At 41.6% G+C, this 72089-nt stretch overlaps 2 protein-coding genes and 1 pseudogene across 3 annotated transcripts; 2 read left to right on the top strand and 1 right to left on the bottom strand.

Moving 5' to 3' along the window:
* Positions 1-6682: 6682 nt before the first annotated feature.
* Positions 6683-8225, top strand: LOC110576253 (annotated as a pseudogene).
* A 5058-nt stretch (positions 8226-13283) lies between these two features.
* On the top strand, positions 13284-25103 carry MCTS1 (MCTS1 re-initiation and release factor). Of its 2 annotated transcripts, none has more exons than XM_021686061.1 (6): positions 13284-13611; positions 14766-14918; positions 15469-15566; positions 20740-20873; positions 23768-23835; positions 24826-25103. In XM_021686061.1, exons 1-6 carry the CDS (start codon positions 13601-13603, stop codon positions 24905-24907), a joined length of 546 nt encoding a protein of 181 aa, XP_021541736.1. In that variant the 5' UTR covers positions 13284-13600; the 3' UTR covers positions 24908-25103. The 2 variants fall into 2 exon arrangements, with proteins under 2 accessions (XP_021541736.1, XP_044767595.1); XM_044911660.1 differs by lacking the exon at positions 13284-13611 and adding an exon at positions 14084-14224.
* An 11462-nt stretch (positions 25104-36565) lies between these two features.
* Positions 36566-40456, bottom strand: C1GALT1C1 (C1GALT1 specific chaperone 1). The gene is made up of 2 exons (XM_021686049.1): positions 40270-40456; positions 36566-38233 (listed from the first exon to the last, which is right to left on the bottom strand). The coding sequence occupies exon 2, from the start codon at positions 38226-38228 to the stop codon at positions 37272-37274; it is 957 nt and encodes a 318-aa protein (XP_021541724.1). The 5' UTR covers positions 38229-38233; positions 40270-40456; the 3' UTR covers positions 36566-37271.
* Positions 40457-72089: the final 31633 nt, after the last annotated feature.

The following is a 72089-nucleotide window of genomic DNA, read 5'->3' as shown; positions in this document are numbered from 1 at the left end:
GGCGCCCTAAATTCAAAGATTTTAAATCTCACCCTGGATGAGATTTTAAAGTGAAAAGAGGGGCTAAACTGAGTTGAATCTTAGCATTTATGGTTGAAAAAAAGGAGGATAAGGAGGACCCAAAGAGGTATGAGAAAAGCGGGGAGAGTGATGTGTCAGATAAACCAAGGAAAGGGAATATCTCAAAAAAAGGGAATGGCAGTGTGGAGGTTCCTCAGAAAATTAAAAATAGAACTACCGTATGATCCAGCCAATTCCATTTCTGGTATTTACCCAAAGAAAAAGAAAAACACCAATTTGAAGAGATATATGCACTCCATGTTCATTGCGGCATTATTTTTTAAAATATTTTGTTAAGTAATCTCTACACCCAACGTGGGGCTCAAATCCACAACCCCAAGATCAAGAGTTGCACGCTCCACTGACTGAGCCAGCCGGGTGCCCCCTTTGTGACATTATTTACAACAGCCAAGATATGGAAACGACCTAAGTGTCCAATGATAGATGAAAGGATAAAGAAGATGTGAGATATATATATATATATATATACACACACACACACACTGGGATAATACTCAGCCATAAAAAAGAATGAGATCTTGCCATTTGTGACAGCATGGATGGACCTAGAGGGTATTAAGCTGACTGTAATAAGTCAGACAGAGAAAGACAAATACCATATGATTTCACTTCTATGTGGGTTCTAAAAAACAAAACAAACAAAACAAAACAGAAACAGACTCATAGATACAGGAAACAAACTGCTGGTTACCAGAGAGGGGAGGGGTTGGGGGATGGGCGAAATAGGGGAAGGGGATTAAGAGGTATAAACTTCCAGTTATAAAATAAATGAGTCATAGGGATGTAAAGTATAGCATAGAGAATATATTCAATAATATTAAAATAACTTTGCATAGAGCTACCCTACGACCCAGTAGGGTACTACTGGGTATTTACCCCAAAGATACAAATGTAGTGATCTGAAGGGGTATGTGCACCCCAATGTTTATAGCAGCAATGTCCACAATAGCCAAACTATGGGAAGAGCCAAGATGTCCATCGACAGATGAATGAATAAAGATGTGGTATATATATACAATGGAATATTATACAGCCATCAGAAAAACAAAATCTTGCCATTTGCAACGACGTGGATGGAACTAGAGGGTATTATGCTAAGCAAAATAAGTCAGTCAGAGAAAGACAAGTATCACATGATCTCACTGATATGAGGATTTTGAGAAACAAGACAGAGGATCATAGGAGAAGGGAGGAAAAAATGAAACAAGATAAAACCAGAGAGGGAGACAAACCATAAGAGACTCTTAATCTCAGAAAACAAACTGAGGGTTGCTGGAGTGGTGGGGGGTGGGAGGGATGGGGTGGCTGGGTGATAGACATTGGGGAGGGTATGTGCTATGGTGAGTGCTGTGAATTTTGTAAGACTGATGAATCACAGACCTGTACCTCCGAAACAAATAATACATTATATGTTAAAAAAAGAAGAAGAAGAAGACGAAGATAGTAGGAAGGGAAAAATGAAGGGGGGAAAATCAGAGGGGGAGATGAACCATGAGAGGCTATGGACTCTGAGAAACAAACTGAGGGATCTCGAGGGGAGGGGAGTGGGGGGATGGGTTAGCCTGGTGATGGGTATTAAAGAGGGCACGTACTGCATGGAGCACTGGGTGTTCTACGCAAACAATGAATCATGTAACACTACATCAAAAACTAATGATGTAATGCATGGTGACTAACAAAACAAAATTAAAAAAAATAACTTTGCATGGTGACAGTAACTAGACTTAACGTGGGGATTGTTTCATAATGCATAAAAATATAGAATCACCATGACGTACACCTGAAACCAATAGGCTTTGGTGTGTCGATTATACTTCAATTTAAAAAACGAGAGAGAGGGGCGCCTGGGTGGCTCAGTCGTTAAGTGTCTGCCTTCGGCTCAGGTCACGATCCCAGAGTCCTGGGATCGAGCCCCGCATCGAGCCCCGCATCGGGCTCCCTGCTCTGCGGGAGGCCTGCTTCTCCCTCTCCCACTCCCCCCTCCCCCTGCTTGTGTTCCCTCTCTCTCTGTGTCTCTCTCTGTCAAATAAATAAATAAAATCTTAAAAACAAAACAAAACAAAACAAAAACGAGAGAGAATGGTTACCTGTGACAAGAGCTGCCTACAGGACAAATAAATGAGGATGAAAACATGTCTATTACATTTAGCGACATGAAGGTCATTTTTGACTGCTCCAGTTATTCATTTGCATAACACGCATCTGCATAACACACAATCCCAAAATTTAGTGGCTTAAAACAAAAATTTGATTATTATTATATCTCATGATTATTTGCATCAAGAATTCAGACTAGGGACATCAGGGACAGTTCATTTCTGCCTACTGATGTCTGGGGCCTCAACTGGGGTGACTTGAATAGTTAAGAACTAGGATATTTGGGGGCAGGTTGGCATCTTTTTCTCTAGACAGCCTCCACATGGTTAGCTTGAGTTTTCTCACAGAACGGCAGACTCAGAGTAGGCAGACTTGTTACATGATGCCTCAAGAGTCCAAGGGTGAGTGTTCTTTTTTTTTTTTTTAAGATTTTATTTATTTATTTGTCAGAGAGAGATGGAGAGAGAGAGAGCTCAAGCAGGGGGAGCTGCAGACAGAGGGAGAAGCAGGCTGAGCAGGGAGCCCGATGCGGGACTCGATCCCAGGACCCTGGGATCATGACCTGAACCGAAGGCAGACGCTTAACCGACTGAGCCACCCAGGCGTGCCCAAGGGTGATTGTTCTAAGAGGCCCAGGTAGAAGCTGCAAAGCTTCTTATGACCTAGCCCTATAAATCCCAGAACATCACTTCTGCTGCATTCTTTTGGTTGAGCAACTCACTAAGACCAGTCCAGATTCAGGGAGAGGGGAATTAGACAAGAGAGGGAGGGAGGAGTGGGGGAGAGAGTGGGAGGGAGGGAGGCTGAAAAATCAAGAGAAAAGGGATAATTGATAAGGTAAGATTTCCAAGAAAGCAGAAAGGTACGTAATCCAAAAGACATGTGGAGAGATCACTCTCAGAAGGAGGAATAGCTCTTCCATTGCTATAAGAATGAGAAAAGTGGGCGCCTGGGTGGCTCAGATGGTTAAGCGTCTGCCTTCGACTCAGGTCATGATCCCAGGGTCCTGGGATTGAGTCCCGCATCGGGCTCCCTGCTCCTTGGGAGCCTGCTTCTCTCTCTCTCACTCTCTCTGTCTCTCATGAATAAATAAATAAAATCTTTAAAAAAAAAAAAAGAATGAGAAAAGTTAAATGGAATGGGATGGGGTAGATCATTTTAAGTTCTTTTTGGAAACAGGAAGATGAGGACAGCCCCATCTTCTTGTTGCTCATATTGATCCAACTTTGGCTATTGGGAGCTTTCAGTTAGCTTCTGCATCCGTTTGACATACCTCTGTCATTGCAGGGTTTTGTTTTGTTTTGTTTTGTTTTTTTGTCTGTATGTTTGTTCAGTTTTTGCAAATTTGAAAAATTTCTGACACCCCAGGGTCATCTTATATTTTCCCTGCTCCAGTCCTAGGGGCAACCATTTCTCCTTGGAGAATGGAGGAAATTTGGTAATATATATTAAATTAAAAATCCATTTAAACTTCAACTCTGTAATTCTATTAGGCATGTAACTTTCAAAATAGCATTATTTTGAAAGAGGTATGCGACAGCAATTTTTTGTGTGTAAACACTTTAAATGTATTATTGTATGTGTTAATAATTCATTTAACAAATACTTCTTGCATGCTTATCATGAGTTCAGCACTATTCTAGACCTTGGGAATACAGCAGGGAATTAGACAAAGTCCCTACCCTCTTAGAGCTTACAATTTAGTGAGAGAAACAATCAACAAAACAAAATTGGATAAATAATATTAATGTAAGGCAGTCCTGTCAGTCAGGATACTGGCAAAAAATAGATGGTACATTCGAACACAAGAATTGATGAGTTTAGGGCGCCTGGGTGGCTCAGTCGTTGTGCGTCTGCCTTCGGCTCAGGTCATGATCCCAGGGTCCTGGGATTGAGCCCCGCATCGGCCTCCCTGCTCCGCGGGAAGCCTGCTTCTCCCTCTCCCCCTCCCCCTGCTTGTGTTCCCTCTCTCGCTGGGTCTCTCTTTGCCAAATAAATAAAAAAATCTTAAAAAAAAAAGAATTGATGAGTTTAGGGGTGCCTGGGTGGCTCAGTCGGTTAACCATCTGTCTCTTTGATCTCAGCTCAGGTCTTGATCTTCAGGGTCGTGAGTTCAAGCCTCGTCTTGGGCTCCACGCCAGGCGTGGATCCTACTTAAAAAAAAGAATTGATGAGTTTAATGAAAGAGTATTTACAAAATTGTGAACAGTGTTAAGGGTGATAACAAGGAATAACTAAGCACCCAGGATGGGAGAGGGAGAGGGAGACATTGCCACAGCTTGGCATTAAGAGGCAAGGGGAGGGAGAAGTTAACTGGAACCTGGAGAGAAAAATAGCAGTAGCAGAGACTCACCGGACAGGAATGTGGCAGGCCCTGAAAAAATCATGGTAGGGAGGGAGCTGGGGAATAAATACCACAACTTCAGTCTCTCCTACCCTCCTATCTCTTGAGGGTATCTCTCCTTCGCAAAACCCAAAGGGGAAGCCAGAAGGCAAGGAAGCCCGTTGTTGCAGGACTCAGAGCAGGGGAAAAGGGATAGAGTGGATCTGGACAGGCCAAGCGAGAATATTCAACATAGTAGTGATAAGTGTCTTGGGCAAAAGAAGGGTAAAAGAGATACAGTAAAAGAGGGCACTATTTTAGATAGTATTAGGATGAGGTGGCATTTGAGTAATGCCATGGCTAAAGTGAGGGAGGAAAAAATAAATAAAATAAAGTGAGGGAGGGAGTCATGTGGCTATCTGAGAGAAGCACATTCTAGAGGGAACAAAGTGCAAAGGCCCTGAAGTGTTATTCATATACACAATGAAATATTATACAACAATCCAAATGAATGAACCACAGCAACATGCAAATATACATGGATGAATCTTAGAAAATTAAATATTGAGGGGAAAAATTATGTTCTGAAAGAGTACATATAGCCCAACAACCTTTTTATAAAGTTAAAGCAAATTATAATAAAAAGATATACTTTTAAGAAATATATATCTACATATGTATGTACATACACACGCACAAACACACACACATATGTATAATAGAATTGTATTAAACAGAGTGCCACAGAATGATGAACACCAGATTCAGGGTGATGGTTCTTTGCCAGGGTGGAGGGAGGGGAAGAGGCAGGGGAATGAGACTGTGGGCCAGGTAGTTAGATCTGGTTATTGGGTTCATTGATACTTACTAACTAAAAATGAGCTATATTTGGACTAATAATGAGAATGTGTCGTTAATCAAGGACTATGATTAATTTAATTCTGTTCATCTGAGGACCAATAAAAAAAGGCTCTGAGAAGCCAGGGACCATGCTTGGCATTCTTGTGGAATAGCAAGATGAAGTGGAGTGGTGGATGAGGGCCAGATCGTGTAGGGTCTTTGGGTCATGGTGATAACCTTGGATTTTATTATAACTAAGATGGGAAGCCACTGGGGGTTTTGAGCAGGAGAGTTACATGATCTGATTTATGCTTTATTTATTTATTTTTTAAGCAGGCTCCACACCTAGTGTGGAGCCCAACGCAGGGCTCAAACTCATGACCCTGAGATCAAGACCTGAGCTGAAACCAAGCATTAGACGTTTAACCGACTGAGCCACTCAGGTGCCCCTACCTGACTTATGTTTTAAAAGGTTCACCCTATTTGCTGTAAAAAGTAGACTGTAGGGGTGCCTGGGTGGCTCAGTCTTTGGGCGTCTGCCTTTGGCTCAGGTCATGATCCCAGGGTCCTGGGATGGAGCCCCACAGTGGGCTCCCTGCTCTGCGGGAAGCCTGCTTCTCCCTCTCCCACTCCCCTGCTTGTGTTCCTTCTCTCGCTGTCTCTCTCTGTCAAGTAAATAAATAAAATCTTTTAAAAAAATGTTTTTTAAGGGGCGCCTGGGTGGCTCAGTCGTTAAGCGTCTGCCTTCGGCTCAGGTCATGATCCCAGGGTGCTGGGATCGAGCCCCACATCGGGCTCCCTGCTCTGCGGGAAGCCTGCTTCTCCCTCTCCCACTCCCTCTGCTTGTGTTCCCTCTTTCGCTGTGTCTCTCTCTGTCAAATAAATAAATAAAATCTTTAAAAAAAATGTTTTTTAAAAAAGTAGACTGTAAGGTGGGGACAGGCACATGAATGGAAGCCAGAAGGCAAATTAAGAGGTTAGTTTGGTAGTCAGGGTGAAAGATGATTGCAGATTTGACTAGGTCAAGTGGTGGAGGTATGTGAAAAGTGATCAGATTTTGGATATTTATTTGAATTATATATATTATATATATATATAAAAGTAAGCTCCAGGTGCAACATGGGGCTTGAAGTCATGACCCTGAGATCAAGAGTTGCATGCTGTACTGACTGGAACCAGTCGGGCTCCCCAGAGTTTGGATATATTTTGATAGCATTTGCTGACGGACTAGATGTAGGATGTGAGAGAGACGACATAGATGATTTTTAACCCAAGAAAATAAGTGGATGGAATTGCCATTTACTGAAATGGGAAGACAGTAGGTTGGGAGATGGGGACAGAATGGGGGATGTACAGAGCCATAGAGATGAGAGTGGGTGAGATGAGGGGTGGTGACTAGAGAGTCTGGGGCTTCTTATGGGACCAACATAAATGGAGATAGATGTTCTAATGAAAGCAGTCCCTGATGGACTCAAGGTAGATTGTGATGATGAGGTTGTAGGGAGCATTGCATGTCTGAACTCTTGTAGATAAAGGTGAGGAAGTTTGGGGAGGCTTGAAATTTGCCCCACTCTGAGCCCCCTCTTGACTACTGTTGACAGTGGATGAAAACCTCCAGGAGGGGTTAGTCCCAGTGTATGAGTTTGTTCTTGACTTCTGCCAGGGGCAGGGCCGTGTATGGGGTCCCCAGTGACCTCCTGTTGATACAGTTGAAGACTTTTGAGGTTAAGGTAAGTGTTAGAGCACAGGGCCCTGACCCCTGATGATGGGAGGCCAGGGGAAGGTCTGAGGAGCATTGGAGTTCTCTGGCTCCATCCTACCCTTCAGTCCTCTTGTAGGTGAGGATCAGAAGGAGACTAGCTAAATCAGTTATGGTACACACTTACAATGGAATGCTCTAAAGCCATCAAAAGCAATGAAGCATATCTATCTATCTGTCTCTCATGTATGATCTGACATAGAAAAGTCTCCAAGATGAAGTGGCGGCGCCGGCCCGGGGAGTAGGAAGGAGCGAGGGAGGCAGCCGGAGGGGAGCGGTTGCTCGCCCAGGAGCAGGCGGGGCCGCGGCGCCATATTGTGGCCGCCACCTCCGACCTCCCCTTCGAATTCCTGGTGACTGGCAGTGCGGGAACTGGCAAATCATGTCTCCTTCGTCAGTTCATTGAGAATAAGTTCGAACAGGACTCCAAGCGCACAGTCGGCCAGGAGTTTGGATCTCGGGTGGTCAACGTGGGTGCGGAGCCTGTGAAGCTCCCGACGGCCAGGAGCCGTCTCGGGCAGTGACCCGGAGTTGCTACCGAGGGCGGGCTGGAGCCCTGCATGTACGTCTCGTGCAACTCGCTGGCCGCCTGGCCGACGCCCGCCCGCACGTTGGCTAGTCCCCACATCGTGGTCAGCCTCTGTGGTTTCAAGAAAGAGCTGGATCCCGAGCGCGAGGTCGCTTTCGTGGAGGCCTCCCGCTTTGCCCGGGAGAAGGAGCTAATGTTCCTGGACACTAGCGTCCTCACGGGTGAGGACGTGCAAGAGGCTTTCCTGAAGTGTGCCCGCACCTTCCGGAACAAGATCCGTTCCGGCCAGCCGGACCCCCGAGGGGATGGGCTCAGGCCTTCAGTACCGGGGACGCTTCCCTCCGCCCAGCTGCCGCAGCCTCGGAGCGCCCGGGGCCGTGGCTCCCCTCAGCCCTGTGGCTGCTGAGACGTGCGGAGCCAGCTCCCCTGTCCTCCAGGACCAGCTGGAGACCTTCTGGCTGGGGCCCAGACCCAGGCCCTGGGAGGCCGAGCCCCTCACCTGTCCTGACCCCAGAGAAGCCACCCCACCACCTGTCCCCCTTCCCTGGCCTGGTAGGGCCTGGTTGAGGGGCGAGACTGAGCCACGGGGGAAGGGGGAATCCGTACCTGCTGTTGCTTCCAATGTCTTGGCTAACCCCTGTCCCCCCTGAACCCCTAACCATACTCGAAGAGTTCCCAAAGCCTGAGACCAGGGCATTTGGCCCCAGCTCCCTGCCATTGCGAGTACGTTAGTAACTAGCGATAGTTTTATGTGTATCCTTCCAGAAATTTTTTGGCGTATTTACATATACATTGTACATATGTGCTTTTAAAAAACATAGGTAGGATCATACAATGCATGCAATTTTGCTTTTGCTTTTTTCACTTTATGGGTGAAATATATCTTGGAGGGTTTTTGTTTTTTTTTTTTTGTAAACAATGCTTTATGCGGGTGGGGTGGGGACTGGACAGACTGTGAACCAGATGCCAGGATCTTCAGTGAATGAGTAAAGGTGTTGAGGTATAACCAAATGGTATGAAACTTAGAGGAAGTATCGGGGTTTTTCACCTGAGAGTGAAGGAAGAATTATCTGGAAGTTGTAATGTGGCTGGAAGAGGATGCCCACCTCACCTCCTCACTCTGCAGTACATGCATGTGTTGGTATAAATCACTTTCACTTGAAAGGTCTGCAAAGGACGCTCCATCCTCACAGGAAAGCCATGAATATTCAGGGATGAGTTGGAGGATGGTAGGAGAGTTTGTTAATCATGGAATGGTGTTCTAGAAGCGATAGCAGAAGCACCTGGAAGTTAAGGTAGAAATGACAGGTCAGGTGGGGGAAGAAGAAGCACAGAGGAATATGGGGAAAACAATAACAATATGGTAACTTAATAGGGGCACCTGGCTGGCTTAGTTGGTAGAGCATGGGACTCTTGATCTCAGGGTTGTGAGTTCAAGAAACACATTGGGGGTAGAGCTTCCTAAAAAAAAAAAAAAAAAACTAACAATGCTTTGCGTGGATTATCTCATTTCATCCTTATAGCAACCTCATAAAGTAGAGCCTTTATTGTATAGATGAGAAGACAGGCCCAGAATTCAAGTCACTTGCCCAAGGTCACATAGCAAATAAGTTGAACTGGGTGCTTACATACTGGGCAGTGACAGAGGAAAACAAGGATGTGAATGAGCATGGTGAGTTTGACTTATCACAAGTTTGGCAGGGTGGTTAGTCCTAACAGTCTTCTGATACACAGGAGGCTCTCAGCTCTCTCCAAATTTACCTGTATTTGGCACTGGAGGCAGGAGCTGCTGTTTTGTTGGTGTTCCTTATATGGCTCCGTATGGAAGGATTCAGGCATCGGCGGGGCCCAGTGCATTTTCTCACTCGTGCTCTGCAGAGTGATTGGTGGTGGGGGTAGTTGGTGTGATTCTTAGGTATGTCTTGCCCTTGTGGGGGGTAGAAAGCCGGGCTGCAGAGGGCTCTAAGGTGTAAGGCCGAGAGGCAGTTTGTGGGAGAAGTGACCTTAATGGAAGACATCAGGGGCTGTAGATTCTGAGAGATGTGAGGCCCAGCAAGGGTCTGGCAGTGGCCCAGTACTTTCTTGCAGTGAAAGCAGTTCCTCCAATGTTCAAAGCTGTGGCCTAGCTCCTAAAGAAACCTCTCTTTACTGGGGGCTCAGGGGTTTTGGTGCCATGCTTATTGCTCAAGGAAGCTTATGAAGAAGAAAAGGCAGTCCTCCTGCAAATTTCCCTGGGCAGCATTTTAGAGCCTTGTGTCAAGATGACCCTAAAAAAAACTTTCAAAAGTTTAAGGAGGCAAATACAATTTGTGAACATTTAATGTTTAGTATAGCTAGGTTATTTATTTATTTTAGTAAAATGTATGATAGAGGGGCGCCTGGGTGGCTCAGTCGTTAAGCGTCTGCCTTCGGCTCAGGTCATGATCCCAGGGTCCTGGGATCGAGTCCCACATCGGGCTCCCTGCTCGGCGGGAAGCCTGCTTCTCCCTCTCCCACTCCCCCTGCTTGTGTTCCTGCTCTCACCATCTCTCTCTCTGTCAAATAAATAAATAAAATCTTTAAACAAAAAAAAATGTATGATAGACTTGGGTTTTCTGTGTACAATGCTGCATATATGTTGAAGAACCTTGTAAATTGCACAGAACATTTATGCACAAATTACAGTACAGAGAGCATGTATGTCTAAAACATAAAGGCCCTTCATAACTACTTATTGCATGAATAAATGAAGTTCATTATTTTAATTTTTTAAAGATTTCATTTATTTATTTGAGAGAGAGAGAGATAGCCAGAGAGAGTACAAACAGTGGGGAGGGGAAGTGGGAGAGGGAGAAGCATGCTCCCTGCTGAGCAGGAAGCCCCACACTGGGCTGGATCCCAGGACGCTGGGATCACGATCCGAGCTGAAGGCAGATGCCCAACTGACTGAGCCACCCAGGCACCCCATTATTTTAATTTTTAAAAAGACTTATTTATTTATTTTAGAGAGAGAGAGAGCATGAGCGGGAGGGGCAGAAGGAGAGAGAATCTTCAAGCCGACTCGGCGCCCAACGCAGGGCTCAATCCCATGACTCCGAGATCATGACCTGAGAGGAAACCAAGAGTAGGATGCTTAACCAACTGCACCACCCAGGTGCCCCATTATTTAAATTTTTTTTTTAAAAGATTTTATTTATTTATTTTTTTTTTAGATTTTTTTTTTTTTTTTTTTGACAGAGAGAGATAAACAGCGAGCGAGAGAGAACACAAGCAGGGGGAGGGGGAGAGGGAGAAGCAGGCTTCCCGCTGAGCAGGGAGCCTGATGTGGGGCTCGATCCCAGGACCCTGGGATCATGACCTGAGCCGAAGGCAGACGCTTAACGACTGAGCCACCCAGGCGCCACCTCATTATTTTAATTTTTGAAGAGGTTTAGGTTGGGCTGTTTCTTCTTTTATGATATATTGTTTGTTATAGCAATGATTTATTTGAGGATGAGTCCTTTGTCAGGAGCAAACCCCCAATTATAACCTTGGAAAAACAAAATCCACTTTATGATGATACCATTTACAACACAAAACCAGGAGCACATTGCAGTGAAAATCAGGCCCTGCTTATGTATTTGTGTAGGTGGGTTATGAATGAAGGTATTCATGCACACATACAGAAGTAAATACCTCATTAATACTAATGACCTAACTTGGCATTTGTCATAATTCAGATTCAGTTTCTGTGATCATCTGAGTGTATGAAAGTGGATTAAAATATGTATGTACATGTTGCTATGTATCTATTCCCATGCATATAAGATTTGTCATAATTTGGATAGAGTATGCATGATTTTATTTTATTATTATTATTTTTAAAGAATTTATTTATTTATTTGACAGAGAGAGACACAGCGAGAGAGGGAACACAAGCAGGGGGAGTGGGAGAGAGAGAAACAGGCTTCCCGCTGAGCAGGGAGCACATGTGGGGTTCAGTCCCAGGAACCTGGGATCATGACCTGAGCCGAAGGCAGACGCTTAATGACTGAGCCACCCAGGCACCCCGTGCATGATTTTATAGAATTAAAAGTTAGCTATTATTTCTAGCACTGCCAATATTCAACTTTTTAATTATTAGGTTTCTCAAACAATTTCAAGAAAGTAGGAAGTCCATCTAGGTGTTATTAATTCTGGGGTCTATCAGGTTAAATTTTATTCACTAGTGGAATATATAGTTACTACTATGCTGTTAACATGTACGGATTCAATGGGGTCTTTTTTCCATTCATCTCAAGCTACTTAATAACTGTTTATTGTTGTTATAATGTATTTATTGTTACATGGCAGGCTCCCAGGGTGATGTGCCAGATGAAGAAAGCTGTTTGGCAAGAAGCCTGACAGTGTAGCACCAACCACAGCTTGGGGTCTGGGCTTCAGTTTTGCATGTTCATAAACTCAATATTCTAAACGTCACAGAGTTGATTGATGCTGGGAATGCGGATTCACGCTAAGGACATTCACAAGAGACTGATGTATAAACCAGAATGACAATTCATTTACAAAGACAAACAATTGTTCATGAGGATTTGAATTGAAAATAGCAAATTTGGGGCACTTGGGTGGCTCAGCAGTTAAGCATCTGCCTTTGGCTCAGGTCATGATCTCAGGGTCCTGGGATCCAGCCCCCCCTTGGCTCCCGGCTCAGTGGGGAGCCTTCTTCTCCCTCCCCCCCCCCCCCCCAGCTCATTCTCTCTCTCTCTCAAATAAGTAAATAGAATTTAAAAAAATGGCAAATTCTTGTCAGGGAGATCTTCATGGGAAACCAAAGTATAATCAGAAGATTGTCCCTACTACAGAATCAAGGCAAGGTGAGTTAGTTGTACAATTCAAATACATAATAGCATTTGTTATGATTGCTCCAGACACCCATCTCCCCAATATAGAATATTTGCTCCCTGGAGAGATGGTGTATTTGTTTTATAGGTGAGTGCTCATCCACTCCACTGCCTGGGTGGTGCCTGTTTGGTTAGGTTTTGTATTTTTCTATGGTTTCTTTGCTGATCAAAACTTTGGATTCGCTCTTTTTAAAATTACACTAGTAAAACGTGTTTCTTTAACTGTTATCTCTTCAATCAGATTAGTCTTGTATAGCTTGCCTAGAGGCCATTCTATCGTCAGGGAAATTAGCTCCCTTGAGTTATAGCCCAACTTGTAGGTATGGTGAGGCAGGGGACAGCAACCTAGTGAATAATTCTATGGGGGCACCTCACTGTGGTTGTCAGATCAAAATACCGGATGCCCAATTACATTCAGATAACAAGGAAATTTTAAAAATATAAGTATGTCCCAAATATTGCATGAGGTGTAGTCATACTAAAAATATATATATTCATTGTTTATCTGAAATTCAAAGTTAACTGGATATCCTGTATTTTTGCTTGCTAAACCTGGCAAGCCCAGGAATACATTAACAAGATGCCATGAGGCTTGCCTGGGTTCACGGTGGTCGGTAAGCACCGATCCACTCGGTTGTGTCAGGGAACAAAAACCGTTCCCACCAAAAAATTGCTCAGGTTAATAAGCAGGTAGCAACCAAACACGGAATACTCTTGACCCTTTGAGGAACCCGTAACTGACGCAACTGCCATAAATGCTGCCTTGATTGATTACCCCACCCCCTTCATTCTTCTCTTCCTGCAGCTAGAATGATTGCTCTATCTATCTCTTCTTCCTTCTCTAGTCCCGCCCTTCCAAGTCTCTCTGGAGGGGGAATCGGTAGCCCAAAAAGGGCCGGCAAAAGCGCCGACGTGTTCGGAGGAGCGGAAGTAGTCAAATTTCATTGAGAACCGTAAAGTGCGGCTGGCTGGCTCCCTTTCCGGATAACGACAACAGCTCCGACTGTCAGTGCCGGCCTTCCTCGTGTTAAGAGGGTCTGTCGGACCCTTGCTAATTCAATTTTTTTCCCATTCCGGGCCCTTCCCTATCGTCGCCCCCTTCACCTTGGATCATGTTCAAGAAGTAAGGACATGCTGTGGCCTCCATCGGCTGCTCACAAAGGTGGTGGGGGTGGGGGTGGGGAAGAGGGCGAGAGCAAAGATCCTCTTTCTCTCTCCCCCGCCCCTGCCATCCTTACTCCCCAAGGTCTTCTATAGTACTATGCTCTCACTCGCAACTTGCAACACTGTAGCCGTTCCATCCCTAATCTTCAGTCGGGTTTTGACTCTCATTTTCTTTTTCCTTACCCCTCTTTCTCTTTTGCCCCCTCTCCCAATCCTATCCCTATTCCTAGGGTTCTACCAATCACAATCTTGCACCGTGATTTAAGGGTATATCCTCTTTAGCTGAGAGGAGAGCCCTGCACTCACTGCCATATGTTTATTAGTTATGAACTGAATAAGGGAAGGCTTGACTTCCTGGGTCATGGCAGTGAAGGAGTCTGGGTGACAGGAAGCAAGCGGCCTGTCATGCCTATTGCCTAGCTGCCAGATTAACCTTGTCTTGAAAATAGCGTGATTGCCCCATAGGCTATTCAGTGTAAGGAAGACAAAAATTCTTTGGGAACCCACCTAGTGGGTTTACCTTCCAGACTTGATAGACGCAAAAAGCAAAGGGGGAACATGGGCAAAGGAAGGTGGGTTTTGTGCATGACATTTTGAACAAAAATAAATAGAGATCTTAGAAATCATCGTCATCATCACTTTAAAAGAAATCTCAGCAGATTACATAGCCTAGCAGGGGTCAGTTTTCTGTGTTATATTTGGGTTGGTCTTTTGTGTCTCAGCGCCCGAGGGTTTTTTGTTTTGTTTTACTTTGTTTTTTCACACGGGTTTTGTTAGAGGTGGGAATCTGTTTCTTCCTAGGTAGAATTGAGTAGGGTTTTCCAGGAAAGACGTTTGTGTAGCTGATTACAGATTATAATGTGAAATATGCTTCATATTCTACCCCTCCCCGCCCCCCCCCCATTGTGTATACATGACAGTTTAATATTGTATTAAGACACTGGTTTTGTGCTGGACAGAATTAAAGGGAAATGGTATTTTAAAAAACAATATTTCATAATTATTTTAGACATCTAAATACTTGAGAATAGATGACTAATTAAAACAATACCTTTAGCTATTTTGATATGTCTGCTTAGAAATGCCTTTTTTCTTGCAAAAATCATTTGACAGATTTGATGAAAAAGAAAATGTGTCCAACTGCATCCAGTTGAAAACCTCAGTTATAAAAGGTATTAAGAACCAATTGATAGAACAGTTCCCAGGTATTGAGCCATGGCTTAATCAAATCATGCCTAAGAAAGATCCTGTCAAAATAGTGCGATGGTAAGTCTTTATTTTTCTCTATATAGAGCTCAGAGTAGCTGAATATTGTATGATTAGATTGCACTCATAATAAATGGAATTATTTTCACATTAACCATCGGTAGATTAATTATAGGAGTAGATAAATAGAATAACTCTAAAACATCAATATTTGTATTTTCAAGTGTTTCTCTATGTTCCTGAAAAATGTGACTTTGTGTACTGATTGTTTTATTGAAGAGTTAAGTGTTTTTATTCAGACTTGAATTTAATTTATTTCAGTTTGTACTGTAGATATTTGTTTTATTGAATTATCTAACAATGAAATTAAAATAATAAAATGTGAAATTGTAGTAGGTCATAATCGTCTTTTTTTTCTCTACTGGACTGGTATGGTAGGTGAAACAATTTAAACAATGCTTTTCTCCCTGGATATTTAATGAAGTTAAACAGAGGTTACTATATCTTTGTATATATATGTTTCATATTTTTTGTTATTTAAAGGATGTTTGGCATATTCATTTTTGAAAGAAGATATCTAACTTGGTACTTTGTGACATTTGTCTTACAGCCATGAACATATAGAAATCCTTACAGTAAATGGAGAATTACTATTTTTTAGACAAAGAGAAGGGCCTTTTTATCCAACCCTAAGGTTACTTCACAAATGTAAGTCTTGTTAGAAAATATGTATTTGGGGATATGGAAAGATATAAAAGGAGTTGAAAGTGACTTCTGGTAGTTAACTTATTTATTAATACTAGGTGATATGGAATATAAAACTAAAATGAATCCCCATCTTGTGGTAAATCTGAAAAATGCAAATTTTCTTATTATGCATTCCAGAAAGGCCAAGAAAGAACATTCATTCATTCATTCAGCAAATATTTATTGAACTTACCATGTGTCAGGCACTGAGCTAGCTACTTGAGAATATGATGGGAAGCAAAGGCAGACATTGTTCCTGTCCCTATGAAGCTAACAGTCTAGTTGGAAGAATAGACAACAATTAGATAATTACACGGATATATATTCACAAACTGTGATAAGTGCTGTGAGCACTTCCTTCTTTTAAATTTGTATCTAGATTTGCCTCATGGAGATAACTCTATATAAGGGAAAGCATTGGCTAATTGTGGGAGTCCCATTATTGTTAGTTGAGTGCCAAGGTCAGGTGTTATAAAATGAAATAATGTTTATTACATACTTACATTTGTATATTGTTAGATCGAGTACGTTACAAAAGAAAATCCAAAGGAGATACAATCCCCATGCACAAGAGGTTTTCAACTGTGAAGTTAAAATTTCTGCTTTTCAAACCAGTGTATTTCTGGCATTCTAGCCAAGAGGCAGAAAGGAAAGGAGCAACTGGAGGGCTCTGTAGATGGTAGTGGTAACTTAATGAGTTTGGTTTTTGGTAAGAGATCAATTTTGAGTTACCTGGTGGAGTGGAGGTCTGGAGCAGTAAGGCAAGTCTTAAAAGAGGTGAAGCACTTTAATATTTAGAAAGGATTATTTACAATTACTTGATTAAGTATTGATTTCCTCGGGTTAAAGAAGTACAAGGGAGGGTGCCTGGGTGGCTCAGTTGGTTAAGCGACTGCCTTCAGCTCAGGTCATGATCCTGGAGTCCCGGGATCGAGTCCTGCATCGGGCTCCCTGCTCGGCAGGGAGTCTGCTTCTCCCTCTGACCCTCCCCCCTTTCATGTGCTCTCTCTCATTCTCTCTCTCTCAAATAAATAAATAAAATCTTTAAAAAAAAAAAAGTACAAGGAAGAGAAACTAGGTCCTGATGCAATGGGAAAAGTTTTTATTTTTTATTTTTTTTTTTAATTTTTTTTTAAAGATTTTATTTATTTATTTGAGAGAGAATGAGAGACAGAGAGCATGAGAGGGAGGAGGGGCAGAGGGAGAAGCAGACTCCCTGCCGAGCAGGGACCCCGATGCGGGACTCGATCCCGGGACTCCAGGATCATGACCTGAGCCGAAGGCAGTCGCTTAACCAACTGAGCCACCCAGGCGCCCGCAATGGGAAAAGTTTAAAATGAAAATATTTTGGTGACATTAGGACATTTTGATGACATTAATTCCTACTTAACTAAAAGAGGACAAAGACAAAATATTCAGATGTATTGCATGAATCTAGATTGGATCCTGGTTTGAAAAACAAAATTCAAGGGTGCCTGGGTGGCTCAGTTGGTTAAGCGACTGCCTTCGGCTCAGGTCATGATCCTGGAGTCCCAGGATCGAGTCCCGCATCGGGCTCCCTGCTCGGCAGGGAGTCTGCTTCTCCCTCTGACCCTCCCCCTTCTCATGTGCTCTCTCTCATTCTCTCTCTCTCAAATAAATAAATAAAATCTTTAAAAAAACCAAAAAAAAACAAAATTCAAGCCCTCCTCCCCTGCCTCAAAAGTTATAAAACACTTTCTTAGATTCTTGGGGGGGAATTTGAATGTGGTTTGGGTATAAGACAATATTGTGGAACTATTGTTAAGTTCTTAGTATGATAATAGTATTGTGGTTATGTAGGAGAATGACTTTATTTTTAGGTGATATGTACTTATTTATAGTGAAGCACTACATCTGAAATTTCAAATGGTGGAGGACAAAATGTGTGTGCATAGATAGAGACAAAGTGGGTAGAGCAAAGGGTTAAGGAACAGTTGTTCAATCTAAGTGGATGGTGTCCAAGTGTTCATTGAACTATTCTTATGGTTTTCCTGTATGTTAAGCCTTTGCATAATAAATTGGAAGAGAAAAATGTTCCTATTTAATGATATTTTGCCAGGAACCAGCCTTTTGGACATCCTAAAGTTATTGATGTGCAAGAAGCAGGGTAATATAGTGGTTAAAACCATACTTGGAGTTAGGTACACCTGGGTTCAGTTCCCACTGCAGGTCATTTTTGCCAAGCCATTTAAACAGGTCAAGTCACTTAACTTGCTTAAGCTTTATTGCCTTATCTTTATTTTTTTAAAAGATTTTATTTATTTGTCAGAGAAAGAGAGCGCATGAGCGCACAAGCAGGGGGAAGTGGCAGGCAGAGGGAGAAGCAGACTCATTGCTGAGCAGGGAGCCCAGTGCGGGACTCAATCCCAGGACCCTGAGATCACAACCTGAGCCGAAGGCAGACACTTAACTGACTGAGCCACCCAGGCGCCCCTATTGCCTTATCTTTAAAAATGGATATATTGGGGCGCCTGGGTGGCTCAGTTGGTTAAGCGACTGCCTTCGGCTCAGGTCATGATCCTGGAGTCCCAGGATCGAGTCCCGCATCGGGCTCCCTGCTCGGCAGGGAGTCTGCTTCTCCCTCTGACCCTCCCCCCTCTCTCATGTGCTTGCTCTCTCTCATTCTCTCTCTCTCAAATAAATAAATAAAAATCTTAAAAAAAAAATAAAAATAAAAATAAATAAAAATGGATATATTGTCCCTGCGTCAGTCTCTGTGCTTAGCTCTGAGTCTCCTTGGAATCCTCTCTCTTTCCTTCTCCTCCTCCCCTGTGTGCGCTCGCGTTCTCTCTCTCAAATAAATAAGTAAATAAATAAATAGAATCTTTAATAAAAAGGATATATTGTATTATCTCCCAGGGTTATGAGGATTAAATGAGACTGTGTATATAATGCATCTAACACAATGCTCAGAACACAGCAATGGCTCAATATATGACAGCCATTGTAATAATGTACTAATTGTTCAAAAAATGTCCACTACTATTATGTATTACTGTCATCATCATCATTATTATTAAAGGGCAGGTATTAATGAGGATGGAGAACTAGAAAACAAATTATGTATAAATGCATTCATTCAGGTTCCTTTTTTTCAGTAAGATGTTTAAATTTGGAGCCATGTTTAATTTGTAGTCTTGGTAGGAAGAAGACTTACTTGTTCTCTGATTAGTGGGAGGGCTAGTGGTAAGACATTGAAGTGGATAAATTTTACCAGTTATTATTATTCCCAGAAAGCCCTGAGAGGTCTAAAAAGTTTTGAATCCTTCAGGGATCCTTTATTTCTTAAATTATGAACTATTAGTAGACACACATACACACACAAAAATAAATTTTTTGAGATTACAAAAGGAATTTATGTTCATTCTAGAGAGTTGGAAAATAGAGAAATGAAATCATCTGTATTTTCATGACCTAGAGATAACCATGGTTAGTATATCGGTGTATTTCTTTCTTTCTTTCTTTCTTTCTTTCTTTCTTTCTTTCTTTCTTTCTTTCTTAAGAGAGAGAGAACACAAGCAGGGGGAGGGGCAGAGGGAGAAGCTGACTCCTCGCTGAGCAGGGAGCCTGATGCAGGGCTCGATCCCAGGACCCTGGGATCATGACCTAAGCTGAAGGCAGAAGCTTAACCAACTGAGCCACCCAGGTGCCCTTATTGGTGTATTTTCATCAAATTATTTCCTATGATGTGTGTGTGTATAAATGTGTGTATTTTTTCCTTTTTAAATTGGGCTCTCCCTTAAATAGTTTTTAATTAATAGAGTTTCTTTTTTAGGACAGTTGTAGGTTTACAGAGAAATGGGGCAGAAAGTACAGAGTTCCCATATACTTCCTACCCCCCCTTCCCTTGTTATTAACATCTTATATTGATGTAATGCATTTGTTATGATTGATGAACCAACGTTCATTCATTATTAACCAAAGTCTATAGTTTACATTAGGGTTCATTCTTTGCATTGTACATTCTGTGGGTTTTGCCAAATGCATAATGTTATGTATCCACTGTTACAGTATCACTATGTACTATCATAGTATCATAAAATAGTTTCACTGCCCTGAAAATCTTCTTCTCCACTTCTTTGTCCCTTCCTCCTCCCCCTCCCCTTCCCCTCAACCCCTAGCACCCACTGATCTCTTTGGTGGGTTTTTTTTTTATTGTTTTTTTTCTCTTAACATTATATTATGAACATTTACCAGGGTATTACATAGTCTCCAAAAATATGGTTCTATTTTATGTATCTTATAGACATACCTTAAGTCGTTTATCTCTTTATTGTTGGACATTTAGGTTGATTCCAATTTATTTCTATTATAAAGAGTAGTACTGCAATGAATATATTTCTACCTAAATATATTATATATCTCTGATTTTTTCATAGGATAAAGTCCTAGAAATAGAATTACTGAGTCAAGGAGTTTGAACCTTTTCAAGACTGTTGATACATGTTGCCAAGTAGTCCTAAAGAAAGATTGTACCCAATTATAAGCCTTCTAGCAGTATATAAGAATGCCAGTTTTCCTACATTAGCACTGGGAATTACTTCTGTTGAAAATATTTACCAATGTGGGGACACCTGTGTGGATCAGTCGGTTAAACATCTGCTTTTGGCTCAAGTCATGATCCCAGGGTCCTGGGTTCGAGTCTTGCATCGGGCTCCTTGCTTCTTCAGAAGGGAGCCTGCTTCTCCCTCTGCCTGCCACTCCCCCTGCTTGTGCTCAGCCTCTCTCTATCTCTCTGTCTGACAAATAAATAAAATCTTTAAAAAACATTTACCAATTTGATAAGTGAAGGATGGTGTTTCAGTTTCATTTTGCATCTGTCAGAATACTGTAATTTGGGGAAAAATTTTTTTTTAAGATTTTATTTATTTATTTGAGAGAGAGCACAGAGGGAGAGAGAGAGGTAGAAGCAGACTCCCCGCTGAGCAGAGAGCCCGATGCAGGGCTCGATCCCAGGACCCTGGGATCATGACCTGAGCCAAAGGCAGACACTTAACCAACTGAGCCACCCAGGCGCCCCTGTAATTTGGGGAAATATTTGTTCATGTCCTTTGCCATTTTCTATTGAGTCATTAGTCTCATTAATTTATGTAATGTATTTCTTTTCTTCTAGATCCTTTTATCCTGCCACACCAGCAAGTTGATAAAGGAGCCATCAAATTTGTACTCAGTGGAGCAAATATCATGTGTCCAGGTTTAACTTCTCCTGGAGCTAAACTTTACCCTGCTGCAGTAGATACGATTGTTGTATCCTTCCCAGGCTGTAACTGTTGAAAAATGTATTCACAGTACTTTTGTCATTACTAAAAGATCTTTGTCCAAGAGAAGATTAGATGTACTTTTTGGAGGTTACTGTTACTGTTTTTTTTTTTTTTAAGATTTTATTTATTTATTTGAGACAGAGAGAATGAGAGACAGAGAGCATGAGAGGGAGGAGGGTCAGAGGGAGAAGCAGACTCCCCGCCGAGCAGGGAGCCCGATGCGGGACTCGATCCCGGGACTCCAGGATCATGACCTGAGCCGAAGGCAGTCGCTTAACCAACTGAGCCACCCAGGCGCCCTGTTACTGTTATCTCATACCTTTCTGGTTACATTTCAAAATGTGGGAAATAACATCATTTCTTGAGACTAAATTTTGTCCCATCTTAGAAGTTAAATGGGAACAAGTAATAAAAGAGTCCCGGCTGCATTTCAGCCCAGTTATGGCCCAGTGTTATCAGACTCAGGACACAGTATAAAACTGGATTATTGGGGTGCCTGGGTGGCTCAGTTGGTTAAGCGTCTGCCTTCAGCTCGGGTCACGATCCCGGGGTCAAGCCCTGCATTGGGCTCCCTGCTCAGTGGGGAGTCTGCTTCTCCCTCTGCCTCTCCCCCCCAACCCGGCTTGTGCTTTCTCTCTTGCTCACACTCTCTCAAATAAATAAATAAAATCTTTAAAGAAAATAATAATAAAACTTGATTATAAATGGGGAGGATATGTATGATATGATTGAATCACTTCTTTGGACATCAGCTTGCTACTTTTACCATTGGCTTACCCATCTACACTGAAGTAAAAGCACTCAAAAGGGAAAAGAGCTTAGGAACCAGGTAGAGTATTAGAAGTGGGTAGTGGGAAATATGGACAATTCCCAACTTTAATTTTAAAGTTCATTTTTTTTTTTTAGAGATTTTATTTATAGATAGAGAGCACAAGTAGGCAGAGTGGCAGGCAGAGGGAGAGGGAGAAGCAGGCTCTCCGCTGAGCAGGGAGCCGGACATGGGGCTCGATCCCAGGACCCCAGGATCATGACCTGAGCCGAAGGCAGCCGCCTAACTGACTGAGCCACCCAGGCGCCCCTAAAGTTCATTTTTAAGTTGGCTCTTTGGGCCTCAGAACATATTTTCTCCAAGAGAAATGTTTTTCAGGTAGTCCTTAAAACTCATGATGTGGCTGAATAATTGTGCATTATTTTCATTTCTACAGCAGTGGTTTGCTATATTCTAGGTTAACTAGGTTTTTGTCAACTATCTGGACAGGAGGATATCTTTCCTTTTGTCATAGATAAAGTGGCCATTTGCTTCAGGTTGAGAAAATACTTGGTAGGAAGAGGGAAATCACTGTGGAGTGGAAAGGCCATTGGAGTGGGTTTAAGAGTGTGTCCCGTGGGCGCCTGGGTGGCTCGGTTGGGCGACTGCCTTCGGCTCAGGTCATGATCCTGGAGTCCCGGGATCGAGTCCCACATCGGGCTCCCTGCTCGGCAGGGAGTCTGCTTCTCCCTCTGACCCTCCTCCCTCTCATGCTCTCTGTCTCTCATTCTCTCTCTCGCAAAAAAAAAAACGAGTGTGTCCTGTTCGAAAGGACAGTATCCTCTGTTGTGGCGGTTATATTTAAGGGATAGTATAAAGTGTCGGTTTATATCTTAGGAACAGCTTCTATTGACATAGATACTGGTCACATAATAAGTGCTCAAATATTTTTGGAACATCAGATTGAATGTATGAGCTGAAAGTACGATGGAGAAGATGGAGAATAGCATTCTGTAAGGACAGGGTTTTTTTTTTTTTGTTTATGATTTTTCTAAGTGTTGTAGGTTAATAGTTCTGGAGTTTCTCTTAAATGGAAAATTTTCCTAGTACCTAGCCTTTGCTTTTTAAATAATTTTTATTTTGAAATAATTTATAGACTTTTAGACAGTTGCAAAACTAGTGCAGAGAGATACTGTGTACCCTTGAACTTTTACTTTGTAAAATATGTACTGCAATGTTTAACATTTTATTTTTTTTTTTAAGATTTTATTTATTTGAGAGAGAGAGCGTGCGTGAGAGAGCATAAGTGGGGGTAGAGGCAGAGGAAGAAGCAGATTCCACACTGAGCAGAGAGCCCCATGCAGGGCTTGATCCCAGGACCCTGAGCCAAAGGCAGACGTTTAACCGACTGAGCCACCCAGGCGCCTCACAATGTTTAACATTCTAAATGCTTCAAGTGATAACCAAGAACATTTTGGTTGTTCTAGAAAGGTTGAAACTTACACTGAGTTCTTAAAGATAGATTGGGGTATAATTATTATTTTAATGTGTCTGTTACATAAAACCACCATTCAGTGATTAAAACATTAGAACAATTCATATGTATTTATTTCACAGTTTTTAATACATGCAAGAAATTTTATCTCCTTTTTCGCATGACTTACTGGTTTTGCTGGCATTGGGTTATAGTATTAGCATTTAACTTTTTTAAAAAAGATTTTATTTATTTGACAGAGAGAGGGACAGCAAGAGAGGGAACACAAGCAGGGGAGTGGGAGAGGGAGAAGCAGGCTTCCCACGGAGCAGGGAGCCCGATGCGGGGCTCAATCCCACTGGGATCATGACCTGAGCCGAAGACAGACGCTTAATGACTGAGCCACCCAGGCGCCCCAGTATTAGCACTTAACTTAAAAACCAAGAATGATAATTAGATTCATTCATTTAGCATTTGTTGAATATTTATAATGTGCCTACAGACTCTGCTAGGTCCCTGTCCTCAAGGAGTGTTGATGGTCTGGGTGAGGATACAAGATGGGTTGAAAATGGCTTCACTAGTAATGTGATCATTGTCTGAACCCCCCTCTCTAAGGCATTTTGAGAGATAAATAGTTTTCTTAGCTGTGTGTTTTCAGGCAATCATGGCAGAAGGAAAACAGCATGCTCTGTGTGTCGGAGTCATGAAGATGTCTGCAGAAGATATGTAAGTCTCATGTTAGTCCCCCTAAGCTTTTGAGGTATGGGTCACCTACTCAGAAACCATCAGAATTACAGGTGAAATTTGCTCTCATTCATACCACATCCTACAAATATTTAAGCACAGAAGCCTCATTTCTGATTTTTCCTAACTCTTAGGAAGCCATTGAAACCTATTTTGCCTCTGGGATTGCATTCTTTCTTAAGCACTCTGAAAAGAACTGTGTGCCAACACAGCTGTTTTATATGTATGTATGTGGTATTTTAGGAACTTCTTATTTAGTATGATTTAAATTGGGTGGGAGGAAAGATGTTTTGCTGTTAGTTTTTTTAAATTTTTTAATTTTTAAAAAAGATTTCTTTCTTTCTTTTTTAGAGAGAGAGAAAGAGCAAGGGGAGGGACAGAGAGAGAGAGGGAGGGAGAGAATCCTTGAGCAGACTTCTCACTGAGCACGGAGCCTGACACAGGGCTGAGTCCCAGGACCCTGAGATCATGACTTGAGCCAAAATCAAGAGTCGGCCACTTAACTGAGCCACCCAGGCACCCTGCTGTGTGACATAGTTCAGTGACATAGTTCAGTACCACACAGTGTTTATCTTCTGTTTTGACCTGGTGGTATAGAATATTAAGGAAATATTAAAGATATATTACCAAAATATAGTCAATATACTGAAAAACTTTGGAACTCATTTGATTACCAAATTATTCCTGTTAATTTTGTTTCACGGTTAAGTGTAACACTTTGATGTTCTCCTGGTATGGTGACATCATTACTTTGTTTCTATAGACTAGTTAGATCACTAGAATCACTTTAAGACAGGAGCTGCAGCAGAGTAATGTAGTTTAATGTAGTCAATAATGTTAATGTAATATAAATAAATTCCCTACATGTGGCTCAATAATTGCAAAATAGCAATGCACTTTGAATTATATTTACCATAAGTAAGCCTATAAAAATTCATAACAATATGTTTATATGCTTTTTCCCTTCTACAGTGAGAAAGTCAACAAAGGAATTGGCATTGAAAATATCCATTATTTGAATGATGGGCTGTGGCATATGAAGACATATAAATGAGCCTCGGAAGGAATGCACTTGGCTAAATATGGATATTGTGCTGTATCTGTGTTTGTGTCTGTGTGTGAGAGCATGAAGACAATACCTCTGTGGTTATGCTGAATAAATTCAACAGATGCTAAAATTCTGTTGGCTTCAAACATTATTTTAATTTCTCTTAAAGTCAAGTTAAAATTGGGTAGCAAACTTGGACATTAAGAGGTATCTGGTAAGTACTCAAACTCAGACAACTTGGTGTCCTTTCTTAGGCTAATGATGTAAAATGAAGGGCAGGACTTGGTAAATGAACTTGATAGTATATGGCTGACCCCCAGAGAATCTGACTACTTAATGGGGCTGGAAGCTAGACTGGGAATTTTCTCCCATTACCCCCTGGAAATGCCCCTTCTCTTTTGTGTGTGTTTTTTTGTTTGTTTGTTTGCTTGTTGTTGTTTTTAAACTTTTCATTATGGAAAATTCCAAACATATATGAAAGTATGTGGGGAATAGTATAATGGATCTTTTCTGTATCCATCACCCAGCTTCAATTCATGGCAAATCTCACTTCATCTGTATCTCATTTACTCCTTCCCACCCCACCCCACTCCCCAGTTATTTTGAAGCAAATCCCAGATATATCATTTTATCCATACTTTAATATGTATCTTTAAAAGATAAGTGGGTTTTTTAAAAAAAATCATCATACCTAAAAAATTTAACTGTTTCTTAATATGATCAAATATCTGGTTCAAATATGTGACAAGTGAACTTGATTTCCTCTTTTTTTATTCTTTAACCATTGGTTTGCTTGAAATTGGTCCCAGACAAGGTCCATATATTGCATTTGGTGGTTGTTTGTTTAAGTCTCTTAAGTTAGAAGTTTTCCCTTTGTCTTTTCCCCTTTAAATTAATGATTGAAGAAATCTGGTTGTTTTGTCTTACAGAGTTTTCTCCCCCATTCTGGATTTTGTCAGTTTCACTGTAAAGTAGTTTAACTTGTTTTTATGCCCCCTGAGTAACTCATAAACAGATAGGCTTGATGAGATTCAGGTTGAATTTATTTAGTGCCCTGTCCTGAAGCTGGGTAAACTCATGCTACACAGATGCTTAGAACTTCCAGATTTGGGTCCTCATGGTATCCCCCAAAGAACATGTATCTCCTATCATAAGTGTTATATGAAGGCCATGGACCTATTTCAGTAAGAACAGTAAGCTGTTTGGGGAATTAAACGAGAATTAAATGGGAATTTATATAGTGACAGTAGGTATTTCTTAATAACCTTGCTGTTCTAGTGTCTCATTTTCATTTGGTTGTTTACAAATATATGACATGTGATTTTATTTTTCAGATGGATACAGACATTTACAAGATTGTGGTGACCCATGTTACAGTTAGAAGGTGGTGAGAAAGGTGAGGGTGGATAGTAAAAAGAGAGAGACCATTTGGCTGGCTGTTGCAGCTGGGCCCCCAAGATATAACATGGGTGAAGGTTATTGATCCAGGCTCTGACCCTCAGACTGAGAAACTATTTCCCACTAATGAAACTTGTAAGACTTGAGGAGTCCCACATTAGAATGTGAATGTGTTAATTTATGGTGGTAAGTCTGCTTAGGATACACAATCAGTAAACAGGAAGTTTCTTGGTGAACATGAATAAGAGTAAAGGAAGGTTGAAATTTGGGGGAATATTTCATCTGGGCTGGTGTAAGGCTTAGAGAATTTTTCCTACTTCATCATTAATTAGAATGCTTATGTCTGCCACAATCTTTCTTTCCTAGCCTGTAGAGGAACCCTGATATTTTTACTTCCTATATTCTTTTTAAGTTCTATGTAGAATATTTTCCTTTGTCATGACAGTTATATTCTACAACTTGGTATATTGTTATATTTTACTATTTATTCCTGATGGATAAAAGTGTAGTCTCATCAGTGACCCATTTATAAATCATCTTTCAGGGTAGGTTTCTTCAACAGTCTCATTTTATGCTGACTTACCAGTTTCAAATTCAGATGTCTCTCCACTTGAGGGATGAGGCACCCTATTTGAGGCCTGTATCACCTTACATTCTTAAAAAGAGAATATCTGAGTCACTGATGTCAAAACCAGACTTTGAACCTCTAGTTTTGGTACTAAGTTAATGTTAATCGACCAAGATTGCCTATGGAGTGTTAGCAATGAAAAACAAAGCACAGGGGCGCCTGGGTGGCTCAGTCGTTAAGCGTCTGCCTTCGGCTCAGGTCATGATCCCAGGGTCCTGGGATCGAGCCCCACATCGGGGTCCTTGCTCTGTGGGGCGCCTGCTTCTCCCTCTCCCTCTGCCCCTGCTTGTGTTCCCTCTCTGTCTCTGTCAAATAAATAAATAAAACCTTTAAAAAAAAAAAAAAGAAAAAGAAAAACAAAGCACACACATATTAGAGAAGTTAAAACCTTTAATTGCCTGGTTTCTGAAATAATTTATCCTTATTTCTAACCACTGTTAACAGTGGGTGTAGGGAATACTTTAAAAATATTTAACACCATCATCTGTGCTTGTTTTTCCTACTATGCTGAGGTATAGTGACTGTTGCCTTGGTGATGTGGACTAAATATGTATGTTTTCTCCTTCCCCTGGGTCTGAGGCCTCAGGTCATGGTGTTAGTCAGGGGTGTCACTCTACACTGGGAGCCTGGTCAGTGTCTCAACATTAGGTCATGCAGGAAAGCCAATTCAAAGAGGTTAAACTAGCATCTCAGCCTCTTGAGATCTTATGCTTAAAGGAAACCTGGTCTACCCACATTCCTGAGAGTAGGAATACAGGGAGAGCCTGTTTTCTCTAAGGCAATGTATCTTCAGTTCATTTTTTTAGTTTCAGAATTAACTTTGTGTCAAGCCTGCCTATAATGTAGCCATTTCTATGTATCTGACATACTCAGCCAAGGTCAGTTCAGCTCAGTGAACTTTTTTTTTTTTAAGATTTTAATTTATTTATTTGACAGAGAGAGCACAAGTAGGGCGAGAGGCAGAGTCAGAGGGAGAGGGAGAAGCAGGCTTCCTGCTGAGTAGGAAGCCCAATGCGGGACTCGGTCCCAGGACCCCGGGATCACGACCTGAGCCAAAGGCAGATGCTTCACTGACTGAGCTACCCAGGCGTCCCCTCAATGAACATTTATTGAATACCTGCTAGGTTCTAGGTGATGTGGCACAAAGATGAATAATACACAAGTGGCCCTTGCCCTTAAGGAGCTTCCAGGCTCCCGAGTAAATTTACATTTTTAAAAATCTGGGTAATGGTGACAGCCCAATACCGATTTATAAAGCCACTGGGAATTACTAATACTTTTCCAATTTCGGTCACCAAACTTTGCAAATTACACATGAGCTAAATATAAAAATATTCCTTAGATTGTATCCAATGTGAGAAGGTTAAAAACATCCAGATGTCTTGGGGTTGCAATGATTCAGCATTCCAACTCAGATGGCTGACCCATTGTGCAGTAATAGAAAGGCCTGATCAGCCCTCTTCTAGCAGACTATTATAGTGGTTTGGTGGTGGTCTCTTGGCAGCTGCATTTTTCCTTTTCTTTTTTTCTAATGTTCTGGACCCAAAACAGACAGCTGGATTTATCCCAGGGGTAGTCATGAACATTTCCAATTCGAGGAATTTGATAGTCCCCAAACAGAAGGTCATATGCCGTTTGTCAAACAATGATTATATCCAGCCAAGTTCCTCCTTTGGATACAAATCAGCTACTGAGGATACGGTATTTCTAAGCATAGTACTTCAAAAAATATAAGAATGGCAAATGACTCAATTTGCACAGGTATTTCATAAGTATTTTACTTTTTTGTTGTTCATGAGACTAATGTAGCAGTCATATATTAATGGGAATATGAAATGAATGTATGCCCAAACAAAATGTGGTAAATATTTTAACTTTGTTTGTCTAGGTTCCTTAATTTTGAGAATATCTCTCTCAAGGCTCTTCACAAAACTCAAAATGTTCCAATTTCTAAAGGAGTATCCACTAGAACTGACTTATAATGAAAGGAAAAAAATGAAAATGTATGCATCCTATGTCAATATAACCATCACTTCTGAGGTCTCAAGCAATCAGAAACTTACTCAAGTAAGAATTAGGCCATTAAAATATATTTGGAAAGCCCTTCAGAACACTTATGTTTAGAATGTTACTAGTTGTGTTAAGGCAGTAAAAATTAGATTAAATATAATTGTTCTTAATATCCCAGTCTCAGCAATAGTTCCTAAAGAAGTCATGCCTGTCAACATGGAGACTGATGCGTGTAAATGTATACTTTGTATTGTATGTTTTTATATTTTGTATGTATACTTTATTATACTTTTTATAGCAGGTAAAAGAATGAGTACATATAATGAACCATAACACTAATTTGTTTAATATTGTATTAAAACTAATTAAGTACTTGTAAAGGACTACAACTCCATCAGAACAGGAGTGAATAATGTGATTGAGAACCAGTTTTTAATCTGTGTTGAGACTATTAAGCATGCAGGTTGGTTCGTTGATTGGTTGGTTTGCTTAAGAGGCTGGCCTCCTGGAGAATATAATTTATGTATGGGAAAACATACAGGAGATGATTCACTGGAATTCTCCTAGTAATACCCTGTTCATCCAAACTACTTAGTACTATTAATTTTTGTCTCCTGGAGTGAAAAATGAAAGGACACCAAATTTTATCCTTGAACACTTGGAGAAATAAAAGATCAATTAGTGAAATAATTTCTAATTAAAATCCTAATTGTTAACAGAGAATGACATGCTTCATTATTGTTCAATTCTAATTAAATGGGTTATCTTACACATTTTAAAATCTTTTTAAAAGTAAAACAAATTATGATTTCCACATCCTATTTTTTATTGCTCTTGTTCCATTCCTCAATTTTAAAGTACTTTAATTTCAGCTAATATGTGAATAGAGGGAACTTTTGGGGTATAATCATTCACTCCCTTCGGGTTCATTGTAAGTGTTCCCAGAACTCTACCATAGGGGGAAATAACTCTAAATTTAAAAGATGCACAGATTAGTTTTCTTTCCTTCTAATTTTAATTTTTTATCACAGGACATGATTGTGAATGATAACTGTGAACTTTCATTTAATCTGTGGTGAAATAAGTAATTTCTATTGATTTTCACAAGCATGTGAGCAAAAGACTGTTTTAATAAGCAATAAATCATGTAAGCACTTGCTTGGAGGAAGTGCCATTTCTCCCAACATATGCCTTGAAAACAAATCAAATTCAGTTCCCTTTTTGCCTTGGGGAAAGCCATACTGGGGAGACTTTTGAGGTCGGGCAATCTGTTTTTATTCTTCCCACTTTCTATTTCAAAAGGGGACACTGTCTTTGTCACCAAATGCTGGGGTTGTCCTTCTATGCTGATGCATGATGAAACCCTGAGGCTTGGAAACTTGCACACTAATGAGATGATTTTGTGATGAAACTGCATGTTGGATTGATACTGCCCGTGAATGAGCTTAAATTTGAGACAACTTTTAAAAGGAGCAGTGCACTTTCTTCTAGTTTTGCTTCCCTATCAGCAGGGCTTGAAATGTCTGTTTCTGCGTACAGATGTCTTACCAATAATTTTTCTCATGATCTGAAAGATTTCGTATGTATTTCTTGGTCTGGATTCTGTTTTCATCAGGTCTAATGCTGATGAACTCATTTTGTAAAGCCAAAATTCACTGTTCCCTTAGACATCTGGACTAGATTGGGCAGGATGAGGAGGATGGGAGGAGAGTCCTTTTCGCCCTGTAGGCTGTGGAAGGTTTCTTGGAGAGTTGACTTATCCAGGATTAGGAAAAAGTATGCTTTTGCCTGACTAAGATATTTCTAAAAGTTGCTTGTGTAAGCATTTTAGATTTCAGAAAGTTCAACCTGAAATGTATGTGAATATAGAGTAGAAACAGTTTCACTTAGTGGGATAACCACTGTCTCTAGCCCATCAAGTTAATGTGTCTCCTAAATGCTTTCCAAAAGTACAGGACTAGAAAATATTTTTCACTGGCAATGCTTTATTCTATTTTAAAAATGGTAGGGGCTAAAAGTCTGGTAAAAACTCGGACACTTATACTGTACTGATTTTATATTGTGACTTACAAGGTACAAATTTTGTATTTTGTAAAATATTTTGAAAGAAGTCTACAAAGTAATTCCCCTTTCTTGCTCCCAAATGTGGAAGTCTGAGAGAAGGCACATGGCCCCATAAGTTTCTGGATGTTGTCAAACCCAATTCTCTCTGAACTACCCAATGCCCAGATACATTTACTGGGAATGCAGGAGTCTCATTTAAGCTGTGGGTTTTGCCTATGTAAAGAGAAACATCTTGATTAAAGTGTGAGGAGAGAGAAACCATACCGATTTGGGCAGTTTGGGCTCAATAATGTCTAATTTGCTGTGCAAGGGGAACTTGCTCTAAGTTAATGTTCTTAAAAGCAACTTCTGAACTTCTCCTCAAGAAGTATTTACTTTATAAAAAAGCTGTTTGAGGAAGAGCTGTTTTATTGCATGGCACAGATTAAATGTACAGATGTTATCTTAAAACTTAAGGAGTTCCCTTATGAATTTGAATATTCAATACCAGCTGTTATTCACGTCAACATTTTAATATTTTACCATGTAGGTATTTAATAAAAGGGATTGGTGCATATTTAGCTGTGTAAAGTGTTAGTTAAACTTGTTCAGGTGGCTGAGAAGGAGAGGGAGATAACATTCCCGGAGCACCTACTAGATGCACAAGCTCTACTTCCAGTATCTTGCTTCATCTTTAGTATGATTCCATGAGGTAAATTTTAATTCTCATTTACAAATGAGGAAACTAAGGCACCTGAGGGGTTATATAACTTTCCTGAAGATACATACAGAATTGGGATTTGGACCTAGGTCTGACTGCAAACCCTGTTTTGCAGAAAGTCTCCCTTCACATTTCAGAAAATAACCTCAGCCCCCAGTCGTTATCGCCATCTTTATTTCTGGGTTATTGGAGAGGAGTCTAAGTTGGCCACGCCTCTGATCCACAGTGGGAAAATAGAAGTAGGATTTGAATGTGGTTAAGAATGGGCTGCTTGCACAGGGTCTTATTTGTGCTTCTGAGGGAATGTTTTCCTGCTTCCCTCTTCATCAGTGGGGTATATGGAGAGAATCTTTTGAAACTGGACTCAGTCCTGAGGGCTGAACTTTTTCTATTAGTCACCTTCAAGCCAGGTGACTTGTGACCATTTAAAGGTTATGCCATTTAGGAGCCTTGGCTGATAACGCCATTTAGAAAAGGATATAAGGGGGAGAGTTAGTTAAATGGGGGAGATTATAGGGTATAATGTGCAAGGGCAGGGCTAGCAGCTGCTTTGTGACTATCAATATATCCAAAAGATAAATGGGGGAAAGGAGTAGTGAATATTAAAATTAATGACAGGAGCAGTTTGGTTCAGTTATAATCTAAGGAGAAAAGCTGAGGGGTCTAATCTATGTATTGCTCCAGATGCAGTGATTGAATTTTCAGAAAGAAGATCCAGTGATTTAATTTTCAGAAGGAAGGTCTAGTGATTAGACTCATGCAAGGAGATGGCCTGGGGCCTGCTAAAAGTCAGGTTGCAATTTCCATAGCATTCAAGACAACCAGAATAATAAATAGGACTTTTAGAAGGAACTTAAAGTTTTCTCCCATTTCACATATTAGCCTTGGGGTGGGGGGTGGGGGGTGGGGGGTGGGGGTCTTAACATTTCTGAAGTTGGTTAGACCTGTGCTGTAACTCTAAAATACATACTGGATTTCAAAGACTTAAATAAAAAAGTAATGTAAACTATCACATTTTTTTTTTTTCTGCTGATTACATGTTGAACTGACAATACTTTGGATATACTGGGTAAAATAAAATACTAAAAGTAATTACACCTGTGTCTTTACCTTTTTAATATGGCTACTAGAAAATTTAAAACAACACATGCGGCTCACCTATTTCTGTTGGATGGCACTGGAGTGGAGACTGGGCAGTAGTCCCCGAAGCTTCCCTCTAGTGGTGAGTGCCTTAGAGATGTAAATATGGAAAAGAAGATTCCCAACGCCAGTACTCACTCTTCCATCAAGCTAGGACCAGCCTTTCCCTTTTCCCGTCAGATCATATGGAGCTGGGTGTTTTGACTATTAGAACATCCCCGTTTATTCAACACTTTGAGTGCCTATGTGGATGTCTCCTAGTCACTCACTAGATCAAAGCATTCCATTTTTTTAAAAAAATGCAAGCCCATCCCATTCAGGACATCCTTATTCCATCACTCCCATCCATCCATGCATCCAGTGAAAATCTTGAGTCTTATTTTTAGGTCCTGCTCTTCCTGTTAAGGCTTTTGCCAAATTGCCAAAGCAATAGCCTAATCAAATGTGGCCGTTCTTGCATGGAATCAGTGAAAACCACCAAGGAAATGAGAATTATGTGGGTTAAAATATATAGCATTTATCAAATTGAGGACTTTTTAACGCAAAAGGACCACCATATTCTTTTTTTTTTTTTTAAGATTTTATTTATTTATTTGAGAGAGAGAATGAGATAGAGAGAGCATGAGACGGGGGAGGGTCAGAGGGAGAAGCAGACTCCCTGCTGAGCAGGGAGCCCGATGCGGGACTCGATCCTGGGACTCCAGGATCATGACCTGAGCCGAAGGCAGTCGCTCAACCAACTGAGCCACCCAGGCGCCCCTGGACCACCATATTCTAATAATAAACTATAGCTTGTTCTATTGCTCATGCAGAGCTTTCATGAAGTGATTGTTTTGACTCCCTGTATGAATTGTATGAGTTTGGGCTCCTTTTGCTTTCACAAAATACCAGGCCTAGTGTTGAGCTCATAGATAATCAATTTATACAAGGAATATTATAGTATACAGGTGCCATATGAATAAATTTGGATTTATCTTTTTAAAAAAATTTAAGTAATCTCCACACCCAACGTGGGGCTCAAACTCACGACCCCAAGATCAAGAGTCTCACGCTCCTCCTACTGAGCCAGCCAGGAACCCCAGAAGTGGATTTATCTTTCTTTTAAAAAAATTATGGTAGAGACCCCAGATATATACCATCATTTCATACTTTCCAAACAAGTAATTTTCCCATTGCTCTTTAAATATTTTATCCTTGATGATACTAGAATTATTGAGTGATTATTTTTTAATGAAACTTTGGGGGACTCCTTTGTGGGGAGGTTGGCAAACATTTCTGAATTTCTTTGTATGCCAAAAAAACGCTCAACTTCTCCAAACACAATGCTCTTCACATAACCACTCAGACCTTCACTGAATTCATCATTCCAAGTCAGCTGGCACTAAAAGGAACACAATATTCTTAACAAATGAAGGGGAAATTAGTGGTACGTCATCACTAGACTCTTGTACTGTCAGTAAATTTCCTAATACAGGTGTGCCCTGCTTTAAGAAAGCTCAGTAGATGGGTTTAAATGCATTACAGAAAAATCTGGCCATTATAAATCAGAATGGATACACAAGCAACCTTATAGCTACATAAAAAAAAAGCCAAGGGGTCTAATCTATATTTTCCTCCAAACCCAATGTTTTAATTTTGAGAAGGAAGATCTAGTGATTAAATTCACACAAGGAGATGGCCTAGGGCCTGTGAAAAGTCAGGTTGCAGTTTCCACTGCATTCAAGATATGCAGAAAAATAAAAACAACTTTTAGAAGAAATTTTAAATTTTCTTTTTTAAAAAAATAATTTTTTTTTATTTATTTGAGAGAAAGATAGAGCTACAAGCTGGGGTGGGGGGGAAGGCAGAGGGAGAGGGAGAAGCAGATTCCCCATGAGCAGGGAGCCTGACGTGGGGCTCAATCCCAGGACCCTGGGATCATGACCTGAGCCGAAGGCAGCCGCTTAACTGACTGAGCCACCCAGGCACCCCTAAATTTTCTTTCACATCTCATCCAGTGGATCTCACACTTCTGGAACTGGTTAGACCTGTGTTGTCCAATGTGGTAGTCACTAGCCATTTGTAAAATATATTCACAACCATGATTAATTTCCATTAACCTCCACTCTTTGCAATTCTTTCCCCAGTAACAGAGTGAGGTTAGGGTTACAGTTTTTGGCTACTGACTGCAGTGACCAAATCTGTAACCAGGACCCCAATAGTACTATTTTCTGTATTACTGAATCAGATTTTATCCACAAGACTGGGTACAAATAAATTCAAAGAGACAGCATATTAAGACAAGTAACATTTTATAAAGGAATACTTGTGTATAAAAATACAACCGAGAGCATCAATATGGTTCATTAAAAATTTTTTTAAAGATTTTATTGGGGCGCCTGGGTGGCTCAGTTGTTGGGCATCAGCCTTCGGCTCGGGTCATGATCCCAGGGTCCTGGGATCGAGCCCGACATTGGGCTCCCGGCTCGGCAGGGAGCCTGCTTCTCCCTCTCCCACTCCCCTGCTTATGTTCCCTCTCTCGCTGTGTCTCTCTCTGTCAAATAAATAATAAAATCTTAAAAATAAATAAAAATATTTATTTGAGAGAGCATGAGCAGGGGGTGGGGGAAGGGCAGAGGGAGAGGAACAAGCAGACTCCCTGCTGAGTGGGGAGCCTGACAGAGGGCTAGATCCCAGGACCTTAGGGTTGAAGCAGACGCTTAACTGACTGAGCCACCCAGCTGCCCCTTAAAAACATTTAATCTCTACACCCAATGTGGGACTCAAACTCACAACTCCAAGATCAAGAGTTACTTGCTCTACCAAGTGAGCCAGCGAGGCACCTCTGAAGAGCATCAATTTGGTTTAAAAAACAATTTTTACCTTAGCACCCACCAGGAAATCAAACAATGGAATGCATTCTCTGATATATTTATTACAATTATACCTCGATACACTAATGTAATTGGTTGTGATAAATGCGTAGTTCTTTAAAATATATTGTTGTTGGGGCAAGGTGACACTTATAAATTGGGTGTCACATTCAGGAGATGCTGTTTATCATTGTACTTACACTGACCATGACCTGATCTGTATTAGTTGCATCTGAGACCACGTATTAGAGTGCTTGATAAAAAGGTTTTATTATTTTTTAAAATTAATAATGCTTCATTTTAACCAAAAGCCCCACTAAGGAAAACCAGGTAACTTTTTAAAAAGCGCTTTATGCACTGATGATCAATAATTTGAAGCCTGAGGCCCTCTTGAGGAAATTCTCTTTTTGGTTTGCAAAAGCTGTGGGAGACCATTAACAGCATGAGGCCAGTTACAGGAAATAGTGATCTTTAAAATGTCATGGTCTCACACCCTAAGGGGGGGGTGCTTATGGATCTGACTTAATAGAGCATGTGCAGGCCCAATTATAGGACAAATCAGCAGCAAGTATTTCACACATTTATAAGCACAAGAGCTACTGTACTCACCCTTGGATAAAGCTTCTGGGCAGGCACTGAAATTAGGCAAATGGTATGGTAATCCAAGGTGAATGGTGAGGTTAAGGCCTCCACACCCCAAACCGTTGGATATGATGCAACTATGAATATGGGAAAAATCTCAGAATTTGAACAGATAAACAAAGACCAGACTCCACTCAGGTAAGTGAAACTGCCAGACTATCAAAACAAGTTCTTGAAAGGAGACTTCCACAGAACTCATTTGCCTAGCAGAAGTAAAGAAATCTCAACTGATAATAGATTCTTCATAGTGACCACTCCAATTTCAGTGTCTACACAGAGAAGTAGAGAGTTAAGACAACTTGTGTATGCTGAGGAATGCCACTAAGTTAGCTCCTGGGAGAATTATTAACCTTTATAGGTAATTTTCACTTTTTCTCTCAGGGACAGAATTCAACTTTCACTTTAACATTAGTTGGGAACTAATTTCCTTTGTTGCTTGGTCATGTATTTTGAGAAAGCAAATCCATGGGCACTTGCAGAGGCTTAGAACATATACCAGCATTACAAGTAATGGAAACACATAACTGAAAGTTTTACTTTAATCACAAATTCACAACTAGAGATTTTATTTGCATATCTTAGAAAGCTAAAAAGACATGTTAAATTTTTTAACCGATCAGCAAAAATATGTGCCACAGATTCATAATTTAGGATTTATCACATAAATATAATATTTATAAATATATCTTTTATTTGCAAAATTATCATTCTTAAAACATTTCTTTCCAACATGTTTGAAATTGTCACGTGTTTTAAGGAAAAAAACCCCACCCTCTTTAAAAATGTACCACTAAACTTTAATGTGCAACTAAACCAGTGCCACCAAACTAAAAAAGAAAAAGAAACATACTGTTGTGTTGGATATGTAGTCGTTACTACAAATAGTGACAATACCTGTCCTAGACGGTGATTGTATACATGTTTTTCTTTCACTTCTCAGTCATTGTCAGAACCATTTGGAGGTAAGAAAACCAGTGCATCGTGAAAAATATGCCCAAATGCCCTAAGACGGTATACCCCATACATCATCACATGCATCTGATTAGGAGTCAGTCCATTAAAAGTAACAGCCGTATCTGAACAGCATCCTTCAACCACAAGGTTGGGGTGATTAGTCATTGCCTCTTTAATAAAAAGCCCAACGGATTTGGTATTAAATACATCTTTTCCTTCAGAATCTTCTGCATTTTCTGCAAACACTCCAGCATATTTCAGGCAGACTGCTAGCTGCTTATCTTCAGATATCTTCCAAATCATCCCTCCCTGTTCAGGACACTTTTCGGGGATACCGAGGAGGCTGTTAAGTCTTTTCATTGATTCTATACTTAAGACGATGCCTCCTTCTACACTCACATATTCAAGGTCTCCAGATTTTATACTGTGGCCTAGATAGAAAGGTTGTGATGGATCCTTTTTTAACAAAAAATACTTTAAGTTTTCAATAATAGCAAACGTAGTGGGGCGTGCAAGGAAGAACCAGTTGTATTGGTCTCTATATTTATCAAAGGCATATTTGTAAGCTTTCCTCATCATTAGCCACATGTCATCTGTTTCCATGTTAATTGACTCAAACACTTTAACATTTTCAGAACTGAAGAACTCTGCTTTGTCACAGTGTTTGGTCCAAGTCTCCCTCACTGCAGCCCAAAGACTCACATCTTTGGGTTTTACAAGGATGATACAGTATACCCGAAAGCTCTTACTGAGCTCCATACGTTCATCCTCTGAAATTTTCAAGATATCTTCTTTATTAGGCGCTTGCAGGTGATGATGCTCATGCTGGTGCATTCTATTTCCATGACCAATCCTAACGTGTCCTAGCATAGTGATCAAGGCACAGAAAATGCTTCCGAGCATCACACCCTTCAAAAATGAACTGCTTTCAGAAAGCATTTTTCCTATAAAAAAAAGAAAAAGATCCTTAGGATACTTAATAGAGAAGGATTAGTCTAGCAATTTGATTTGGTATACCTTATATACTTACATTTTGCTCTTAACATTAAAATAAAGTTCCCAAGTTTGAAATCAAGTTAGTTGCATAGAGTACCAATACCAAGAGGTCTAAGGATCTTTAGCTTCCAATGGTATCTGATCACTGTTCTGTATAAACTGGAACTTTACAACACCTCTATGCACTAGAACTTTCTGGGAGGCCATTTTGCACTTCATCTATTAATTAACTAAATAATAAATCAAAACATTAACCCTAGAAACCAATGTTACAGAGGTTGTCAGTCCATCATTCTCTGAAGGAATTTCATTTCAAAGCTTGCATTTATATTATTTAAATACTTCCATAGATGTAAATGGACTTTACATCAAAACCTTAAATTGAACAGATAAAACCACCTACAATTAGCAAATCACCAATGGTATCTGTGCTGGCATTTCTGTTCTCAACCTAGTGCTTTATTTAACTGATGGCTGCTGTGTTTAGGTGTTTGAGTACATCCACAGCAAATTTCTTGAGATTGATACCGTACATGTTAATATTACTCTTTCATTCCTAAGACTAAATGGTTTCCAATACAGTATCCCAACCAACTAATGTTAATAAAAGCCCATAATGAAAATAGTTAAATTATCTGGATGAGAACTGACTCAATATAGGCATATCTGGGGAACCATTAATGAACATTTTTATTTCCTCCAAAGGCATTTTCTTATTCTTTGGGGAAGTAAAAAGGGAAAAGTCTACACTTTGATTTCAATTAGAAATTAAAAGAAAAGCCAACCTTAAGTACAACTGTTGAGATTTCCCAATCTCCTCTGTATCTCCACAAGGAATGTTCTACTGAGCTACTCAGATTTTTCCCTTTGTCTCTTAAAAGTTGAAAGAAACCTTAGAAGCTACCTAATATCATTTCTCTCATTTTACAGATAGGGAAAGAGAGGGTCCACAGATGTTAAGTAACTGACCCAAAGTCACACGGTCAGTGGTAGAACTGAACCAGAAATCAGATCTCCTGATATCAGTGTAATGCTCTTTCTATTACAGAATAATGATCTGAAGAGTGCTTCTACTCATATTGTTGAAAATTTAATAGATGAGTTACCGAATAACCTTGTTTTCCTACAAATGAAAAAAAAATGTGGGATCTGTTAATCATAATTGACATTTTGCACCCATCTTATCATCCTGCTATAAAGAAACCACCCCTTGGTCTTCTTCTAGAGGAAATGGACTTTGACTTCTATTAGAAGGCCAAGGTGTGGAATAGCTTGGCAGAATAATTCCTGAGTGTTGGGTGGAGTGGGCAAAGAGGCAGGATGGTTTTCCTGTGTCACTCACAGAACTTGGTACAGAAGGAAAAGAGAATAGGAAACAAGCTCTGTTTAATATCGGAATTACTAGATGCACTCTAAAAGTAATTTATATAGGACTTTGATTATTTCTGGCCCACATATGATAATTCACACGTGTCTCCTAGCTTGAGAATAGCATGTCAGAATTCTTCCTGATGGGGATACTACTCATGGATCATATGCATAAATTACTTTTTCCATTGGGGGGGGGCCAAAAATTGTAACACTGGAGTTGTACATGATAGGATATTTGGTGCAGAGGAGAGGGAAACTTAAAACTGCACATGGGCACAAATGAGGCAAAAACTACCAGAGTGGTTTCTGCGATAGCATCTTTTTAGAAAGTGAAGGTAGTTAGGTGGAGTATGGAAGAGGAGAACGAAATGGAGAACAAAAATGAGAGGGAGGACGTGGTCACCTCAAAACCCCACTGAGGGGCCAAGGCAGCGCCTCTACGCAGGCGACTCTCACTCTCCCCCACTAACTACCGCTCCCACTGCACCTGCCCGGGTACTCCGCGTGAAGCCTGCTGGGACTGGGCCAAAGCCCAGGCCTTCCCCCAGGAGAGGGGCGGGGTCGGTCCGCTCCCGGGTCGGCTCAGGGTGCGGGCCGACGCCCCAGCACTCACCCGCATCTAGAACGGCTCAGAGGCGGGAAAGCGCAGCCGCGCACGGCTTTCCTCTCACGTTCGCGCGCCACCCGGTTACGCTCCTGGTCGGGCTGCTCTAGATGCAGGGGGTGTCCTCTCGTTGGTTTCACTAAAGGCGGGGAGGGCCAGGAAGTGAACGCCGCGACCGCGCGGGCAGCGGGGAGGAGCCGTCGGCCCGTGCTGACGTCGGAAGGGCCCGCACGCACGCCGCGCTCCCTTATTCCCCGCCTCCTGCTGAGTTCAGAGAAGCGCGTCTTGCTGGCGTGACCCGCGCGCTTTCCTGTACCCAATGGGAGGCATGCGTGCGTACGACCCGCTGACACCTCCCACCTCTTCACCTTCTCGGCGTGGAAACCGCGAGAGCGAGGTAGAGCCTTACTGCTTGCCGCGCTTGTGTCACATTTCCCAGTAGTTTCTCTAACGTGCTACTGCATCGTTGCATCCTCATATCGATGAGGAGGGTGCGCCACCCAGTATTCCTGGGCTGGGACCAAAATGCAAGCCACTGAAACAGTCCTCGAATTATGAGGGCAAGGATTTTCTATGGTTGTTGGAATGGCATCTGAAGCCCCACTGACTGGAATCCAATCCTGTCTTCACCGCGTCCTTTGGTATGCTGGGAAAGTTACTTCACCTCGTTATGCCTCAGTTCCCTCCTTTGTAAAGTACAGAAAATATCACGGTAGTGCTCATAGGAGATAAATGAGAGTGCATAGGACTCCATTAGTAAAAGACCAAGCACAGAGTAAGCATTCATTAAATGTTGGCTGTTATTATTATTCATCCCTATATCACTAGCACCTAGCCTGTGCCAGCAAGCAGTAGACAGTACATACTTTTGGAATTTTAATGAAGGTTAGAGCTACAGATGAGGACCCCAGGACCAGAAAGGAAAGGAACTTCTTAAAAGCCACACGGTAATTAATGTTGGAAGTGGGACTAGAATCCAGGTTTCCTAATTACAAGTGCAGAACTCTCTGTTAAACACGTGATCTTTTTAAAATTCTTTTTTTTTTTTTTTTGCTAAAAAATACAAATTTCCCCAAATATTTAAAATGTACTGTCACTGGGTTCCATCCAAATAACACTGAGTGGTGACTTTCTTCGGGCCTGAATTCTTAAAGATAAATGTTTGAGTATTGACAGTGACCCAGTTTAAGTAGACTGAAGGTTTCGGGAAGCACTGAAACAATGAACAAATAGATTTTAGCCAGTTACTATCCTGGCAGCACTATGCTAAATTCTGGAGTTAGAGGGGTGAGCAAAATTGGCCCCCTGCCTTCATGGAGTTCTCAGTCTCTCAGGGAAGAAAGACACTGAACAATTCGTTACAAATAATTATAATGGTAGTATGTTCTCTGAAGGAATACAAAAATTTTAGAACTGGAAAGGAACTTAAGACTGTGGAGTATCTCCACTATATTTTGTTAAATACTAGATATTGTCATTGTCACATATATAATAAGTATATATGTATGTGTATATGTACATATATAGTTGAGTGAAACACGTTGCAGAACAATGTATAGTATGATTATATTTCGGTGTAAACAAAATTTTACATATGTGATCTGTTTGTATGAGCAGGGAAAGTTGTGGAAGACTCAGCAGGCTGTTAATATTGATTATATCAGGAGGTTGAGGTGGAGGTGATGAGCTTTGTCTTTATACATCCTCATAGTGAATTGTTTCACTGGTTCTAACAAGCATTTGTTACTTTTGAATTTGAAGAGTAGCCAATAAAGGGATCTTCAAGATTAGAGGGACAAAAAGTAAAAGAGGAAAAGTTACTAATAAAAATACCTTTTGGGGGGCACCTGGGTGTGGCTCAGTCGGTTAAGCATCGGACTCTTGGTTTCTGCTCAGGTCATGATTTCAGGGTCCTGAGATCGAGTTCCTCCTCGGGGAGTCTGCTGGAGGTTCTCTCCTCCCTCTGCCCCTCCTCACTGCACTCTCTCTAAAATAAATAAATCTTTAAAAAAAATACCTTTTTGTTTTATTATTTTATTTTTTAAAGATTTTATTTATTTATTTGGCAGAGAGACAGCACAAGCAGGGGGAGCAGCAGAGGGAGAGGGAGAAGCAGGCTTTCCCCTGAGCAGGGAGCCCGACGCGGGGCTCGATGCAGGGCTTGACGGGGGGCTCGATCCCAGGACCCCGGGATCATGACCCGAGCCAAAAGCAGATGCTTAACTACTGAACCATCTAGGCACCCCTAGGCACCTTTTTAAAGAGTGCAGAGAACCAGTCTCTCCTTGCAAAAAAGGACCAAGAAAGGACAGATTGAAATGGCACTCAGAATTCAGAGACTGACAAGATGACAATTTAAAATGCCACTTCCTGATAAGGAAGGACCAAACTGGAAGTACAGCTACAGGATGCTCTGAAACAGAATAAACCATGGGATTTCTAATACCAAGGCACTGTTAATTGGAGGTTGTTGGAGAACCCAGTTCTCTACTTAAAGCAGAGCTGAAATATACTTAGCATTTGTAGTGAAGTTAGTAAGATGATTGACTTGTAGTTAAATAATTTTAAAAATGCAATTACCTATTTATTTTAAACAAAGATTTATTTATTTGAGAGAGAGAGAGCGAGCGCACGAGCCAGCATGTGGCGGGGAGGGGCAGAGGGAGAAGAGAATTTCAAGCAGACACTGAGCATGAAACCCAACGCGGGGCTTGATCTCAGGACCCTGAGATCACAACCTGAGCAGAAACCAAGAATCAGATCCTTAACCAATCATGCCAGCCAGGCACCCCTAGGTGATTGCATTTTTAGAACACCATTCCACATTGTAGCCCTAATTTAAAAATACATGCAATTAGTATCTATTAAAATTAAGAATATTTATACTCTTGGCCCAGCCAACGCACTTCTTATAATCTCTCCCAGAAATTAAAGCACCAGAATGTAAGGTTAAATGTAGAAGGGTAAATGCATTGTTGTCTATAATAGCAAAGGTGGGAAACATCCATCAATAAGAGAAATGGTTGAATTAATTATAACATATCCATATAGTGGGGTATTAAGCATAAAATAAACAGCTTATTTCACGTACCTACACTAAACACTTCACTAAACACAGTAGCCTGCACCTTGTGCAGGAGATTGCTTTGGAATTTGGTTGTCCTCATGTACCCAGCACTTAAGGCAACACTGCATTTAAAATTGACAATACTGCATTTTTTATAAAGACCTCCTGTCAAGTGCATGCATTATTCAGCATGAGAAGTCATAAATTTCTAGTAACTGGCGATTTACTTGCATGTGAGCACTCAAATTTTCAAAATCTGTCCAAAGGCCTTTGGGAAATTAATATGGCTTTCCACAGCAGTTCACTGGAATAGTTAATATTGAAGAAAACCTAAGGTGGATTGTTTTCCTCATAACATCTTTTTGGAGGGTTAAAGATGTCTTATGTGTTTACTCAAATTAGGTACCTGTAATGTATGTACCTCTTCTGCCCAGACTTTCACAACTGTTCATCTTCAATTAAACAAATTCCCTTGTCTGGGCAAATTCATTATTGTTTCCATTTGAGTATAGTTTGGTCCCTAAGTGAATCTCATTTGTGTTTTCAGGCATATTCATGCTTGTAATCTCATTTCCAGAATGTTTTTCCATTTGATGGCCATCTGAGAGCTTTCTTAAAAAAAAAAAAATTGCCTGCCAACAGATACGTATTAAGTATTTACAGTATGTCAGTCACTGTGCTAGGTATTGTTTCTTTTAAAAACTTTTATTGGAAATTTTAAACACACACAAATAGAAGAGTATAATGAAATCACATGTACTTTTAAGGAAGCTTCAACATCATGAGTTCACAGCCAGTCTTGTTACATTTATATCCCATCCACTTCCCTCCCTTCCAAATTACTGTGAAGGACCTTCAGGACATCATATAATTTCATCCACAAACATTTCAATGTGTATCTATAAAAGATAAGAGCTTCTTAAAAAAAAACCCACAATACAGCTAGACAACTAAAAAGTTAATAATTTCTTAATATAATCAAACATCTAGTGAGTGTTCAGATTAGTACATTTCTCAGTCCTTTGTGTTTCTTATAAATGGGTAGTTAGATCTAAAGTAGGATTGCCAGGGTGCCTGGGTGGCTCAGTCGGTTGAGTGTCTGCCTTCGGCTGGGGTCATGTTCCCGGGGTCCTGGGATTGAGCCCTGCATTGGGCTCCCTGCTTAGCAGGGAGTCTGCTTCTCCTTCTCCCTCTGCCTCTCCCCCCTGCTCGTGCTCTCTCTCTCTCTCAAATAGGTAAATAAAATCTTTAAAAAACAATAAAGTAGGATTGCCAGATTTAGCAAATAAAAATACAGGATACCCAGTTAAAATTGAATTTCAGATGAACAATGAATACTTTTTAGTAAAAGTATGTCCCAAATATAATGCATGGGACATATTAAATATTGCATAGGACATGCTTATACTAAGAAAATTATTTGTTGTTTATCTGAAATGCAACTTTAATTGGGTTTCCTGAATTTTATCTGGCAACTGTAACCCTAATCTAAAAGCTTTGTTTGATTCAGGTTCGGTTTGGGGGCGGTGGGGCGCAAAATTAACTTCATAGATGGTGGATGTGTGCTTCATTCAGGAGCCATATAATGTCTGGTTGTCTCTGTGATGATAGCTGCATGGATGCTTAATGCCTAGATCTGTAATTCATTAGGGTTATGGTATGGTGATCTTCTAATTTTTCAGGCATATTTTTTTCCACTGTTTTTTTTTTTTTAAATTTTTTTAAGCTCTAAGCCCAGTGTGGGGCTTGAACTCAGGACCCTGAGATCAAGAGTTGCATGTTCCATGGACTGAGCCAGCCAGGTGCCCCTCAAGGCATACTTTTTTTTAAGGGACTAATTTCTTTTTTTTTTTTTTTAAGATTTTATTTATTTGTCAGAGAGAGAGAGAACACAAGAAGGGTGAGTGGCAGGCAGAGGGAGAAGCAGGCTCCCCATTGAGCAAGGAGTCTGATGCGAGACTCAATCCTAGGACCCTGGGATCATGACCTGAGCTGAAGGCAGACGCTTAACCGACTGAGCCATTCAGGCATCCCTCAAGGGGTATTTTTAAAAAAGATATTGTTTATTTATTTATTGGGGGGGGCACGAGTGGGGGGAGGGGCAGAGAGAGAGGGAGAGAATCCCAAGCAGACTCCTGCTGAGTGTGGAGTCCAACACAGGACTCGATCTCACAACCCTGAGATCATGACCTGAGCCGAAATCAAGGGTCAGACACTTAACAAACTGAGCCACCCAAGTGCCCCTTGAGACATATTTTTTTTTTAAAGATTTTATTTATTTATTTGAGAGAGAGAGAATGAGAGAGAGCACATGAGAGGGGGGAGGGTCAGAGGGAGAAGCAGACTCCCTGCCGAGCAGGGAGCCCGATGTGGGACTCCATCCAGGGACTCCAGGATCATGACCTGAGCCGAAGGCAGTCGCTCAACCAACTGAGCCACCCAGGCGCCCTCGAGACATATTTTTAAGAGGAACTTTGGTGTAGTGATTAAGAGGTCAGGTTTGGGCATAGGAAAGACTTGGCTTGAGCTTTGGCTCACCTGTTTCCCAGCTGTGTGACCTGGGGCAAGTTCATTCACTCCTCTCAGCTTCAGCTTCCTCATCTGTAAAACAAGGCTCATAATAGTACCTACCTCATGATTTTGAGGGGATCAAATGAGTTAAGGTATGTGGAGGATGTATTTTTTAAAGATTTTATTTGTTTATTTGAGAGAGTGAACATGAGCAGGGGGAACGGGCAGAGGCAGAGGGAGCAGCAGACTCCCTGCTGAGCAGGGAGCCCAACGTGGGACTCCATCCCAGGACCCTGGGATCATGACCTGAGCTGAAGGCAGACTCTTAACCGACTGAGCCACCCAGGTGCCCCTATGTGGAGGATTTACAACAGTGCCCAGCAGATGATAGATGCTCATAAGAGCTAGCTAGTGTGAGACTTGAAGAATCATGGCCTTTAAAATTCAGCATTTTTTTAATATTAGAAACTTAACCCTCCATTCAACAGTTAAGTTATAGTTTCACATTAATAAAAACAGTAAAGGTTTATTGAGTGAATAGCCTCTCATATTTGTCCAATACTTTGCAGTTAAAAAAGGCCTTCTTCACGTGCATCCATTCTCATTTGATCCTTACAAAGCCTTTTAATGGGAAGGACTGGTCTTATCCGTTTTTTACATCTGAAGAATGTTAGGTTTACAGATATGATTTGCTTAATGTGTAACATAACTAGAAAGTTACACAGTAGAGCAGGGACTGAGTCTTAGCCCAAGACTCTTTTATTTTTTTAAGATTTTATTTATTTATTTATTTGACAGAGAGACAGAGAGAGCACACAAGCAGAGGAAATGGCAGAGGGAGCAGGGAGCCTGACTTGGGGCCTGATCCCAGGACTCTGGGATCATGACCTGAGCCGAAGGCAGACACTTAACCTTCTGAGCCACCTGGGTGCCCCAGCCCAAGACTTTTGTGATGGAAAACATTAAGTGGGCAAAATTGTGTGGTCCTCCCTCTGTGCAGTGCTTTCATTTCTTGGCTCCAGTGACATCACTATCTTGTTTTCTTTTCCAACTTTTCACTTCTTTCTCAAACTACTCCTATCCCCATCCCAGGAGGCTCTTTCTTCTCTTCCTGAATGTAGTTGTTCCCCAAGGTTCTATCCTTGGGCCATTTTTATTGCTATATTCTCCTTCTATGGTATCTACTCAGTAGCTTCATTTATTCAAATAGCTTCATCATTCCCTCTGGGAAGATGATTTCTAAATCTGTATTCCTGGCCTCTACCTCTTCATTGAGTTTTGGACCTGAAATTTCAGTTGCCTGCTTGGTATGTATACCTGGCAGTTTTAGACAGAATCTTACATTCAATGGGTCTGTTTATCTGGATCCGGATTTTAACCAGTCAACTATAAACAAGGAGACCATTGAGGAAATTTGAATACTTACCGATGACATTAAGTATTTGATGATTAATTTTTTTTAGGTAAGATAATTGTATGTGGCTATATTAAGAGTATCTTTTAGAAATACATACTGAAGTGTTTATGGATGGTATCATGTATCTGGGATTTATTTCAAAATAATCCAGTTGGGGAAAGGAGGAATAGGTCGGGTATTGATGAAACAAGATTGGCCATGAATTGATAATTGTTGAGCTAGGTAATGGGTACATGGGACTTCAGTATCCTATTTCCTCAATTCTTCTCTATATTTGAAAATTTGTATTATAAGAAATTTCAAGGGGTGCCTGGGTGGCTCAGTCGGTTGAGCGTCTGACTCTTGGTTTCAGCTCATCTCATGATCTCAGGATCCTGCGATCGAGCCCCATGTCAGGGTCCACACTCAGCTCAGAGTCTGTTTGAGATTCTTTCCCTCTCCCTCTCCCTTCCCCTTTGCCCCTCCTCCCACTCTCTCTCTTTCTCAAATAAATAAATAAATCTTTTAAAAAAAATTTAAATATTAACTAGGTCCCAAACCAAATTGATCAACCTTGCCTACGTCCATCTCCTGACAGTCATTTTCCTATTAATGTCCCTTATCTTCCCAGTCACTTACTATGAAAACCCAAAGCTCTCTTGGTCTCCTCCTCCCTGACCTCTGCACCCAATCAGTTGGTAAGTTAGCCTGAAACTCCCCTCACAGTGGATCCTGTTTATTCTTTCCTTTCCATTCAAACTGCTACCGTTTTACTAAGTCCTTCATTACTTTTTGCCTAAATTAGTGTCATAGCATTCATAAATTTCTCCTCATTTCCGGTCCCTCCTCCTTTGGTATATGTAAAGCATCTAGCATAGTGCTTGGTACTTAGCCCCTTCTCCCTTTTTCCTGAATTGTGAATTCATCTTCCTTACTGCTGCCTGCTTAACTCTATGATAACATCTCCCTTCCCTGAGGAGACTGCTCCTCTCTCTTCTTTCAGCATTGCCTTTCTCGCTATCCCTCCTGGATCCTGCAACCTCACTGCTGCCCCCACTCCACCCCAGCTGCCATGCTTTGTGGAGGAAGCATGTGTGTCTGAATAAAGACTGATTTCTCAGTTCCAAAGTTAGATACAAGAGCAGGATTTTTCCTAGCTGTAGGTGAGTGGGCCTTTACATACAGACAAAACAGGCATACTAAGTGTGAGTAAAAGAGAAGCAGGCTTTAAAGCTGCCTCTTCCCCCCCCCCCCAGCTCAGTGTGGAAGAAAAGGGCAGATGTCCAGTCCAGAGGGATCAGCAGGGTCAGGTAAATGGTGATGGCAAAGAAGGAGCTGGGTGGGTAATATTGCAGCAAGCCAGGGGCTTCTTGAGGAAACACAGCTTGCCTAGTCTGGCCAAGGGAGGAAGAGCATGAACTGCCTCCATTGGATCTCAAAGGGGCAACGTCAGCAGTGTGGATTGGGTGAAGGTCATGTGGCTCAGGCCTGTCTGAGGAAGGTGGCTATAGAACTTTTGCTTTTGGTAGCCTGCCTGGGTGTATAGTTCTGTCTGTTTGGGCGAGCAGCAGCCAGGCATCCAGGGGCTGGGCCGATCAAGCACAAGGGACTTTCATCCTTTAAAAAGAAAATGCTATAAGTCAATCACATTCTTACATTTTAAGCATAACGCTTGCGACTAAAACCAAACTGCCGTATTATAATCAAGATGCATCCGCCTATTTTATATTTAAGGCCCACAGGCTTCAACTAATTTAGGGGACCATCTGGTGAGAAAGAGAGAAAGTCTCATTACAAAGTGGCATTTGTTTGCAGGCTGAGGCCTCAAAGTAGATTGTCTTGGGGACCCCGACAAATGTCCTGTGTGAGTGCCCAGTGCTCCCAAGCCTACCGCTTAGGTAGAAAGAGCACAGCTTTGGATTCAGGTAAGATTGAATTCCTCCTCCCAACATTCACAGACTGGGTGCCTGGAGCCACAGGACTTCTGAAGTTTGAGTTTCCTCAGTTTCCTCTTATGTAAAATGGGAATCCTCAGTTTCCTCTGATGTAAAATGGGAATCCAATTGTACCTGAAGTTGTTGGGAAGATTAAAGGAGATAAGTGTCAGAGGCAGCCCAGAACTATTGCTTCCTTTCCCATGACCCATAACTTAGTTCTCCATTTTACTCCCTCAGAGCCTTGCTCTTCTTGCCTTCTTTGCTTAATACCCACTTTCTCATGCATAGACATGGCATGCTTTTAAACAGATCTTTTTTCTTTAAAGATTTTTTATTTTTTATTTGACAGAGAGAGAGAGTACAAGCAGAGGGAGCGGCAGGCAGAGGGAGAGGGAGAAGTGGGCTCCCTGCTGATGTGGGGCTCGATCCCAGGACCCTGGGATCATGACCTGAGCCGAAGGCAGACGCTTCACCGTCTGAGCCACCCAGGCGCCCCAAGTGTAGTATCTGTTCTTATCAGTTTAAACAGATCTTTAAAAAAGAAACGGATTTATTTATTAGAGCACGTCCGCATGTGTGCACAAGTGGGGGGAGGGGCAGAGGGAGAGAATCTTCAAGCAGACTCCCCGCTGAGCACAGAGCCCAACGGGGGCGGGGGCGGAGGGAGGCTCCATCTCAGGACCCATGAGATCATGCCCTGAGCCGAAACCAAGAGTCGAAAGCTCAACCAACTGAACCACCTAGGCGCCCCTAAACAGATCTCTGAACAAAAGATGTAAAAAATAAATTTTGTTCTAATTCTGTTATTTGTTCACCTCTCCAGAAGGTAAAGAGGTGAAATGGAATTGCCCTGGGATGCACGGGTCAGACAGCAATTTTGCCTCTTCTGCAGCATGCTGAACAAATGTGTTCTCAAAGCCTCCCTGTCCTATGTTCCTGTAGTTGAAAGGAGACAGGATTAGATCATTAGATCAGTTAGCTGGGACAAATGCCGGTTGCAGCACAGGGGTGGGAGGAGGGGGAGTTGGGGAGCGGGTTGGTTAGAGATGGGGAATCTGGGAATGGGGATGCTTTTAGATTCTAACTAGATAACCGCTCCTGAGGTGGCAGCTTTATTTCAAGTGAGACTATGAATTTGGCTGTATTCCTAGTGAGAGCCCAATGCTCAAAATTTCCTCTAAATCAAGAAACAAAATTAAAAAGTGATGATTGAGATTGGCAGAATGTAATTGCTGAAGCTGAGTAATGGGTACCTGGAACTTAATTGCATTGTTCTCTATACTTTCATGTATATTTGACAATATCCAAAATTAGACATTTTTTGTTTATGTGGCAACTATGGGACAACAGAGGTGACTCAAGAACTGGGAATTTTGACTGTCATGTCAGAAAAGCTAGTAGAAGATATTTGGACCAAAAGAATTCCTTAGAGGAGATGTGATTTCTATAACACTTACCTAGTTAACTGGATTTATTTGAAGGATTAAATAGCATGCAGATAAAATATTCGGTGGATGTAATATAAATTGACCTCATGAAACTTTTGATAAGATGTCACAGCCACTGTTTTTTTAAAGGCAATTGAGTCACTATAGGACTGTGACCCTCTTTCCTCTGAGTAGATACTGCCTTAGAAATAGGAAACAAAGGTAGAGATAAAGGAGGTTAAGGATATAATTTTGACATTGCAAAAGCATGATTTCTTAGGGGTGGGGGGTAGCTAGTTTTTCAAAAAATATATCTTTACAAAAGATCCAAAGGGACGAATGCACAGTGAAATCTCCAAGTGGAAGATTATATGAAACTGTTTCTGACAATGAAAAGCTTAGTTGATGGGAATAAACTCTAAGGAAATCTCATGGCCACGGTCATGGGCTCATTACTGAATGACCTAAAGACAATTTACATAGGTAATGTACGCAAATGTGTTTGACGCTAGAGTAGTTGCTGCCATTGATTGTGTTACTCAGGAGAACAGGCTTTTCCCCTGCCAGCATCGGCATTTTGGAAGGTATAGGCAGATATTGTGAGGGACACCGATAATCCATCCTGTTGGGGGCTGGGAGAGAGTGTAAAGCTAAAATCTAATAGGGAAGAAGAACAGTCGGTCCTCAGAGGCTTTCCTTCCTCTTCCAGGGAGAGGGTTGATCAGCCTGCTGACAGTGGAAAAAATGAGTCCAAAGCCTCCTTGTCGAGAGGTTTTCCTTTCTGTGTGAAGGAAGGAAAATGAAAACAGCACGTTCTCACAGCGGTGGCGGTTGCGGACATTTCAGGATGACAGCTGAAGAGGCAAGGTATACTCCTGACAGGGCCAGCTACAGAATCTGCAGGACCCAGTGCAAACTGGAAATGTGGGGCCCTTTATTCGTGAATTATTCAAAATTGCAAAATCATGACAGTAGGGTATTAAACAAAACAGGGGCTCCCGTAAGCCTGGAGCCCTGTGTACCACCACAGGTTGTGTGCACATCGAGCCCACTGTACCCCTGCTGCCCAGGAGTGGTGTTGATAGCCGACGTTCAGAAGGCAGTCGTGGAAAACCAGAAGGCAGAAAATCAAGATCATCTAAAATCCCACCACCTGGAAACAACCGTTGTTATCATTTTGCTATATATCCCCAAGATTTTTAAAAAGATTTTATTTATTTATTAGAAAGAGAGAGAGAGGAGAGAGTGTGCGCACAAGGAGAGGGAGAAGCAGGCTCTCTGCTGAGCAGGGAGCCCCATGCAGGGCTCAATCCCAGGACCCCGAGATCATGACCTGAGCTGAAGGCAGATGCTTTTTTTTTTTTTTTTTGAATTGAAGCGTGGATTTTATTTTTATTTTATTTTTTTAAGATTTTATTTATTTATTTCACAGAGAGAGATAGAGCAGGAACACAAGCAGGGGGAATGGGAGAGGGAGAAGCAGGCTTCCCGCTGAGCAGGGAGCCTGATGTGGGGCTTGATCCCAGGACCCTGGGATCATGACCTGAGCTGAAGGCAGACGCTTAACGACTGAGCCACCCAGGCACCCCTCCCCAAGATTTTTCTGTATACATATGTTGATAGATATTCATGCAATTTTTACACGATGGAAATGGGATATCGTACATCATCTTCTGTAGCCTTAAAAAAAAACTTAACTCTATTTTAGAGAGCTTTTCATGTAGTAAATATAGATCATTTCAATCCTGTTGTATAGAGGTTCCATGATCCATTTAACCAAACCCTATTGTTGGGTGTCTGAGGAGTCTTGAGTTTTTCATTATTACAAATGATGCACATTGAATATCAATAAAGCTGAGTGAGAATTGAATAACTTAATCAGTGCAAAGCTCCTTACAAATGTTAGTGTTATTTTTATATTGTTAAATAGCCCTGTATAAAGGTGAACTAATATACATTCCCAACAGTAGGGTGAGGGGGCTTGGTTTCCCTAACTCCTTGCCAGTTGTTTCAATATTTGCCTTTTCATATTTCTTTCTCTGTGAATGGCCTGTTCATGTTCTTTGCCAGTTTTCCTATTGGATTTCTCATGCTTTAAAATTTTTAATTGATTTCTATATTGGGGCTATCAATCCTTTGTAATATGAATAACAGGTACTTTTTTCCCCTAGGTTTTTTTTTTAATGTTTGATTTTGTTTGCTTTAACCTCACAGATATTTTTAAGTTTAGTATGGCTGAATCTGTCCCATCTTTTCCTTTAGGCTTTCTGTCTTTGCTGTCCTCCTTTAGGAAGTCTTTTGCCACAGAACGGGTTTAGAATTCAGTGGTGAGGAAGGCTTTCCTGCCATAGATTAGCTCCAGCAGGTTTCCTCTGAGGCTTTATTCTTCCGGGGCGTGGTTTTCCAAATTCTGTCAATGGAATTCACAACACTAGACTACTTTAAACGTATATGGGAGGGGAATACTTTTATTAAGTTTAAACCTACTTGTGAAGACACAAGATGTATTAAAAGTGAGTGTTGTCTATCTTCATCCAACCCAAAAAACACTTTTGCTCCTTTTACATTTTCTGCCTTTGTTTGCTTTCTATGGAGAGTTCTGTTTTTACTGGAGCTATTCTTTTTTTTTAGAGATTTTTTTTTTTTAAGATTTTATTTTTTGACAGAGAGAGAGAACAGTGAGAGAGGGAACACAAGCAGGGGGAGTGGGAGAGGGAGAAGCAGGCTTCCCGCGGAGCAGGGAGCCCGATGTGGGGCTCGATCCCAGGACGCTGGGATCATGACCTGAGCCGAAGGCAGACACTTAACGACTGAGCCACCCAGGTGCCCCTTTTTAAAGATTTTTATTTATTTGAGAGAGAGAGAGAATGAGCAGGGAGGAGGGGCAGAGGGGGAGAGAGAGAGAGAGAAGCAGACTCCCTGGGGCTTGATCCCAGGACCTGGAGATCATGACCTGAGCCGAAGGCAAACGTTTAACTGACTGAGCCATCCAGGTGCCCCTTTACTGGAGCTGTTCTTTTGGGGATCCAACCAAAGAGAAATTGAGTTACAGATACATTAATTTGGGGTTAGCAGGATATATTTTATGTGGTTTGCTATCACTTCTGCATATAGTTAAGTTATGGGTGGCTGTACCAGTGTAGAAATGACTTGAGCGCCCTCAACACTTTTAAAGCAGTAAATCTAAACCTTATTTAAGAGTAGTCATTACATAAAAAACTTGACATAGTCTAAAATCTTACAGCTTATATATACAAGAAATGATAGAGATTTGATAGAGGTTTTCCCAAATTTGACAACAACCCAGAATATATACATGACATTAATCAGTGATGGGTTGGGAAACCGAAAGAAACTTTTCTAAACTCTTAGGAAAAAATTGTTTCCTGTTCTCTCTATAGACATTATAGTACAAAGGTGGTATCAGATGAAGAGGTGATCAAAAGATGCAGGCAAAAAATATAGAAAAGGTAGCAAGGAGTTGTACCAGTTAATATAAGGAAAAATACTGTTGCTTTTAAAAAATTTTGTGATGTTTGTACATTTTGTCAGTTTTTAAAACTTGTAGTTTCTTGTCATTTATTGTATCATTTTAAATAGATATTCAGGATTGTACCTAATTTTACACTTTAAAAAAAAACTTACTTAACCCAAATGGTATAAGCTTCGGGCCCCACAAAAGCTGGATCTGCCACTGCCTGTGTACTAAATATTGATGGTCACTGGGAGTGTTTCATGTTACAGATAAGGACACTGGCTTGCCCAAGCCAGCATAGATAGTGGGAGAGCCAGGATCCAACCCTGACTCTGTCTGGCTTCAGGGCTTTTTTCCCCCTCACTTTCCAAAACTGTCTTCTTTCAGATGAAAATGTACAGTAATCAACCCAAATTATAGTAATAATGATAATCTACTGGCCTCTTTAGGGCCATATTTACAGTTGCCACTGAGGGTCCATCGCATTAACCCTAAAGCAGCCGTGCTCTTCCTTTGCTCTTAGCAGTCCTGCTTTTCTGGCAACACTACTACCTTTTTCTGCTTCTTTTGTTGATGTCAAATGTGGTTGTCAGCACCTGGACTGCCATGGTACCTTTTTCTTCAAGAAGGGTAGACCCCAGGGCATATACCTGGATCATTGCCAGTTCTTCCCTCACTTCTCAGCTTGGACGAGAACAGGGACCTCCAGGTCACAGCCTTTCCACATTCCAGTATGAGATTTTAGCCTGCAGATCTCAGTAGGGCAGGCGAAGGCTGAAATAAGCATTTTGAGGGCCTGTGAAAAAATGTGAGACAGGGCTCGCCTTCTCAAGTTAGAGCTTACTTTGACTCCAAGCAAACTTAGGGAAACCATTTTGCAGGTGTCTTCTCAATCCTAGAGACTGAGCCTGTACTTGACTCCTTCCTCCCCACTCTCCGTACTCACTCTGAACAATAGTTCAGCTCTCCACCATAAAGGAGATGCTTTTCCAGGGTGCCTGGGTGGCTCAGACGGTTAAGCATCTGCCTTCGGCTCAGGTCATGATCTCAGGGTCCTGGGATCGAGCCCCGTGTCAGCCTCCCTGCTCAGCTGGGAGTCTGCTTCTCTCTCCTCACTTCTGCTCTCTCTCTCTCACTCTCTCTCTCAAATAAATAAAATCTTAAAAAAAAAAAAAAAAAAAAAGGAGATGCCCTTTCCTCAAACAATCAGTCCAGGCCTGACTTCAGCTCCAAGGCTCTGCTTTCCAGGACACCAAGTACCTGAAGGTGTTGTCTGTCATTGTCCACTTTGTGCTACAAACTCAATTTTAAAAACTGGATCCCAAGTCTCACCAGCTGACAGACCTCACTTGGCAGATGCAGTGGTTATCCTCACCTCTGTGTTTTTATGACATAGCACAGATCTCCAGTCTTCAAAACTGCCGTCAATTTATAAAAAGCCATGGCAGTGGAGGACAACACATGCTAAAACAGATCCCTGAGCCAGGCAGCCGGCCAGTCTCCAAAAGCGCAAGAGGAAGGGTGCATGAGAGCAGTTTGCCTGGGGGAAAACTGCTTTGTTTGCTTTGGGGCATCCCCCCCCCCCCCCGCAAGGAAAGCTTTATTTTCATATGCAACGTAGTTGTGCCCCACGCACAAGTCTTCCTAACTGCCAGGCCTGGTATTTTGACCTGCCTCTCCTCCCTCTTCAATCACATGTGTTCCGATTCTGATCTGATCACCCTGAGCTAACTCATTGAGGTGTTCTGCAATCTTTGAACAGTCCTTCAGCCAGCTCCTGTGGTGTCTGCTGAATCCCCTTCATGTTTTAAAATTTCGGGGCCTGACCAGTCAGTGATATTCCAGAGTCTGCCCAGCCCCTGTTGTGATTTTATACATCCATCATATTTTATTGAGGTCTAGCAGGCCTGGCATTTGTCAGGGGACAGTTTTAGGCTATTTCCCAGGTGATCCAGTAATATAAGGAGCCATTGTTCGCCAAAGCTCCGCCAAACATAATTATGCCATCTAAACAAATAAGCACCTCTAGTTCATTCATATCACCAAATGCTTTTTCCATCAAACTCTTGAAGGTGTCTCTGGCTCCAAAGATGTGTGGAGCAGCCTTTCAAATAGGTAAAACCTAACAGAGCAGATGCAAGCTGTCTTGTTTGGCCCAGTCAGACGTAGGGATTCAATAGCACTTCTCAAACATAGTGCTGGAAATCACTGATTCCCTACCATGCACGCTAGAGGTTAATCTGGACACGGAAAACTCTGTAAGGTGCAGAAAAATAATAGAACATCAATACCCCTGTCCCGTCCCCCATCTCCTTGCTGTCTTGAGTCTGCTCTCTTCTATCATGAACTTTCCTTCTTCCCCTTTCCATATTTGTTTATCCAGCTAAATAGTAGTTCTTAACCCTGACTGCCTATTATAATCTATGGAGTTTGTTATAAAACATGTATCCTTGGACCCCACCCTCCCCTAGAGATCCTAACATTTTCTTTTAAGATTTTATTTATTTATTTGAGAGAGAAAGCGAGAATGAGAGAGAGCACACAATCAGGGGGGAGGGGCAGAGGAGGGAGGGAGAAGCAAACTCCCTGCTGAGGAAGGAGCCCAATATGGGACTCCATCCCAGGACCCTGGCATCATGACTTGAGCCGAAGGCAGACGCTTAACCGACTGAGCCACCCAGGCGCCCAAGATCCTAACATTTTCTAAATACCTATTCTATGCTAGGCCCTATGTCCTGCCCTAGGAGTAGAGGCAATTTATTTGTTTGTTTGTTTAGTAAATTCTGCCCCCAACATGGGGCTTAGGAGTAGAGGCAATTTAGTCATGGTCCCTGCCGCCACATAGTTCATGGTCAAGGGGCAGAGACAAATACATTAAAAAGTATAATTCACAGAATAAATATGGTATAACTGCATGTTTTTTTCTTACTCTCGCTTGTTTCTCATAAAACTGTGCCAGTATTAGTAAGGTAAACATAGATTAGTTCAACAATTTCTAGTATATAGGAGGAGGCGGCTTTCTTGGGTTCTTGGGTGACAAGTTAAGAATTTAAAAAAATAGTAAAATGTGAATGTCCATAGAAAAATTTTTTAAGTAATAAAAATTTATTGAGAATTCCTGAGATGGTGGTTATCACCTCCCCACCTGGAGGGAGGAACCAACACTGTAGGAAATCGCTTAGAAATCAAACTGTCCCAACACCTCTGGCCAACACAGGCAGGAGCAAAATCATTCCCCCCCAAACTGGTCAGGCTTTGTTCATTCAAGAAGGCTTGGGAGGACAGATGCAGGAGGGACCACCACCATCGCTTGGACCCCAAGCTGGCTCTTCAAAAACCAGAGGAGAAACAGATCCACTTCTTCTCTGGGAGTGGAGTTCCTGGTCACCAGGCTCATTTCTTCCCTTTGATGAGGCTGTCACTGCCCCGGGCAAAACTTTCATCCTATAGGTTCAGGACAAGGTTGTCAGCAGTGAGATAGATAAGATTCTGTGATGTGGCAATCATCTTGGAGATTTTTCTGGGCTGTCTGGATCTTGCACAGTTTGATATAGCCAGGGTTCTTGCTCAGGGCTTCTCCAAGGTGAGCAGGTTAGGGTTAAGGGTTCACACAAGGCCCGGTCACAAACCCTGGCCCCATCCTTACTACTCCAGCCCTTCTCTAGGCTGTCAGATCAGATAGCTCATACCTAGTCCCACTTTGGTCCCTTCCTGTCCATAGAAATTTTATTTGTAATAGCCAAAAACTGGAAATAGCCCAGATGTCCTTCAATGAATGAATGGTTACACAAACTGGTATATCCATACCTTGGAATACTACTTAGCAAGAAAAAGGAACAAACTCTTGACACCTGTGACAACCTGGATGAATCTCTAGATAGTTATTCTGAGTGAAAAAGGCTAATCTCAAAAGGTTACATCTTGTGTGATTCCACTTACATAACATTTTTGAAATGACAGAATTATAGTGATGGAAGGATGTTCAGTGGTTGCTAAGGGTTGAAGAATTGGAGAGGGAGGTAGGTAAGTGTGGCTATGAAAGTGCAACATGGGGGAGCCTGGGTGGCTCAATGGGTTAAGCATCTGATTCTTTTTTTTTTTTTTTTAAAGATTTTATTTATTTATTTGACAGAGAAAGACACAGCGAGAGAGGGAACACAAACGGGGAGTGGGAGAGGGAGAAGCAGACTCCCCGCCGAGCAGGGAGCCCGATGCGGGACTCGATCCCGGGACTCCAGGATCATGACCTGAGCCGAAGGCAGTCGCTTAACCAACTGAGCCACCCAGGCGCCCCAAGCATCTGATTCTTGATTTCAGCTTAGGTCATGATCTCAGGGTCGTGGGATCGAGTCCCACATTGGACTCCATGCTCAGCGCAGGGTTTGCTTGTCCCTCTCCGTCTGCTCCTACCCCACTCATGCGCGCGCTCTCTTTCTCTCTCTCTCGCTCTAAAATAAATAAAATCTTAAAAAAAAAGTGCAACATGAGGGATCCTTGTTGTGATGAAAATGTTCTAGATCTTGATTGTGGTGGTGGTTATGCAAGCCTATACATCTGATAGAATTATATAGAGCTAAACACCCACCCACACACAACACCCAGACAAAATGAGTTCATGTATAACTGGTGAAATCTGAATAAGCACGGAGGATTGTACCAATGTCAATTTCTTGGTTTTGATATTGCACTATAGTTGTATAAGATGCTAACATTGGGGGCTACTGAGGAAACAGTGCATGGGACTTCCCTATACATTTCTTGCAATCTTTGTTGAATGTATAATTATTTCAAAAAAATAATAGGACAAGTTACTAACCAGAAGCCAAAAGGTTTAAAAAGGTTAAACACATTTACAAATGCAAAACTATAAATGGCTACATTAGGAGAAGCTGGGAATATAGTTACTCTTTGATGTTATGAGGAAGACAAATAGTCCTTCTCAGGCAATATTACATTTAAAAAATAGAAAGTTTCATTGTTTTGTTCCCAATTAAAAAAGAATGTTTCTTGTGGAAAATTTAGAACAGGTAGCTCAAAAAAGGTCATTAATAATCCTATCATTTTGAGATAAACATTTTTTTCAACATTTAAGGTAAATCTTTTCAGTCTTTTTCTATGCATAAAATTAAAACAAAAATTTTCACAATCAACAATAGATTTTTCCTGTGTTTAAAGAGTCTTGCATTAATAGGACTTTAATGTACATACAATATTCTATCATATGGATAAAGAATGAATTATTTACCTAGCCCTCTATTTTGGATATTTAGATTGTTTCAGTATTATAAATAATGCTGCAATACACATCATTGCACTTGCATCTTTGTATGTATCTCTGATTACTTCCTTAGTATAAATTCTTAGGAGTAAAATTACAGGTCAAAGATTATGTGACTTTTTAAAGCTTTTTCTACGTTTGGCTAAAAAGCCTGCCAGAAAGGTTGTATGAATGTTCCATCTTGGTTTTTTCTTTTCTTTTTTTTTTTTTAAAGACTTTATTTATTTATTTATTTGAGAGAGAGAGAGAGGCGCGCGCGCACGCACACACACACACACACACACGCAAGCAGGGGGAGGAGCAGAGGGAGAAGCAGACTCCCCTGCTGAGCAAGGAGCCTGCCATGGGACTTGATCCCAGGACCCTGAGATCATGACCTGAGCCAAAGGCAGACGCTTAACCAACTGAGCCACCCAGGTGCCCCTATCTCTGTTTTTTCCGGAGTGTGTTCTTTGTTGATAATGTTAGCGACTGGGGAGTAGGCTGGATAAATCCACTGTGGCAATTTTTCTTTTTTTATAAAGTATTTTTTAAAAGATTTTATTTATTGGAAAGAGAGTGCATGTGCACCAAGTGTGTGAGCAGAGGGAGGGGCAGAGGGAGAGAGAGAAGGAGAGAAGTAGACTCTGTGCAGTGCATGGAGTCTGACGCGGGGTTCAATCTCACGACCCTGAGATCACCACCTGAGCCAAAATCAGGAGTTGGACGCTTAACTGACTGAGCCACCCAGGCACCCCAGTGGCAGTTTTTCTGTTCCTTAATACAGTGCTATAGGCTCTAGCCCAGTGCTGGGTTCACACTAGGCCCCTAAGAAATTTGCTGATTTAATATTCATCATAATACATTCCTTGAAACTCTTTATGTGGGGCATGTGGGAAACAAAATCATCAAAATATTAGTGTGCCTGAATCCTGAATTATATCACTGACATCTAGTAAAGAGTATGGCCTTGAAGAAATAGACAGGTACATTTTGTTTTTTGTTTTTTCTTCAAGATTTTATTTATTCATTTGACAGAGAGACAGCGAGAAGAGGGAACACAAGCAGGGCGAGTGGGAGAGGGAGAAGCAGGCTTCCCGCGGAGCAGGGAGCCCGATGTGGGGCTTGATCCCAGGACGCTGGGATCATGACCTGAGCCGAAGGCAGACGCTTAACAACTGAGCCACCCAGGTGCCCTAGAGAGGTACATTTTGACTGGGAGGAAGGACTTGGGAGAGGCTTTAAAGTGGAAAGTGTGAAGATAAAGGAAACCTTATTTAAAATGGAGTCAGCGGGTGCCTGGGTGGCTCAGTCGGTTAAGCTTTCCACTCTTGATTTCAGCTCAGGTCCTGATCTCAGGGTTCTGAGATTAAACCCTGCGTCAGGCTCTGTGCTCAGTGGGGAGTCTCCTTGAGATTCTCTCCCTCTCCCTCTGCCCCTACCACCATGCGTGCTCACTCTCGCTCTCAAATAAATAAAAAATAAATCTTTTTAAAAAATTTAAAAATTGAGTCAGGAAGCCCTGAAGGGGGAGCTCTCACGTGTTACCACTTGCTTGTAAGAAGCGTATTTCACATTGCCCAAGAGGAAGCAGCTTACCTTATAATGCCCCAGCAGGAGGAAGAATTTCTCCTGGCCCAGCAACAATCCAGCCAGTAAGAACTCAGCAAAACAGCCCCTCCCAGCTTCTTCCTTTCCCCTCCTAAAAGGAAGCCCCTCTCCTCTGTTTTCGGGACTTGCCTGTTGTTCACTGTAGTTTTCCTGTCTTGAGTTGCAATTCCTCTCCATTACCTAATGAAGTTATTTTGCTGGTAAAATAACTGGCTCTTTTGCTTTTTAAGGTCACCATGTAATGTTGGGACCCAAAGGAGATGAACCCCTGAGGAACTAATGACCCCCAGAACCGTGTGAAGTACCCACAGTTAGTGCCTTGTGCTTTCTGCTTCTGTGAGTCATCTTCTTGCTTTTAGTTCGGTAAGTCTCCTGTTGGATCTGAGCTCCCTCCTTCTGGTTGAGCTCTCCGACTTTATTTGGGATCTGATTAATTTTTTTTTTTTTTTTTTTTTTTGTGAAAGTGTCCTTCCTGGTGAGTACTCTTCTGTTTCCTGAACCTCTGGTTTTGAGTAATGGGTTCTCAATCTGCTAAATTCTCTCAGGAGGGTCCTCCTTCTGGGACCCCAGCCAGTTTTATGTTTAAAAACTATGGTTCCTCCTCATGTGCATTTTTAATTGGACCAACTTAACAAAAAATAACTTAGGACTCCAATGGCTGTTATGGGGAACTTTTGGTCTTCTCAAACTTGCTTTTCTTAGAACGAAATGAGAAGCTCTAAAATAAAATGAACTGAATGGGATACCTATTTCAATTAATATCTTGAAGCTTCCAAGAGTATCCAAGACTCTAAAATCATCTCTTTACAAAATACTATTTTAAATTAACCAAGGTGAACAAACAATTGAAAGCCTGCAAAAAACCCTTTTCAGGCCTTTTTCTTCCTCCCCTGTCCTCTTTGTCTTTTTCCCCACATCTTTTATACCCTCTGCTTCCTCATTCTGGTTCTCTCAGTGGACTTCCCTTTTTTTCTGAACCTCTCCCCTCTCCCTTCTCTGAACCCATTAGAACCTGCCCCTTTAAAGTTAGACTCTTAGAGGATCCTGATGCTAAGCTCCTAATTTCCCATGTCCCCTGGACTAAGGCTGAACTATGAGTCATAGTCAAAGATTTTCCTGGAGTTATTGAAGATCCTCATAGATTTGCCCAGGATTTTAACAGTCGTTCAGACCTGCCAACCAGGTTCCTCAGATTTGTATCAGCTAGTTGACATGCTTATTGAAGGCCAGGCCCAGCACTGGTTGAAAACAGCTAATTGGGATGATCCTGAAAAATCTTTAGAACTTTATTTATTTTTTTTTTAAAGAATTTATTTATTTATTTGACAGAGAGAGACACAGCCTGAGAGGGAACACAAGCAGGGGGAGTGGGAGAGGGAGAAGCCGGCTTCCCGCGGAGCAAGGAGCCCGATATGGGACTCGATCCCAGGACCCTGGGATCATGACCTGCGCCGAAGGCAGACGCTTAATGACTGAGCCACCCAGGCACCCTAGAACTTTATTTTTTTTAAGATTTTATTTATTTGTCAGAGAGAGAGTGTGAGCGCACAAGCAGGGGAGCAGCAGGCAAAGGGAGAAGCAGGCTTCCCGCTGAACAAGGAGCCTGATGCGGGACTCGATCCCAGGACCCTGGGATCATGACCTGAGCTGAAGGCAGACGCTTAACTGACTAAGCCACCCAGGCGTCCCCTCTTTAGAACTTTAAATGAGAGACCAACCCCATGCCTTTTTATATGATCAGGCTGGGCAGTTGCCAAACAACTTCACCTCGCAGTCCTTAGGGCTTTCCCAAGACCTGTTGATTGGAACAAGACTGAAGCTTGCACTCAGAAACCCAGTGAACCTATACATGACTATTACAGTCACCTCTGAATTGTTTTTAAGGAAAATTCTGGCCTCCCTCTGGATGTTAAATCCACTCAGGTACCCTTCAATTCTGTGTTCATTAAAGGGCTGAACCGGGATTTTTCCCTTGTAGTTAAAAGGACTAGGATGGAATGGGAAACTGTCCACTTCAGATTCAGTTAATTTAGCAAAGTGGTCTACCCACATCCCAGAGAATTCAGCTACAAGGAAGACCACTAAAATCTTTAATTTTCAACTCCAACAAGTGGAGGCCCCTAAAACAAAACCAGCCCCCTCCTGGTCTCTGCCATTATTGCAAAAACCATTATGGAAGAAAGATTGTTCCAAACGCGAGCATTCTAGGTGCCTTCAGCCCTCCAACCAGCCTTTCCAGTGCCCTCCGAACTCCCAACTACAGGACTCCGAAGAACTACAGGGGCTTTTCCCAGTCCTTCCTCTTTACCAGCTTGGAGAAAAAACTCTCCAGATTGGGGATGAATCTCTTTGTGTCCTTATCGACACCGGAGCTACACTTTCAGTGCATGACCCTACTGTTATTAAACAGCCCCTGCTCAAAGTACTGAAATGGTTCAAGTAGTGGGGGTCTCTAATAAACCTCAACAGGTTCCTACTTTAAACCAATTCCTTCTTGTTTCCTTTAAGAGATACCCATTCTTTTCTTCTTAGTTCCTCTGCCCCTATTCATTTTTTGGGCTGAGGTTTCTTAGAAAAATAACATTGGAATTTTTTTTCTCCTGAAAGGGGGAGATAATTCTAGAATTTGATAGCAACAACCAAAATTGCCAACTAGGTGAATCAGATGACCTTCAACATCTTTTATTTGTTCCATCAGATTTTTCGCTGTGATTGATTTCTCTGTGGATAAGGTCAGTCAATTACCTCTTTGCCTTTTGGGGAAGAAAAGCAGTGTACCTGGACAGTAATGCTCCAGAGTTTTGCTGAAAGTCCTTCCTACTTCTCCCAAAACTTAAAAGTGGATTTAGAAGATAGAAAGTTACCTGGAAGTTTTGCTTTATTAATACTTAGGCGACTTGCTTCTCTGATCCCCTTCTCAGGTGTCTTTGCAGGGACAGCATCCAGCCATTAAGCCTGTTAGCTTTAAAGGGACACAGAGTTTCCACGGAGAGACTGCAGTTTGCTCAGACTCTGGTTTGATATTTGCAGCACCTGAGTTCAGAACAAAGGCTACACTTAGATCCAAATAGGCTTCATGGCATCCTGAACTTCCCCCAACTAAGCCAATTATAAGGTTTTCTTAGGCTAGCTGGCTACTGTGCAAAACTGGATTCCAAACTCTTTGGCTGTAATCTTAACCCTGCCACCATTCTTCCTTCTCTGTGGACAATACTCTTCATGACTGTCTGACTCCCCATGATGGCTTATAGAAAACTCCTTTGGATAAAGCAGACTTTTTGGTGGTTTATCAGTAGTTCTTATTTAAAAGGAGAAAATGGTAAATATTATGTTGGGTATGCTATTACAATTGTTTTTGAAGTCATTAAGGCAGCACCTTTGCCCTCAGCTATTGTGGCCCAACAGGCTGAATTATATGTTCTTGCTTGAACCCACGTTTTAGCCAAGGGCAAAACTGCAAATATCTATACTGATGGTAGGTGGGCCTTTGGAGTAGCTCATGACTTCGGAATGCTATAGAAACAGTGAGGCTTCCTCACTTCTAGTGGGGACAAAATTAAAAATGGCCTTTATGTTCAGGAATTACTAGATGCCATACTCTTGCCAGATGCTTTGGCCAGTATCAGGGTCCCTGTGCATTCCAAACTGGATTCCTTGGAGGCCAGAGGAAACCACCTAGTTGATATTTCCACAATGAATGCTGTTCTCAAAGGAACCAACAGCCAAGCCTCTGTCATGGTCCAAAGGGATGTTCCCCTCCCCAAATGATAATCTAGAAAAAATGATAGTGATGCCCAACAATCAGCCACAGAAAAGGAAAAACAATATTGAAAACCTAATGACTGTTGGTTTGATTAAAAAAAAGAAAACTCTGGGCTGGGCCAAATAATAATCCAGTGCTGCCAGAGACTCTAAAATTCCCATTACTGACTACTGTACATGTATCCAGTCATTAGTCTGCTGATAAAATGAAAACCTTTGAGCCAATACTGGTGGGTAAATGTAAATAAGACCACAGAGTGCCTACTTTGCTTGCCCCACCTGCCTTTAAATATAATTCGGGAAAACCTGTCTGCACTGCTCCTGGGCAGTTTAAGTTGCCCAGTGGATCAAAGTTTGGCAGATGGATTTTATTCACCTTCCTCCATCTCAGGCATATAAATATGTCTTGGTAATGGTTTGTATGTTTTCTCACTGGACTGCTATTTTTGTGGCTAAAATCCTACTGGAAAAGATCATGCCTACCTGGGGAATCCCCCTCAAACTTCATAGTGACCAGGGAACTTGCTTCAGCAAGTTTGTGCTGTTTGGCTATTGTTACAACACTTCCACTGTGCTTACTACCCTTAATCCTCAGGGCAAGTCAAACACGCTAACGGCATTGTCAAGCAAAATTTGTAGAGGCCCTTCAAATACTCTGGCCAAAAGCACTGCCATTAGTTTTCCTACATCTTAGATCTACCTCTTTGGAACCTATAAACTCTCACCCTTTGAGATAATCACAGGATGGCCAATGTACTTGGCTTCTGCTTCTTTCTGATCCACAAATGGTAAAAAGAGATATGCTTAAATATTGCAAAGGCCTAATTGCTTCTGTTGACAATAACCATGCTTTAGTAGAACAATCTTTCCACAGTGTGTTCCTGGGAGATAAAGATCTTAAGCATCATACCTTGCAGTCCAGGGATTTCATCTATTGGAAAAGACATCTACAGAAAGACTCTCTTCAACCCTGTTGGAAAGGCCCCTATCAGGTACTGTTAACTAACCCTTGTGTGGCCAAACTTCAAGGAATGACTCTTGGATCCATATGTCACATCTTTTTTTTTTTTAAGATTTAATTTTTTAACCTCTCCACCCAACGTGGGGCTCGAACTCACAACCCCGAGATCAAGAGTTGCACACTCCTCCGACTGAGCCAGCCAGGTATTCCCCCCATGTGTCACCTCTACAAAAAGCACCAAACCCTGATTAGATCTGCACACCAGCTGAGTACCTGGAAATAAAGATTTCTAGGGATTGAAGCAGACGACAGCTGAAGGAGACAGATTTCCCAAGATGACTGGACCAGACCTGTATACCTTTTTCTTGCTGTTACTTCTTACCTTATTTCATCCCTTTCTTTCATGGTCTAATCTATTGCAAAGGGGGAACCTTTCTGACCGTTGGATCTGACACCAGAAACAGATTTGTTCTTCCCTATTTATTATTTGTTCCCCTGCATCCAAGGGAAATACAAATGAGCTAAATCCTCTTTGAAAGGCTTTTTTTAAAAAATATATTTATTTATTTGAGAGAGAGCGTGTGCAAAAGTGAGCGAGCAGGGAGGGGCAGAGGGGGAGGGAAAAAGAATCTGAAGCAGACTCCACACTGAGTGTGGAGCCCAACTTGGGGCTCGATCCCATGACAGCAAGATCATGACCTGAGCCAAAACCAAGAGTCTGACACTCAACTGACTGAGCCACACAGGTGCCCCTGCAAGGCTTTTAGAAAAGACCCCTTTAGCCTTGCAGAAGTTCTGCTCATCTTATTCTGTATGATCACTTTTTAAAAGATTGTATTTTTAAGTAATCTCTACACCCAATATGGGGTTCGAACTTACAATGCTGAGATCAGGAGTTGCAAGCTCTACTGACTGAGCCAGCCAGGTACCTCCTCTGTATAATTATTTTTTTTAAGTAGGCTCCATGCCTAGCATGGAGCCCAACACGGGGCTTGAACTCATGACCCTGAGATCAAGACCTGAGCTGAGAGCAAGAGTTGGACGCTTAACTGACTGAGCCACCCACACGCCCCTTTATAATCGTTTTTAAGCTTTATACCTGTTGCCTCTCAAACCTTCATAGAAACAACGTGCCTGATAGGGTGATGCTAGCTCAGCACCTCGAGATGATCTTCAACGTTTATCTCAGATGGGAAATGCCTGACCGTTCTCCCTCCTACCATTCCCTGTTACTCAAATGTGACCTCAGCGGTTTCCAGTCTACGCACTTTCCCTCTGATGTGGGACATGACAACCAGGAAAGGTCCTTTCTGACACCAAGGGCACGAAACCACTAAATATGAAAACAACAACAACAACAACAACCCAACACAACCCTGACTTTTGATTAGCAATTCTTTTGAAAAAAGACTTTGATCGAAAGGGGGAGATGTGAAAATAAAGGAAACCTCATTTAAAATGGGGTCAGGAAGCCCTGAAGGGGGAGCTCTCATGCATTACCACCTGTTGTAAGAAGCATATCTCACAATTCCCAGTAGGAAGCAGCTTGCTTTCCCCACCCCAGCCTGAGGAAGGAAGAATTTCTCCTTGCCTAGCAACAGCCCAGCCAGTGAGAACTCAATGAAACAGCCCCTCCCAGCTTCCTCTTTTCCCCAGTGAAAGCAAGCCCCTCTGTTCTCTGGGTTTACCTGTGGTTTGCCATAGTCTGCTTGTCCTGAATTGCAATTCCTTTGCTCTTCCTGAATAAAATCATTTTGCTGGTAAAATAACTGGCTCTTTTGTTTTTTAAGGTCAACAGAAGCAGAAACCACCTGAGGTTTCTGGGAACAGACTGACAGGGTCTGAAAAACGAGGTTTGCTGGGAAGGGAGGTGGTGTCTGGGGCATTAAGGGTAATTGTTGGGGTGGGAGAGAGCAAAACTCTCGCCAGTTTACCCTGTTCCCACTACCCCACTCCTTTAAGCACTCAGGATGTTAATTCGCCTGGTGGTCTTTATGTAAAACATTAGTGTGCAAACTTCTCCCAGCAGAAATCTGGGCATAATTATACTGAATTGTGCTTTTATTTTTTATTGGGGGGGTACGAGTTTCATCTAAGTTTCCCCCTTTGTGTCCTCCATGCAGTATTACTAGTCAAGTGGGACCAGTGGCCAGAGGTCTGCGCTTCCGCTTCCCCTCATTGCTGCTCCATCCACCCTGTGCCTGAAATGTAAGTAGGGTGGGTAACACCCACACAGGCCCCAGGGCTCTCTAGGAGGAGCCCATCATGGTTTTAGAAAAGAACAGGCATGGCTGCCTCGATATAATTACCAGATGTGATTAAATAATAAAAATATGTGAGCATTCAAATTATACCAGACTCTTCTTGGGTGACTTTATGTCATCTCATTTAATCTTTCTAACAACCTGGTAAGATAGAGCCTTATTATCCCCATTTTACAGTTGAGGACATAGACTTAATTAACTTACCTGGGCTTGTATGTTGCAGATCTTGGATTTGAAATTGGATTTGAAATCTCATCCATCTGATTCCAGACAGCTGCTCCTAACCACTGTCTGATTTAAAGCACACAGGGCGATGTGCTCTTCCTGAATCCATTTCCTTCATTGCACGTCTTATTTTCTTAGATTCTACCCTTTGAGATTCAATCCTTTGGATCATGAAGGCTTTTCCTACCCTAAGATCCCTTTTTTCAAGGTATCTATCCAAAGGAGCAGCAATGGCTTAAGCACATTAGATAACATTTGAGTGGAGGAAAATTGGTTATTAGCTAAGTTCCCCAAACTAAGGACACGGACAGTTGTTTCCTCGAGGTAATCAGTTTTGGCAAATCAGGGACACAAAGGTCCAAAGAAGAATAGACAAGATCAAGTATGAATGTTATATCGGTATCCTCAGACATTTGCTACTGCTTAGGAAGCCAACCCTTTGGGGCCTACTCCACTGTTTTTGCATTCCAGATGACTTACTATCACATAAGGTAAAGAGTACATTTTCTCAGAGGCCCCCGGCTTCACCTTTTGAAGCCTTCCTTGCCTACTTCAAAGTTCCCTTTATTTCTCAAGATTACAGGAAGATTCAGTCAGGTTCATATATCCTGAGGGAGTTTTTCCCCCAGCAGGCTGAGATAGCATGCTGTCACAGGTCCTTTGATATTCTGCTTTGGGTGTACATTTTAATAGGTACTTGTTCAGATTCATCAACAATCTGTATGATGTAACAGTATGTTATCGAGTGCATATTATATTCCAGACTGTGTACTAAGCACTTTCCATGCATGATCTCATGAAAGCCTCATGAGTCTGAGAACAAACTCTATCCCAGAAAGGCCAACTTGTTTGAAGTCACAAAGATAGTAGCAGAATGAGGGTTTAGGCTGAGTCTGACTTCAGAGTCTCATAACCATGCCTGGTGGTAGCTATAGTTAGAAAATAATAATTGAGCTAAATAGAGAAACAGGGGCTCAGATAAAAGGTGGTAGGGTATTTACTGACCAACAACGTGGTCTGTGCTAACATTTTACTGGTTCCTGTAGGGATAACGATCAATGAAATGTCACATTTATAATAATTAATCAAATAATAATAAATAACAATTATTGTTAGTATTTTATTACTTGTAGCAGTAGCTAACACCTCCCTTATTCAATGAACAAATATTGAGTGCTTCCTATATGTGAAAGATTAGGCAAGATTCTGGGGATACAAAAGTAAGCAAAAAGTACATGTTTCTTACTTTCTTATGCTTTTTAGTTTAGTAGCAGAAACAGATATTAAACAATCGCTCTGATGACTATGTAATTACAAAGATAAAAGATCAGAAGAGAAAGAACATGGTTCTCAGTGGGCAAATAAGAAAAGAATGTGAAATAGATGGTGGGTTGGGATCAGGAAAGGCTTCCCTGAAGAGAAGTAAAGGTGTATGGGTGAGTTGGAATGAAGTAGGTGAGGGGTGGGTGGGAGTTGAGCTGAAAGGCACATCTCAGGGAGAGGAACGGCATTAGCATATGTCTTAAGGATTTGGTCTCTATGCTAAGAACACTTAAGTCACTGGAAGGTTTTAAACAAAGGCCTGCTGCGAGCCAATTTACATTTTAGTAAGATCACAGGAGTTGCTGCAGGGATAATGGATGGGAGGGGAGCGAAAGTGGAGGTTGGGACCAGTTAGCAATAGTCCAGGCTAGAGATGATGACTTAGACCAGGGTCGTGGCAGTGGAGATGGAAATGTATTTGGGAGGTGACGGATTTCTTGGAGGTGGTGCTGATAGGACTTGGTGATAGATTCAATAAGGAGGTGTGGGATGGGGGAGGGCGGTGATGCCCTTTAATCTTCACAGCTACCCTATGAGCGAGGTGTTACTATCCCTTTTATGAAGAAGGAAACAACTTCTCATGGCCTTTAGCATAAACACCATAGGCTTCCTAGGACCCTCGGGACATTCTCTCAGCCAGGCTCTATTGACTTACATATCCTGGTCTCTGCCATTATCCCCCTAGTTCTCTGTGCTCTAGCTACAGTTGCCTTTTAGTTATTTGCTCTGCCAAGCTCTTCTTAGTCTTAAAGGCTTTTCATATGCTGTTCACTTGACCCGAAATGTTTTTTTCCTTTTCTTTGCCTGGCTCAGCTTTCCTTGGGGAAACCTCTGACCTATCAGACTGGGTTATGCCTTTAGGTTATCTGCTCTCCTAACACTCTGTACTTTTGCACTGATTACACTTGTATCTAGTTTTTTGTGTGATTATTTTTGGACAGTCCCTCCTACAAAACTGTAAGCTCCGGAGAAGAGATCTTGTCTGTCTTGTTTATCTCCCTATTGCCAATGACTGGCATAGCAATTTATCTCCCTATTGCCAATAACTTAACATAGAGTAAGGTGTTATATACATGTTTGTTGAATGAATGACTGAAGCTTATACAGTCTAAGCTAACTTGCCTACTGTTAAACAGTAAGTGACTGGTCCAAGACTTGGACTCAAGTCTACCCAACAGGAGAGCCCAAGCCCTAACCACTATGTAAGACTGTCCCTGTTCATGTTTGCAACTGAAATGTCAAAGCCATTACAGCAGTTGCTAAAGAAGTAATAATCCATTTTCTTTTTCCTCCTCTGCCCTCCTTTCTTCTTCCTTCATTCCTTCCTCTTTCCCTCCCTTCTTATCTTCCCACCTCCCTCCCTCCCTGCCTGCTTGCTTGCCTCCCAGTGTTTTTCTTTTATAAGATTTGGAAAGACTGTAAGAAGTCATCTTGTCCAACCTGCGCATTTTACAAATGATGAAACTGGAGCTAGACCAAATTGCCTGCCCAAAGGCCATAGTTATTGGCAGGCTCAATAGATATCTTTATCTTTTATGGTGGGCATCATTCTAGCAAAATCAATGGAGATCTAATTTATTTCAATCTTGTTTACCCAATATCCGTTTGTTATAACCAGGTTAGTCTCATCACTGACGTGGGCACATGTTTTGCTCATTTTTACTTCAGTAGCATGATCCACACTGGTCCCTTTGTTTGGGACTTAGTTTTTCTTTCTAACCTATTTATTCATCCTTCAAGCCCCAGCTCCGTTCTTACCCCTCCATGCAGACTTTCTGGCTCACTGTAGTCAACAGTAGTCTATATCACTCATTTGGCCTCTAATCATACAGTAATGTGTATTTTCTTTTAAATGTTCTTAGGTGTGTTTTTTCTTCTTTGCAGACTGCCCTCACCCCAAGCTTCTCAAGGGCAGGAACCATATCACATTGTTTGCCTCTTTTATAATCCTTTTGATCCCTAGAAAAGTACTCTACACATAGGAGACACTCAAAGAATAATTCTTGAATGAATGAATGAATGAATGATGTAAGCAAGAAAAAATGAAATGGTAAACTCTGCCATCTTGTGGCTATCAGTCTTCAGTGTTGCCATTTTCACTGTTTTTCGTGTTGAAATTAGAAAAATGGCACATGGTAATAAACAAAGGTGATGGTGGTGAGGTGGGAAAGGTTTCTTTTCCTTTTGCTCAATGTACCAACAGCATGGTTACTGAAATATAAGAGAAAACAGAGGGAAACTAAAAACCAAACTAACCATGTACTTAAGGACTGAGGAATATTGATTGCGTTTCCTCAGGTACAATTCCTGCTTTGAAAGGGACAAGTAAAAGAAATTGTCTCAACATGTCCAAAAGAGCTCTGATCAGATGACCAACCTACTCATTGAGGGGAATCTATTAATAGACCTTTTGTGAGCATTATCTGGTGAAGAGAATCTCTGCCTTTGAGTTACTGGCCCTAAGATCCGGTCTTCGTTTTGCTGAACAACCTTGTGCGGATCAAACAACCTCTCTTGTCTCAGTTTTCTTACCTGTTAATTTACTGCCCAGTTTACTTCCAGGGCTGTTGTAAGACTCTGTGAAACCACAGGCACGAAAATTCTTAGAAACGT

This window comes from Neomonachus schauinslandi, chromosome X (assembly GCF_002201575.2).
Source record: "Neomonachus schauinslandi chromosome X, ASM220157v2, whole genome shotgun sequence".
Taxonomy (NCBI): domain Eukaryota; kingdom Metazoa; phylum Chordata; class Mammalia; order Carnivora; family Phocidae; genus Neomonachus; species Neomonachus schauinslandi.
The sequence above is the reverse complement of the archived record's forward strand: the minus strand, read 5'-3'. Positions and strand labels throughout refer to the sequence as shown.

What these genes read in the sequence shown, in the direction of transcription:
- MCTS1 (XM_044911660.1), top strand. An exon ending in CCTGTCAAAATAGTGCGATG is followed by an intron (nt 14,919 to 15,468) that starts GTAAGTCTTTAT and finishes TTTGTCTTACAG; the next exon opens with CCATGAACATATAGAAATCC. An exon ending in CCTAAGGTTACTTCACAAAT is followed by an intron (nt 15,567 to 20,739) that starts GTAAGTCTTGTT and finishes CTTTTCTTCTAG; the next exon opens with ATCCTTTTATCCTGCCACAC.
- C1GALT1C1 (XM_021686049.1), bottom strand. Translation starts at nt 38,228, where the DNA reads ATGCTTTCTGAAAGCAGTTCATTTTTGAAGGGTGTGATGCTCGGAAGC.